Source organism: Bacillus rossius, chromosome 8 (assembly GCF_032445375.1).
Source record: "Bacillus rossius redtenbacheri isolate Brsri chromosome 8, Brsri_v3, whole genome shotgun sequence".
Classification (NCBI taxonomy): domain Eukaryota; kingdom Metazoa; phylum Arthropoda; class Insecta; order Phasmatodea; family Bacillidae; genus Bacillus; species Bacillus rossius.
The window spans coordinates 65940808-66001755 of record NC_086336.1 but is presented as its reverse complement, the minus strand read 5'-3'; the positions used below and the strand labels follow the sequence as shown (position 1 = coordinate 66001755).

Sequence of the window (60948 nt, the reverse complement as noted above, 5' to 3'; positions counted from 1 at the left end):
AATTATGTCAATCTAACCTGAATTGTATTTCTGTATCAAATTCACTTCGCTCTGCAGAACAATTCCATGTCTGATTTTATCCTACGGTAATAATTATAGCCTTAGCTTCAGCTATCAGTAACGTGTGTTATCTACCTATGCCAAGGGCGTCCTAATGGTCGAGGTAGCCACCACGTGTACTTTTGTAACTCCATTATTCATCTAGGTAAATTTATAGGTATTTTAATTAGTTAGTCATAGTCATTCACTTGTTTCGCCGTCCAGCACATCCTTAATCGCAGCCTCCCGACGCGTCACGAACCATCATCTTCCCTACCGCTAGTCTCAGGATAGCCTGCAATCCCCGGTGGGGTATTTCTGGGACGTTCCGCAAGCCATGAAGCAGTGCCGCCATTCGAGGGCTGCGCGTGTGGATATTAAATGTAGACGATGATATGGCCAGTTACGTGACGGCGGCATGTACAATGTGATGTGTTAATAAATTCAATTGTACTTAAGTGTTTTTTCTTAATCATCATGGCATCCTGGGTGGCCTAAACAGCCCGGGGGGTCCTTTGTCGACGCGTCCCTGCCTGCAGCCACGAGGCAAAGAACCCCGCCCTCAAGTTGAAATTCCACATTCTAAATTCATTAATTCAGGAATCAGGCAGCGGGGACGGCGTATATGTCTCAACTGCTTCAACAAAATCAGCCCCATAGTCGTCTACCGTACTCCAGAACAATAAATTGTAGAAGTATATATAGAAATATATACTCCTACAATTTATTGTTGCTACCTTCACATTATATATGGACGTAGATAAATGGTAGACAAACGTTATTTCGAACTATTCAAAACGGTTGAATATAGTTTTAAACACCACCATAGTCACGTGATATTATATTTCTTTCCATACGATACTACTTTTTGTCATAATTAGTTTCGTCAACTTGTCGATGTTACGTCTGGCCATTGCGAGGAAACTTCGGACAGCGTCCAGTGGGTTACTATTTTTTGGAAAGTTTGTGTTTATCGTTGTGTATTTTTTTTTTAAATTACACAGGTAAGTCTTAAAAATTCTAAGCTTTACGTAATTTTTTTTTTATAAAATATCCGTATTTTAATACAGCTAAAGTAAGGTGTGAAGTTTTTGTGATTTAGGAAAAATATATCTCTCAATGGAGATGTTTCATCTACTGGCGGCGAGTGTAGGTTATTATTATTATTGCTGCAATTGGGTACTGAAGTGCCCGGTGGCAAGCATTCTCCTTACTTTCCCCGCACTCTTCTTCTGAACTGATCCACACTCCTAGCCGCCACACACTCCTCCTCCAGCCTATTCCATTCCCCTACCGTCCTCACGACCATCGCATTCTTTCCCCTTTCTGTCCTCCTCTTCTCTTAGAAAACCTTCCTACTTCTAGGCATTCCCATTTTGACTCGTCCCCCCAGCTCTCCCCATCCTCCCACTCCACTCAGCACTTGGTATATCTTGCCAGTCTCTCCTTCTGTCTTCTGTCCTTTAAGCTCTCCCATCTCAATCCTATCATCATCTCTGTGGTACTGCACTCCCCCTTCCCTTCTCTGTCCGTTCTCCTCCACTTGCCCTTCAACCATCTAGCTGCTCTCCTCTGCACCCCCTCCAGCTCCCTCTCAAGTACTGCCGTGTATGGGTCCCACACTGCTGCGGCATACTCCAGCATGGGGCGGACCATAGTTTTGTAGGCCTTGTCACGTATGCTGCTGCTTCCCCCCCTGAGCACTCGTCCCAGCATGCCCAGGGCCTGTCTGCTCTTCTTCACTACCTTGTCTACCCGCTCCCCCCACCCCAGGTTACCCTGCAGCACCACCTCTAGATATTTATAGCTGTCGGCCTCACTTATCACGTCTCCCCTCCAGCGATATTCCCTCCTGACAATCTTCCTCTTCCTGGTAAACCTGACCACTTTCGTCTTACCCACATTTATTTTCATGCCATTATTTTCCACCCACTCTTCCAGTCTTTTCAGATCATCCTGTAGCCCATTCCTCTCAGTATCCATGTATACTACGCAGTCGTCTGCAAATAGCCTGATATGCCCTTTTATCTCCTCTCCTATATCATTCATCATTATAGTGAAGAGCAGTGGGCCGAGCACACTGCCCTGCGGCACCCCTGACGTAACCCTTCCTTCCTCCGACAACTCCTCCTCCACACGTACCCTCTGTGTCCGGTTGCTTATGAAGTCACCAATCCAACCCACCACCCTCCTGTCACTTATAGCTCCCTCCACTTTTTTCATCATTTTCTCATGAGGAACTTTATCAAATGCCTTTTCGAAGTCGAAAAAACAGGCATCAATCTGCAGACCTTTATCTACCCCCTCCACCAGCTCCTCCAACAGGCCCGCCAGCTGAGTTTTACATGAATATCCCCTCCGAAATCCATGCTGTCTCCTGTCAATCCACTTCCTTCCGTCCAACTCCCCTACTACATGCCTGTGCACTAACCTCTCCATTACCTTGCCTACTGCCGACGTGATACTAACTGGTCTATAGCTCTCTTACATCTTCCAACCTCTCACCACTCCTCCCTGCCTTATACGCTCCCGGTATGTTTACATATCTGAGCATCGAATCCCCAAATAATGCCACCTTTACGCTTCCGGTTCCCCTGCCTTCCATAGGCCCCTCATTCCCAGCCCCTTTATTTGCCTTATCTTCCTTTAGCCTGCCTGTGTCCTCTCTGGCTACCTCAGCCCATGATTTCTCTTCTCCCTTTTTGGTTCTGCCGTTCTTGCATCCCGTCCCCTCCATTATTCTTACCCAGTACCCCTACCTCCCCCCTCGATTGTATCTTTCCAATTTTGTATCTGTTCCTCTAGCCCTACCTTTTGCTTCCGTAAGTTGCTGACCTCTTCCTCCAGGTCCCTAACCTTCCCGTTTTGCTTGCGTAGTCTGTCAATTTCTTTTCTCCCCTCCTCTAGTTCCCTCCTTAACATCCACACTTCATTCCTCAATTCAGCCTCCTTACTCCTAGTTTGCCCCAATGCCGTCCTTTTTGCATCTCTTGCATTTACCGCCACTCCCTGCCCCTCCTGCATCCTGTCTGCTTTCCCTGCTTCATGCTTCTCTCCTGTGTTTGCCCTTAACACTTCCTGCTGGAGGTCGCCATGTTTCATCTACTGGCGGCGAGTGTAGGTGTGCATCTATAGCTATCGGTGGAGTGAAATTAAAATTTTTTTTTAACTAAATAAGCGTCATTGAAGGGTGGAGATTGTCGTAGTGTGCGTACTTGTAAAGTATAAACAGTGGCACAAATAAAGTCTGGGCAGATATAAGGAGTGGAAGTGCGTGAAAGGTAAAGCTGGGTGACACTAGGCTAGTGATGTGGGGGAGGGATAGTGGCGTCCAATACGTGCGACGAGCGGTTTTACTTTTATTGTGGAGGTGTGACGGAGGGGGTAGAAGGTCTCAAGAATGAAGAGTGGGTTTGCAATAAGTGTGGCTTAACAAAGGAAGGTTGGTCAAATGCCGAATGTGTTTGATTGGGGAAGTCAATCGCAGGTGATGGGAAGGGAGCTAGGGCAGTCGGGTGTAAACCAGGGAGGGAATGGTAGTGTTATGTTCTGTGAGACTCTAGTTAAAGGAGGTGAGATCCTTAAAGAATAGGAAGCTAAGGGAAAGAAATGGAGGGAGGAAATCTCACAGCAGGTAAAGCAGAAAGAAAATGGCATATTGAGAAGGTTAGAAGAATATAGCACTGATAGAAAGTAATTGATGGACTTAATAAACTTGAGGAAGTTGAGAATCTAAAAAGGGCCCTAGCTGAAACGGAGAACATGTGTTCAGAGGAGCAGAATGTAGTTGTTCGAGGGGGAGGTGGGCTGAGGTGGCTAGTAAGAGGGTAGACAGGGATACAAGAAGAGACCGACAAAGGGGGCGAACTGGCAGGGAGACGGTAGCCCTGTGCGAGGACTCGTGAAGGCAGTCGGAAGTGGTGACAGTTGCGGATGTACAGGGAAGGGTAGAGGAGTGCAATCTGGAAGGTGTGAAAAGGGTGGTGGTGCAAGTAGGTACACATGACCTCAACAGGGATGGAGGGCCACAAATATTTGTAAACAAAATGAGAAAAATGCTACTTGAAATCAGGTAAAAAAAACCAGTGGGACCATGGTAGTGACTGGAGTGTTACCCAGGAGCGGAATTGATCTGTGAAATCTGAATGCTGCGGAGGCCATCATGAGAAAACAGGGCCATACATGGCAGGAGCAAGATAAGTAGTGGCATATGGCTAGAGACCATAGACTGTCCATCTGAACAGAGAAGGTGAGGGAATATCAACACAGGTGCTGAGTGCAAGAAGTGGCAGGCAGAGAAACATGCAAGGAGGGGAGGATGCAGACAGGGGAGTAAAGAGGAGGCAGGAGGAATGGTGGTAATGAGACGAACTGGTGGGACAGAGTAGGTGAAGATGAACAGGGCAAGAGAGGAGCTGATGAAGAAAGGATTATGTGGGAAAAGAACACAAAATGTTTGGAAAGGAACATAGTCACGAAGGGGAAAATACAACAATGTGAAGGTAACAACAATAAATTGTAGGAGTGTATGTAGAAAGGTTGACATGTTCTAACAAGGTAGAGGCCTATGGGGATGTTATTGTTATAGCAGTTGAGACGTGGTTGGACGAAGAAATCGGGGACGGGGAACTGCGGAGGATAATTATGAAATATTTAGAAGGAACAGAAATGGGGGAAGGAATAATGGTATGTGTGCAGGAGGGACTCGTTGAGTGAGGGAGAAAGCGGGAGTATTGTAATTACGAATCCAAGCTGGGAGAAACAAGGTGTGCAGAACCCCAGGGCAAGTGGATGAAGCCATCAAGGCTGAACATGCTAGGGATGCCAGGGGCGGGGTGGGAACAGGGACCGGAGGAGCTGGTTGACTGTGGACTGGGGCAGGTGGTTGGGAAGCGCACCTGAAAGGGTGACGGTAGAGGCGAGGAGAGTGGATATCTCCTGGATGTGGTGCTTGTGAGACCGGTGGAGCTGCGTACATTATTGCAACCAAGATAACACAAAAACAAATTAGCAAATTTATTATGTTCCTGAAATTGTAATATAGATAACCTAATGTTCATCTTTCCACTGTCATAATATTTACTGCAATTATGTACCCTAAAATACTTATTATCAACGTTATAAAGAGGAAAAAAAGAAAACAGTAAATTAATTCTTCTCTCACGTTGGCACCAGTTTTTACTCAAGAGGCAAACGTAACATAACTCATTGAAACATGAATGAAACACTAATGACATCAACAGCAGCAGCTTCCCCTGCCTCTGGAAGGCTCACAAACAAACATAAACACACAAGTGAAAACATTTCAGAAGTAAGGAAAGACTTAATTATTAAACCAAGCTATTAAACTATCATTAAAGTATATGCACATATTAAAAAAAAAAAATATGTATTGTAATTTGAAAAGTTTTTGTTTGAGAAGAACTGAGCCACTCCAGTAACGAGCTTGGCGAGGGGGAAGGGGCATTCACTGTCGCGATGATTCGTGTCGCGAGGGCGTAACAGGTGGAGGTGGTTAGGTTCATTGGGTAATTCTGAAGGTGAGACAATTTTCTGTTGGGGGGAATTAAAAAAAAAATAATCATTATTTGAATTGTAATACCTACATTAATACGCAAGTTCGAACACTATTTATTTTGCACTCCAAAAGTAGCAAAAATATGTGGTTTTACATAGTGAATTCTAAAGAGCTAAAGCAAATTCGATGAGAAAGCTCATTGGAACAATAACTGCAATGCAACTGATTGTGTGGAAACGGTCGGAAACAGGTGATTAAGGTGCTGTGTTGTTGAACAGGCTGTGTGAACAAAATAAGTTAATACTTTAGCATGATTATTATTCTTATTTGCAAATCAGTTATGATTGAGGCAGACAGTGTGAAAGGTGTTCATTTGTGAATATTCTAATTTTAAAATATAAGGCAACACTATTTATATCAGGTATCTACTTATACCCACTTTTACCTAGTAAAAAGAAATTAGATTTGTTAAAGAAGTATTCTGTAAAGCTGTGACTGTGTATTGTGGGGTGTGGAGGCCAGACGCGATGCCGAAGAAGCCGGTGATAAACGCCTACGCCCTGTTCGTGGCCGACCAGAAGAAGCACGGGGTTCGCTTCCAAGGAGACGCCTACCAGTACTTCGGCCCCGCCTGGCAGGTGAGTCGCGACGTGCTCGCTGCAGCGGGTGTGCTCCGAGGGTGGCTCCAGGGAGCCTGTCCAGTGGGTCGTGTCGCTGCATGGTCCAGCTCTCGCAAGTCAATTGCAGATTGCACTGGGTTTGAAAATAAAGAAAAGAATAGCTTGCGAAGTACAAGTTCTGCGCTGTAGTAGATAAGAATCAGTGGCAGGGGAGGCGTTAATGTGAAGATACAGCACATTTGCGCTTGAAAGTAAACTAATATCGGCAATATTGCCCTGAGACAAGCGCATGTCAACATGAACAACTTTGGGCCTAGGCAGTTCAATTTGAATAAAGCCTTGTTGTCATAACATTTGCACAGATTTTTTTTATATATCGTAATAGTGACTTTCACAATATTATTATTGTATGATCCACAGTGAAGCTGCTGTACTGCCACAGGTGGTTGGTAGTTCTCAGGTTTGTAGTGATAGCATTATCAGTGTGTTCATACCCAGCAACTAAACAAGTTTTAAAAAAAAAAAATTAAAAAATCAATTTTTCATCATGTGTAAATGCCAGGTACAGCAGTTATTACAAATTTTTTTTTTCTTTCCAAAATGTTACAAATGAAAAGAATTTAAAAAAAAAACTTGATATAATTACATAGTAAAGAACTATTTAAGTTATACCTAAGTATTCTAATACCTGCCAAGTATCAAGGTTGTAGGTGTTGTAGCTCTGGAGAATATGTTTTAGTGACTCTTGGTGTTGTATGTGTGTAGAGAGAGAGAGAGAGAGAGTATAATTATTGCCACAAACTGTCACAAGTATAACCGATTTACCTATATTCAAAAGAACAATCAAACAAGTTCTGTTAGAACATCCTTCCTACTCTCTGATAGAATTCTTTGACCTAATAACAGATAAGAAAACTAAACTTTGGTAAATTTTATTTAAATACATCACAAAACGAGGAGAAAAATATTGAGTTTTGTAAACTAACTTTTCACTCTGAGCTTTAGACTACAGTTTATACAATTTCTTATGTACCCATTTTTTTTTTTAATCTCTTTTTCTTACTTTTGAAATGTAAAAGTACACTGTAATATTTAGTTTTTGTGGTTGTACAGTTTGTTTGTATATTATGTATATATTTGTAATTTTTGACTTGTTCTATATCCCGGAGTCCTTACCTCCATATGGGATCTACAGAACAATAATTGAATAAATAAATAAATAAATAAATAAATAATACTACCATGTTACTGGAGGAATGTAGAGTGAGTACCCGAGGAGACTGGTTGAGAGAGGCAGCCGCTCACCAGAGCTCCGTGCGGCGTGTGGCGTGTGGCAGGCGCTGCCGGAACACGAGCGCGCACACTTCACGGAGCTGGCGCGCGACCTCAAGTTCAAGCAGCGCTCGGAGCTGGAGTGCAAGTTCACCACGTCGGGGCAGAGCTACGCCGAGGTGGAGCGCATCCGGGCCGAGAGGGGCGAGAAGCTGTCGCAGATGAACCAGACCATCCAGGACACCGTCGCGGGACTCGCCCTGGAGAACAGTGAGTCCGTGACTTGCTTCTGAACTAGCTCTCGGCAGGTTCAAGTGGACCGTCCACACTGTTCCAAGAATGTTGCATTTATTTCCCTGAAATGCATTCCATTCCAACCACGTAAAAATTTTGAAAATAATAAGAACACTGATGTTTTGTCTCACCTTACTTCATAATAAAAAAAATAAGGTTTTTTTGTATTCTCATAACATTGCAGATTTAAATGTAGTTTTTTTTTTTTTTTTTATAGTCATATATGTGTTAGTTCGAGTGTGATTTATATGGCAAAAATAATGATACGTGTTACTATTGTTTAGGATGATTTTACAATAATTCTAGCTGGAAATATAAAGCATAAACTTAGTTCGATGTAAATGCATGGCAGTCTCTCCCAGCTGTGGGGAAACGCACAACACCGGAGGGTGTTTCAGACAGGGATGTTGTGCAGCCCTGACCGTGCGTGTTCTGTGCAGAGCTGGCGCAACACCCCTTCTACCTGATGCACGTCAACTACTACTGTGCCTCCGACCAGGGCGTGTACTACCCCGCCGAGGTGGGCCTGGTCAAGTTCAGCTTGGCCGGCGGCGTCCAGGACTTCTACCACAAGATCCTGAACCCAGGTGAGTGCCTGTGCCTGCCCCTTCGCCTTGTGGTCTGGGCCCTGGGGCACTGCTCGGGCCAGGAGTCTACTGCTTCACTGGGTCCCTGCCCCTTCGCCTCGGGACAAGGGCCTGCCCCTTCGCCTTGTGATCTAGGCCCTGGGGCGCTGCTCTGGCCAGGTGTCTGCTGCTTCACTGGGTCCCTGCCCCTTCGCCTCGGGACAAGGCCTGCGACGTGTGGTACTTGGTAATGTTGCAGTGATTTTTTTGATGTGTAAAAATCATGTCTCTCTGTACACTGTATTTGGTTGAAGTAATTTCGTGGAAATGGAACGAAAGTCAATGAACTGAAATGAGGGACAAAGATGGAGGACCCACGTGAAGCTACGTAAACCCGTGTATAGTCGCTTTTGTAAAAAATGAGGGTACATACCAAACATGTTGATAGACCAAATAAACTTTATGATTGTAACCGTGGTGCTGTGCTCAAAACAAAACCATAATTATTGATAATAAATGTCCGGTGGAAGCGTCAGGCTAATTATCTGAAAGAACTTGCCAGAGGGGCACAGCCCACTTACAAACACAATTTAAAATTAACCTCCCTGACAGTAGGAAAGGTTACGTGGATTGTGGTTTCAAGTAGCAGCAAATGAAAACACTCGTATGGTTTGGTTTCATTAGAGGCTTTTACTGTTGATTAGTAGTTTAGTATCTTGTCATTGATAGGTTTCTTACATTAGAAAATATCTTACGGCATTACAGCCATTACAAACAAAACTGCTAACAATGTCAGATTCTTATTTTTGATACATTACATTGAGTAACTAACGAATAAAAGAAAGAAGAAAGAGGGGCCGGGGGGGGGGGGGAACACCATTTCATACTATGCTATGTTCAACTGTTTAGGAACATTGAGCTCGCAGGCTCATCAAACAAATATATGTGTTTAAAATACAATATTTTATAATAAAATGGAAAACGTCCTAAAACTGGCGGAGTTATAAACTGTTCTTCACTTCTTTTTGAGGGGTGCCGAAAGATGGAGGGAGACTCCGTTATAGAGGCTCACGAGTTACAGGTTGAGGTGCAAAATGTGGCGCCGGAACTGGGCCGCCATCTTGAACTGGTCTGGGGTCCTTGAAGTACTCTAGGATTCTGGAACCCTCTGGGATTCTGGAACCCTGCCTGTAACCAATAATCCACCTGGATTAGCTTGGTTAGCAGGCAGTTTATGACGGGCGAAGTTAAGCCCAAAAAAAAGGCAACCTAACAGGTTTGTGTGGGGCGAAGTGCAGCTTACCTTAGCTGGCAGGGTGAAGTAAATAGTGGCTGTCCCTGGGGGTGATCCGGGGATGCGCGGCACGGGAGCTCGCGGTAGCCATAGAAGAAATAGTTATGGCGAAAACCAAAGAAAACTAAAGTTAAACTTGACTATTTGAGCAGCTACTAAGAAAAACTAAAAAAAATCTAGGCGACATGGCTTGGCTCAGAAGCAACTACATTATTGCCGAAAGCGGATCACGATAGCTGCTGGTCGTTACTACGACCTGTTGCAAAGATGCGCGCTGGACGAGAGCTGCCCTCAAAATCCCTGAAAATGGCGCCGGGACGCTAACTTAAACTTTAGTCCCGTCGTCTGTTCCTCTGGAGGAGGGGATCGGGAACCCCGAAGTGCTCCGAAGGGCTCCGAAAGAAAAAAAAAAAGGGCTCCAGCGACCTATCGACTGAGTGTGAGGTCGACTGTTTCTCCTGGAGGGGATAGGGTGGTCAGTAGTGTGCTCTCGCTCTCAGCTGGTTCGTCCTTTCGTCGATAGATGGTGTAGGCATGCAGGTCGGAGTCTCGCAGAGACCATCGCGGCACTTGATGGCCGCCATTTTGCAAGTGGGGGGGGGGATTTTGGCCTTGAGAGGGGACATTGCCGCGGCTGGCCGATGACCGCTGTGGACCAGGATGGGGTGGGGGGTATGTCCGGTGAATGACCTGCCCTGGGAGAATTCGCCGGCCAGACGTCGGGACGTGCGGCGGAACTTGAAAAAAGGACACCAAAACGTGTTAGAGACCGCAAACTTCAGCACACCTCCGAGAAGGGGTGGGGGTGACCATGGGAAGCTTAGGGCGGCTACTTTCGTCACGCGTAGTGCTAAACTCGTGACGAAACGCGACGGCCAGTGGATACCGTTGCTGATGATAGTCCTGTAGTCGGCTAGACCTAGCAAATTTGGTGGGAAACGGTGGTGAGAGCACTATGCTGCTCAACAAGGTAACCTGCCGGTACACTCGACCGAACAAGTTTGGATGGGGCGAAAGCGTAAAATTAAAGTTATAAAAAAATTTAAAATTTTGTAAAACTAAGAAAAATAAAAAAAATCGTGCCTAAAGTAGCACTGATTCGGCACATACTCCCCCGCTTGAATGCGGAGCATATAGGGAAAAAAAATAAACTTACACTTCTTAGTAAAACTAGTACCAGGTTCGCCTGTATCTTACTACTTATAAAAAAATATTTTGATAAAATCGAAGGTGTATATAATTATTTAAATTACCCTTAACGGTGAATGATGTCATGAGAAAAGTTGATCTCAGATGTTGGGAATGGTGTCACGTGACAAAAACTCTAAATATGGGCTCTGTGAGGCGGGCCTAAAACACTGGGCCGGAACCGGAACTTGGTCAGTCGGGTGCCAGTTATGAAGGTGGGGATTTGTGTACCCCTGAAAATAATGAAAGTGGGCATGTAAACCCCTGTACAATAGTCTTTCCATAAGAAGCCGAAGGCATTGGGACTTAGCCCTGCACAGTCAGGCGATGGAGAAGATAGTCAAATTTGCTGCTTGCCCGAAGGCGAAACAGAGCCTCAGTCCCGGAGTGACACAGGACCTAAGGGTGGAATTCCCTTGGTGGAATTTTAAATGATTGGGGATGAAAAACCTCAACAGATCAACAATCCGTAGGAAAGAATGAATTTAAAAATATTAAATATTCGACAAATTAAGAAATTTCAGCGCATACCACTCTGATGTTTATTATTATTAACTAATATTTATTATTTAAAGTATTCTGGAAAAAAGCGATAAATTAACGACTCTTCGCACTCAAATTTAAATTATTTAAAGAAATGTAAAATTCAATAAACCAACAATTATAAATCAAAAAGGGATAAATTATAATGGAGCGGTTAGATCTTCCATGACTGCTGATAGACTTCGCACTGCCTGAGAGGGGGTTTGAACATAGGCCGTCCAAAGATGAGTGGTGGGAATGTAACCCAAAGAACACTCGAAAATGGTCATGAGATATTTCACTCAGAGGACCTTGGTCATGGCTCGTTGGCTCAGAGGACCCTAACTTTTGCGCCGCTCGTTGGCTAGCTTGACCTAGCTCCTATTTTAGAAAAACACATAAAAGAAACCAGTTTGCCGTCTGGAAGTCACGTCGCTCTTACTTAAATAAACAATCTCATCGATAACGATGTAAAAGAAATCCAACTTTGGGGTAGAATGCAAAAGAAAAAAGAAAAATGGCTAGATGTGACAGCTTCAGTGCTCAGACTCTATGTACGTCACTGTACATCACATTTACGTGCAAGGGAAAATAAAGAAATAAACATGTACAAGTATTAACGCAAAATCAGTACAAAAAAACACTACAAACATATTCTTGCTTACTTTACGAATTATGGTTATTAAAAAAAAGGAACGTAATCAGAAATTAAATATATGAAATCGTGGAACAAGATTCATGAAGATTCAAAAAATATCAGAGAGGTATTTCTGAGTAAAAAAAATTAAAACTATTTACGTCAAGTAGCTTGTTAAAGACTGAACTTACGTATGTAAAAATTAAAAATTAAAATATCTTAAATTACCTAGCTTGTGCTAGTCTAGAAACGGGATGCTCAAACATACCCAAATTAATTAAGTGGACCTCTCGTTGGGGGTTGAAAGTATTTCACTACTCTCAGTGATTACCTTAAATATTAAAATGAGACTAGTCACCTCGTAGCTGCTTAATTTCTGGGGAATACGTATTTTAATATGATTGATTTTATTATTATTAATGAGCTAAAAGAAAAGATAAAAAAATATGTCTGTTGCCCTACTACTTGTAATAAAGCAGAATTAATTCCATGACCTTTGACTGTAACACTTTAGTCCAAGACAAGATTAATAATTAAATAGAGTCCATTTAAACTTGGTTTGAATTATTTAAAATAAATCCTTAAAATCATTTAATAAATAAAAAAATTAAATTTAAAGCTTAACCTTAAAGTACCTGTAAGCTTACAACTATTTATGCCGTTGTTATATTAATGAAATGAAATTCATCCTGTTGATCTCAGATATTGGATATCGTGTAGGAACACCAAAATGGGCGCTGTGAGGGAGGCCGAAAAGCACTGAGGCCGAAACAAGGGAAATGCGTCCTTGAGCACTCAGTGACTAATGGGGATTGTAACCCCTGTAAATGGGTATGGTAACCCGTAACTTACAAACTAGATTGGGAATATAACCCCTGTACATAATTGTTTCGCTGTCCATAAGAAGTCGAAGGCATTGAGACATAGCTCTGCACAATCTGACGATGGATCAGACGAAATAGATGAATTTAATACTTGCTTAAAAAGCGAAGTACACCTCGGTCCCGGATACCTACATTTATTAACTCACATAGGCTCAACATGTTCAAGCTCTGACGGTTGATCAGACCATCAGGCTGAAGCAGAGAGACCTACGAGGGAATTTCACCCCTGAGTTAGTTCGGGTTCGAAACCCGAAAGATCAACAAATTTGGATGAAAAATGGATAATGAAAAAAATTTAGATGTTTAAAATTACCTAGCTGTACACCACCTTGTAAAGGAAATGAACACCGATCCAAAAAAATATAAAAGTTAATAAATTGTTTACTCAAAATTCATAATTACAAAAATATTATTTATCCTTTACTTAGTATTCTTAGATTAATTGGTAAATTGTTTATAGAAAACTCGACGTTAAAAAAGTTTAGTACTCTATCTTACAATAAATTCCTCACCTCATGGCTAGCGTAAAAGTATTGGGGATTCAACCCGTGTATATAAACAATTTAATTCAGTAACCTTTCCTTAAAGGCATGAGTGATTGCACCTCTCGTTGGGTGATCACGAAATAAATCTAAACAAAAGCTAGGCACATGGGTGTGTATGGTGACACAATGAAATGGTACGTCGAAGTATATTCACTTTGCTTGTGAACGATGCAATAGAATTAGAGTACTTGTTAAAATTACTTATGAGCATATTCTTATTTTATGTTACTTAATGAATGGACCCTTTTTTAGATTTATTTTATGTATTATTAAAATACTTAATCGTTAATTTTAAGATACTTAGAAATAGTAAACAATGGAAGTTTCTTAACATTAGCTAAAACAAAAGGTTTATGTTATCATATTATTTGTATTTTTTATATTATTATAAGTTATATAAATATGTTATGTTATATTTTACGTTTCCTTAGATTAAGAAAATACTTTGCTGCTAAAATTAATGCAGTATAGATTATTTATAGTGCTTGTTTTGTGACATAAAAATAATATTATTAGGACATACAAAGCATGGGTAGTTTGTTTACAAAATAAGTGTTACGTGGGTGGAGTAGAGAAGAGTTCCGCGCGGTTGGCGGCCCTGTCATGTGGAGCAAGGCGCCGAGAGACAAAACAAAAAATACCATGATGTCCGAAAGGACTTCTATTATCTGTTTTTCACAAAGATTGCCTGATTTGCAGGCGGATGTGTTATAAAAAAAAAGACAGATAAAAGGAGGAATTTAGACAAACTCAGGGCACTGTCGGCCGTGAGGAACAAACTAGATTGTAACGCATTATTTACGCTGCCGGACACGGGGTCAACGGCATGACCTCGCCTCCTCCAGCCGGTGAGGCGGGAAGGGGAGGGGTGAAGAGAATGACAGGGAGAATGACACGCGCGCTGATAAGGCACGATGCCTGAGGGCCGTCGCACCGACGGGGCCGCGCGGTGTCTCACCGCGCGCAAACACAGTCACGGCGGGACGTAAAATACGAGAGAATTTTAATTTAACTCACTTTGGGTGAATCAGATTGGGTGCCAGTTTTAGGACTTACAATAATACTATATATAGAAAATCTTAGTGACAAACAAAAAAAAATATTTATACCAAATAAATTTAAAGCATTCTCATAAATCAAACCAAAATACAGTTAACAATTTAAGAGTAACCATATCACACAAACTGCTACCACATTGTAACCGTAACCATGCTAACTGCTACCAAGTTGTAACACCCCTCGTGCCTCAAAATAGAATTATTTGGAATTAATTAAAAGAGCCTTGGAAACAAGCTGGAAAAAAAATACGTTAAATGAAATGATTTACCAGAGGCGACACGAGGTGGGAACAAACACAATTTAGGAACTTCCTGTAACAAGCAAAGGGGAAGTTGGGGGATCGTTATAATCAATAAAATAAAAACTACACGATTAACTTGATCTATAGTTTCCCTGTTTTATTTGCCCTGATGAATATCATGTTTCAATTATTTTAACATACCTACAAAAGATTTAACAATTTTCCAAGATTAACAAAAGGAACACGAAATTGGGGCTGGCCAGCGCTTACTTAAACTAATTTACATTCTTAGTTTGAAATATAAACATTTGCATTATGAGTGGATGGATCCGATGATTATATTCTTAATTAGTTCTATTCGTTTTACATTTTCTTGAGAAAAACACTGGTCGCTGGTGGGTTGGTCATCCGGTTGAGATAGTTCGTCGCTAGGTAAAGGGGAAATGTTGAAATTACATTACCACCCGGGGTCTTCAAACAATCACGTCGGGTAGTAGAAGCGTTTCTTCGAATGTGACCCACGGAACAGAAAAGGGGGGGTGGTCACGAGATGAGACCAATCAATCTCTCCCCGTCATCGAACCCTGTCTGCAACAGTCCAAATCAAAACTGATTAGAACTGGTATACAGGCAGTCTATGGGGCAGAAAATGCCCGGAAAACAAATTTAAAGGGAAAAAGGAGGGTTCGCGAATTATCACTCACCAAAACAGGGGAGTTGCCCAGCACGCTGCAGTCGTGGAGTCAGCCAGGCTCTGGAGCTCGCGAATTGCGCGGCAGGACGCGGATGATTTCTTCATAATAATAAATTTCAAAGAGAAAAATTTCTAAGGCAAATAACTAAACTATGCAGACAGACTAATCTACTAAAATGGACTTGAGGGATAGCATCCCTTATACAAGGCGACTACATATTCGTTAACGGTCGGATGAAATCTAGCCGATTCGCGATGGAGGTCTGTCTGCAGCCGTGACGCGAGTTGATCTGTGTGTCGCAGCAGTCCGCGTTTCGTAATTAAAGGAGCCGCCGGCGCTAACAGGTGGAAAGGGGGGGTGTCTGGGCCGCCGAAAAATACTGAACTTGCCCGAATACGGGCAAAAAAAAACTCTAGCAGGAGTCTTGAAGTTGGCCACACTGGGCGACCGTAGAGAACTCTATCGGAGGAGGCTGAGTTAAAAAGAATCGACTCGCGCCTGGCGTCCATATAACTCAAGGGAGAGCGGTGCTGCTCTCTGGTGCCTTAGAGGGTAGGCAAGCGGAGAAGTTCGCGACTTAGTCGCTAGGTAGTGTTTGCTGTCGGTTCTGGCGCCTTCGTTTTTGCGCGGCAGACCTAGAGAACGGTCACCGGTCCCCAGGGGGTTACGACCGGTCATTGGTCTTACTTGGAACTGAGAAGGGGGGGAGGTGGGGGTAAAATGCAACGTTGGTGGGAAACTACGCCCCGTCGTGGCTACAGAGGGGCGAATATAACACTACGACGTGATGAAAAAGGCGAATCTCAGCTCGTCTCTGCGAACTGGTCGCCTGCAAGCTACAGGCTTGCTTAGGCAGTTAGGGTCACGAAGGGAAATAATATTACAGGCTTGAGGCGTGACTGAAGGCGGGGGAAATGGTAAGCGGTCTGCCAGTCAGTGATTAGGCCAGCAGAATATCCGATACGCCGATGGGAAAGGGGCTCCAGAGCACTGAGACAAAGTTTAACTCAGAGGAGTACACCGGACTAACAAATTAAAATTACACTATAGTAGGGCAAATAAAATTTCTACACAAAAATTTAAAATCATAATAAAAATTTAAAATATATTGTGTCGAATTTACAAATTAACGGCACATGATATGTAGTGAAACTACCCCGGAATATATTTGATAAACTAAAATATTCATAGTAAAACGTAATCCCAAGTTTTTACCGAGGCAGATGTTACACATGACTGTCAAGTACTGAAAGAGTTGCCCCATTTTGGTTTTGTTTCATTTTACAAATGCAACACCATTAATCTTCAAAGATACACAACCAGTAACCTGAAATTCTTTATTTGTATAATGCAGTGCTTAAAACCTGAATTGTTTATTTGTTTAATAAATATTACTTAACAAAATTAAAGTCGGCAACATATTGAGATTGAAAGTCGTGAAATAAAGACAGTGCTGGTATTTGTATTTGTTGCATTTAAATTGTGGCAGATAAAGAAACTAAAATTTTCAAAAGTTTTGCTGTCCCAATTTTATTTTAAACAAACAGTATTGCTTTGAGTAATGCCTTGTGTCTGCACTACAATTTTCTGCTCTTTATTTCTTATTAGTCCAGACTAAATTGTTTACCTGTTTATTTACCACGAGCTCGTGAGATCAGGCTAAACTCCCCTCAGCTGCTTTAAGAATTGCACGAATGGCCATGGACAGTATATTTAGTTTTCTTTTGAAAACCTTTGTGGTGGTGATTTATGTTTAGGGTATTTTTATTATCATTGTTCTAAGTACAGAAGTTCTGTCTCGTTCCTTTATTTATAATTTTGGTTTGTCCGTTACATGCATCACTTGAGAGTGCAACTCGCATGGGATTAGAGATAAGTAGTCTGAAGTAACGACAGAGCGCTAGATTTGTTGGCAACATAGGGCAGCGTGGACTGGTACGCTCTAATATTCAGACTTTATCATAGGCTGTGGAAATATGCTTGTGAATTATCAACAACAAAGTGCACACCAGGTTGGAGCTCATGAAATTAGATCAAACCAGTTTCTGTTGCATTCGGTATGAAGAGTAATAATTGAAACAGCACCGAGCGATGAGTGCGGATAAGCGCAGACGACATTGTTTGTTTGTTTCAGGGCAGTTCCCCACCGGCTCGTTCCGGAACGCGATGGAGCACTCGAAGGAGACGCACAACCTGCCCTGCCCGCCTGACCCCAAGATAGCAGAGGCCGACTTCAACAAGATCGACAAAGAGATAAAAGAGTTTTTGTTGGTACGTCGTTTCTGTGGCTTTCATACGTGTACCGTCATCCTGGTGTCTCCGTTGAAGTGACAAGCATGTTCATAAAAAGTTAATCAAATTAATAATGAAGGAATGCAAAGTTCCGGACAGATCGTTTTGGTTGGTTTGTTGCATCCGTTACGTGCGGAATACATCCGACTAGTGGTGTTTACAGTGTTCTGAAGGACTGCGTCGGGACAGGGGTTGTGTTTGCAAGACGGAAGGTCCTGAAGGAAGCGTGATGCGGGCACGGACGTGAGCGGGGCGTGTGGGCGTGCGCAGGGCGCGGAGGGCCTGGCCCAGGCGGTGGGAGCGTACCGGCGCAGCCAGCGCCCCATCCGGCTGCCCCCGCTCTACACCTACTACAGCAAGGAGATGCTGCACTTCAACAAGGACAGCGACGTGGTGGTGCGCAGCTTCATGGCCCACCTGCCCGACGGCCAGCGTGAGTCACTCACAGCGACAAGCATTCTCAACTACTGCAGAAACAAAAAATTTCCTAAAAATTAGAAAATATTTATTTCCATAATTTTGGTACTTATAATTATCAGCGTGAAATACTTTTGCAGTTTAACAAAACTTTGTATGTATATGCCTAAATACAAAAAAAATCCACACTTGGTATTTGAATTTGATACGTCTACTCAAGAATACATACCATGTTTTATCGCATAAACATCACACACACATTTTGTGCTAAAATTAAGTTTGGAAAGTAGAGGTGCAATCTTCATGCGAGAAAAGCATTTTTTGTTGAGTTTACGGATTTCATAACAACAAAACTGTTCCATGGAAATTACGTTTAATTAAAAAGCCATAATTGCCAACTTGTATGATTTACTCGTAAAATATACGTAAAATCATGTTATTGCATGTGAAGTGTGTGCGACATTTTCGGTTTCAACAATTCTTGCTTATGATATATTATTAAATAAGCTGTAGAAGGATTCAATTGTGCACAATTTTTGCTTAGTGATATTAAAGTTTGAATACCCTTGATGCTGTGCTTCCGTCAGAAGGAGAATCCATTGTAAACGTCGACATTCTGGAAAATCGGGGAAATTATATATACAGATCTGAGGGGGCACAGGGGTTAATAATCCTTTTTGGTCCACTTACAGCCAAGGAAACAGTGGTCCTGGAAAGTGCTGTGTCAGTGAGTAAAGGGGCGTGTGCGTGCAGGGGAGAAGTACGACGTGCGGGTGTACGAGCTGCCCAAGCTGCTGTTCGAGCTGTGCAACGCGTGCGCGCAGCAGGCCGGCCTGGACTTCGGCTTCCCGTCCATCGTCGCGGCCCAGGCCGAGCTGGAGCGGGACGTGTTCTCCCACTGCGTCGGCATCGCCTGCCCCGTGAGTGCATCTGGAGGAGTTTATAATGTTATAGTTCATTTCTTCTATTAAGATTCATTTTTTTAATGATTATTGTTTCTAAAATTATTTGATTTTTTTTTTTAAATTGAAAAATTAGGTTATGTGCTTTGACTGAAATAGACAATTGATATTGTAATACATTATGATTATAATTAAAATGATTTTACGATTCAAAATTTAAAAATTATAAAAAAAAAATACATAAATGAAAATATAAATTATCTAGTTATATGTAGCTTGGTAATGTGTATTGTGTGTTTGTATATGTCTATATATAGCTTGTATTTAAAATGTCTTTTAATTAGGGATGCAGAAGTAGCATATCTTAATGTTGAGTCGAGTAGGGCAAAAAATTGAGTCTATTGAAAGTCAAGAAGTTAGCTTACTATTTTTTTTTTTTTGTCTTGTAAGCTCTACTAACAGGAAATAGAGCACAAAAGTAGTACATTCAGTACATTTATCTCATTATGTTTTTTGAATCACTGTCATAGTTCTAACCACATAATAGCACACATACGTAACCTATACAAGTTAGATTTGCAACAAAATATTACAACTTTTTGTTTCCATTTTTAATTTTTTCTATAAAAAAAGTGACTGGTACTATTTATTAAAAAATAGAATTAAGTCTTTTAATTATATTATGAAGTACACGGAAACTAAAATGTTTTGGTCCAGTTGCGTTGCAGTTAAAGAGTTTAAATTTAGGATGTTAATTTGATACATTAAATAGGAAAAAAAAATTATGATTCATCATTTTATTAACTCTGCCACTCCTATCGGGACTCGGCCGCTCCTGTTGTGGCGATGCGGCCACTGAGACCGGACTTCTCATCTCCTCGTCGCCCTATCCTGAGGGGGGCCCAAATCTGGAAAGACATCGCAATAATTTAGAGATTTAAAAAAAATTAGTTAACAAATTTTGCTTCTAAGAGTATTATTACGTTGCTAAGACATCATGTCAATATGAACATACATAGCTACCGTTATGAGTTTCACTCGGACTACAGAAGCAGTTGTTATGGACTCGTTAACGACGGCCGGCTGGCTGAGCGAGCTGAGCGAGCATGACGTGTGTGCAGTTCCACGAGGACGGGGACTACGCCTCGTTCTGCAGCCTTTCGTGGGCGCGGCGCTGGGCCTTCACGCTCGCCGACTTCTGCTGCAAGCACCTGGGCATCCACCCCGTGCCGGGACTGCACTGCCCCATCAAGGCCGCCCCCTTCCAGAGGATCGAGGCTCCCCAGCAGGTGCATAACCAGGGACCCCGACAATTCGCAAAAGAATAATGGAATTATCATTGTCCTTGGGTCGTTTGGCTGGGAGAAAAGTAGTTGGCTGGGGTGGAAGTGCTGAAGGGTGGCGGGGCAAGGATCATAGTTGAACAGTGTGAACGTTCTGTGATCCCTCCTGTAGGGACAGGGTTGATACTCTCTCGAGTATCGTTCAGAACAGGTCACAGACTCCCCCTGCGACCCCTCCCTGGCCCCAAGGGAGGGGAACGTTGGAAAAAAAAATTAAACAGAACAGAGCTGTAGCTAGATAATTTGTTACTAATCCTCAAAAACTATTGTATGTATATTGTTTATTGGTTAATGACATTTTTTTCTTCTGATGTTGATACATAATTATTGTATGGTACCGCGGACCCTCATCCCCCGTGAAAGGTTCAATTTTGAAAAATGCTCTGTTTCCCTTCAGTTTTGAGCTGGACATGCTTTAGGTCATGTGTGACGTGCCGTCCAGTGGGAGCGTGCTGAGTGCAGGCGTGCCGTGTCGCCGTGTGTTACAGGAGCAGTTCCTGAACGGCAGACCACAGCGGGTGCCGGTGTCCGTGCCCACGCCTGCGGCACCGGTCGTGAGTACCTCTCCCGGCGTCTCATTGGCTCCTCTCGGAGACTCACCCCTGACATCACAACTATAGCAACTCAGTACAAAAGATAAAGTTTCAGGCTACTTATTCAACATTATTGGTGTTGTATTAATGTGCCTCTGAGTTGATACACTCATGATTGTGACACCAAAGTAATTACATGAAGTTGCTCTTTGAGGAATTTGAAATAGGTTTAGTAGTAGCCAGGGGTTCAGTTGTCGGCTTGTGTCGGCAGACGGAACCCGAGCACAGAGAGAGTGGCGTGGGGGCAGAGTGAAGGGAGTGGCGTTGTTGCAGGCGGAGGTGACGAAGAAGCGAGTCCCGGTCGCGGAGCCCCTGAAGGAGCTGCGCCAGCCGCAGGTCTCGTGTGAGTGTCCAGGGGAGCGTGTGGCGTGTGGCGTGTTGTGGCGTGTGGCGTGCGGCGTGCTGCCAACTGTGCTCGTGTGTTCGCAGGTGTCGACGCGCTGGCCTCGCAGTTCTCCGACAAGCTCAGGACGTCGGGCAAGCCGGCCGGTAAGGCTGCCTGCCACGAGTGTGTCAGTTTGTTAGTTAGTTCGTGCCTCTGTTAGCGTGTCAAATAATGGCTTTCTATAAGCTTTTATTAGGAGTTTAACCATTTTTTCCCCAATTATTTTTGTTTTGGTGCCAAAATATCTGATTTTTTGACGGTTCCTGAGAATGCATGGTACTTTTTAAGAGAAAATGTTTAACCAGAACATTAAAATGTTGATTACATGTGATTCTAAACAACACAATAGGCCCAAATGCTATTTTTTATGTCATAATCGTGAAATAAATTGTGTAAGTACTACCAGTAATAGCTTAAAAAAAAACAACATATTTTTTTAAAAGACGAAATAACGACGAAATGTGTGGTTTTAAATGATGAAATCAGGTTCAAAATAAAACCATATAATCTTGGCTCTATCTATTAGTTAAAAAAAATTATTTAACGTTTGTAATGTTTGAATTGATTATGTGATTAACCAATTTTAAAATAACCATGCAAATTTAACATTCATAAAAGCATACTGAGTGCCTTATTTTAATTTTTTTTTAAATGTAACCAACTTTATTTAAGCAAAACATATACAAATCATAGGCTTACAATGTTTTATGTTTTAAAGCTTTGCAACAAACGTGAAGCTTCAAATCAGATGGTAAGCTTTGTATTACAACCAAAGCTTCAAATAAAATGAATAGCAAATTTACTAGCAAAATTAAATGTAATAGGTACTATAAATGGCTTCGATTTATTCACTTAGTTTGAAGCTTGGCACATGAAAGTGTCCACATATGGAAATTTAGGAAAGTTGCAATTGGTCAGGAAAAATCTGGGATTCCTTTGAAATTCTCCAGTGAGTCATCTGAGAGTAAACTCTGCCATAAATCAGTTCGTGGTCATACTCACTATGAATTAGCGTATGGAAAGTTCTGTTTTGACCTGGTTCAGCTACGGGGTTGGTGGAGAATGGATTTTCTTTATTTCTTTTATAATATTTTAAATAGATAAATTATTTCAAATAAAATAGGACAACTGTAATTTTGGCTGTAAAAAAAATAACTGCAAAGGTACCAAGAAGGCTACCTACTAGTTTTACATAAAATCTTTTAGAGGTGATGCATAATTTTGAATGATTACTTTGATCCATAATGAACATCTAACAGTTTGTTTCCACGCAGTTGTTGTTGAATTCCAACAGTGTTTAATTATAAATTCTGATTTATGTCTGTCATATCTATATTATTTTTCCTTCAATTGTTCTCTTAACATTTAATGATATGATTTTACCTATATGTTTTATGTGTTATGGTTCTTTAACCTTTGTTAGTGTCTTGTCTGTTTTGTTATCACTGCTAGTGTGTGGTACTCTTGCTCTCGTCTGCTGGCCATCTGTAGATGTTTTCCTCCAGTGGCACCGACGGAGGTGGGAGTCCATACACTGGTAGTGATAACTGTGTCCCTGTTATTGCATGTAGTGCCCACCGCTAAAGTCTACGACTGTTGGTGGGCACATGACAAATTCCAAATACATAAATAAATAAATAAAATAAAAATGAAGTGTAACGCCGGTGGGGCGCAGGGTCTGTGAGGGGGCCCAGCCGAGGGGTGGCCGGAGCAGAGCCGGTGGTGGGGGCGGGGCGCGGCGCCGCGGTGGCCCACAAGCTGGGGCTGGGGAGCACCGAGTCCGTGGCGGCGGCCGGCCGCGGGCGCCGGCTGCCCGACAGCTCGGGTCAGTGGTCCGTCCAGTCTTCCCTGTCTCTTCTCCAGCTGCCGCTCACATTTCCGACGTGATAGCGCCTTAGTAAATCCATGAACGCCCGGCTGTACGCATGACTCATTGTCACGTTCCGCCTGAGCCGAGCGTGCGAGAACCGGGCCAACCAACCGTGCGAGAAAATATTCTATAATATCAAACAGGTTAAGGCGGGCTTTTTTTAACCAATTGTTCGTGATTATATTTAAACAAATTATTTAAATTAAATTTGCAAAAAACTGTAAATAATATTTGAAAATTAAAAGGTATGCTATGCAATTTTTCCTCAATGTTTTCTTATGACGTTATCACGTGAAATTATCGTCTGTGAACCGACTTTACAGACAACCCCCTTTTTTTAAACAATTTTATGTACATTTTATGAAAATGCTAATGTGTTGCCTGACCCAACTGGACCAAACTGAAAAAATATGACCTTGCATGGTAATAAAATACCTCCATGAGTATTTTTTTTATATACAATTCTGGACTACATGACTACGGGCTGAAATTCTCAGCATACCAATTCTAAAAAGTACGCTATTTGTTTTACAATGTGTAGGTTCGCCATCTGCCTTACGAGAGATATTGTATCTTTCACAGTTAACTCTTCCCTGTTTGATATACAAGATTTTGTGCCCCCGAATGATGATTCTTCTGATTTAACTGTGTTTAACAATTAGAAATGTAAATTTTGTGAATGTACTGTCCTGTGTACGTACCGAATACGTACTTGACCAGTGCATAATAAAAACACAAAGTACATATCTTAGTTTTCCCATTTTTGGTTAAGTTTAATGTAGAAGCAGGCATACATTTTTCAAAGAGATTTTTGTGAATGATATCTGTTTCTTAAACCTGTTACATATTACAAAATTGAAAATTCATCTGTTTATTGAATAAAAGTTTTAAGGGATAAACTAAAGACAAAACTGAATTTCAGAACTAATCTTAACTTCATTGCGCTGAATTTTTGCACTACATTCCTTTTGTTTTCTCGCTGCAGTTTTGCACATTGTGTCTCATGTAACATTACTTCTGTTCGGGTCACTAGCAACTAGAGATGATATGTTTGTGTGGATTGTGTGACAGTGGTATGAAATATTTTTTTGTATACGTGGAATTTGCTTAAAGTCAATCAAAATGCGTGAACATTTTTAACACACTGCTTGGTTCAATCAAAAATTAATTAATTGCTTGTTCATTCCTGCAATGAAGAATGAAAATTGTGTCTTGTATTGAATGTAAACTGTAACTTATGGTTTTTACACTTGCTGATCTGACGATTTATGACAAGTTCGTAGCTATCAGTTCCTTATTACTCACATTTGAAATTTGTGTCAAATTGTAATGCTTGATGTTATCTTTCAGGTAACTAACAATCGACCAGATTGTTAGGTGACGACAGGTGAATCAAGATGATTGCAACTCCTGGTTCGGAGGTGGGACATTCAGTCAGTCATGATTGTGTACTGATTTCTGTTAAGTTTATTTTTAATGTTTGATACAAGGATTTTATGTTAACTCCAGACTTGTTCATTATTTTATAAACAGTTACTCATAAGAGTTTATTTTTGTACGAGTTTCAAAGTTTTAGAGGAGTAAGATTTTGCGATGAGTGTGGGTTCTGCATGCAGTTGCCGGCAGTCTTCTAAACTCTAAAGCTTTGAGTTATGTGTGAAGGCTCGGAAGAAAAGGTATTGAGACTGGACTAGGTGACACCAGTGACTACGCTACGGTGGCTGCTGTCAAGATGTTTGCTTTTTGTTTATTCTTACTTATTACTAGACATGTTCCATACAGTATGTGCATAGACATCAGTGCGGTTACTGCTTTAGTCTTTACTCTCCAGCATATATTATCACTTTTATTTTAATTTCAGTGCTAATGAGTATTCCCAGCAGCAAATTGTATGGCAGTTTATTGAGCCCTTGATTAGTATTGTGTGTTCAGTCGTTGGTTATTTTTTACTGGTGTGATGAATGTCACAGTAATTGTTAGTTTTTAACTATTATAAAAAATATTAAGGAGTCCTGAAAATGGCTCACCTGGTATTTGTACTTCTTGTGTTACTTATCAAGTGTAAGTGTGTGTAAGTCTGTATTTGACTTTTTATTAACGTCATGTCCTGTGCAACATGCGATTTCTTGATTTGTATTATGGCAAATACAACAAAGTTACTAGGAATGAAAGTGATATTTATAATTTGGAAGCAAGCTTCATGTTTAGTTGTGTATTTTAAGGGTTTTAACGCTGCTGTTGTTTCTTCAAGAGTTCCTGGTATGTGAGGTAGAGGTTACATTGTTACATATTTGCACTGTTACAATGTCTGTGCGGGAAAGAATTTTTTTGATGCTGGAAAAAAATTTTCTCATGAGAAACATTAATGGAAAAATATCAATAGAAATATACAAAACCTAGAATTTGGTGTCCTGAAATTATTATTTTTTAATATCCTTCACAAGGGTAAAATGTAAAATATAAATAAAACCACATTTAAAATTAAGATGTAAATATATTAAAGATTGCAGGCTTTCGCGGCCATTGAAGTAGCTTGGCTTCTGGGTTGTAGCTGCGTCCAAGGCGAATATATCACTGACTTTTCTGTTGATGTTGCAGTGGCCATCATCAGGGTCGAGTTACCCACCGAGGTTATTACAAGTTCATTTTTTAATGTGGTATTTCAGGTATGTCGTAGGTAATTACATACGTCAGTTGTTAAATAATATCACACTGCCTTAAAAACTTGTTTTGTAAACAAAACCGTAAATGCATATTCTATTGTGGTAATCGTGAAACTGTCATATTTACCATAGTTAAAGTTTATTTTGAAGTAAATATGTACTATGTATGTTCTGCAGTTGATTTATTTAAAGATAAACTTAAAATTCCAAAAAATTTCTGGAAATTAATTTTCCTTCCTGACGGGGAAAAAATGTTTACTTTCCCTAAATTTTTCCAGAGTATTGGGATCCCGCACAGACCTACTTTTATTATTTTTTTATTTTTTGTTGTCTTGTTGGTCTATGTGATCACATTTTGTATCTTTTTAGTTGCCTGTGTATTATTTAAAGAAATATTACTTATCAGAAATTATTTGGCTTATAATAATTTAGATCCTGATTTTAAATAAATTCATGTGATCATATTTAAACAGTTATAAAAGGATTTTCTACTAAACAAGTCTATTTATGGTTTTTATGACATATGGAATTTGTCTGTAGTATAAAGTTTTGAATTAACTATGTGTATGTAGCCAATCATCTTCGAAATGCTTCAGTGTTAAAATATCATTCGTAAATCAATAAAAATTATGCTATCCCTTAAACGATAGTTTTTTCAGGGTGTAAGAGATGATAATTTTGCAATCCTTGATATTATAAATTCTCTTTTATGTTGTGACTGTTTAAACTTTGTTAATATTGAAATTACCTTGTTTTCTTATCAGCAATACCTGGTTGAATATGTGCTCAAGATCTAGTGTTACATATACTTTGTAAAGTGTTAGAAAACTGTAGTAAAGCATTAGTTGTTCCAGTGCTAATCTCTGCTGCAAATCTGTAGCACTCTTGTGTTGTGTGTTATATAGTAGTGTGTGTGCACATGAAGACATTTGCAGAACACAAGATATTTGTAAATTAGAGGATTTCGTCATTTGTACTTTCAATATGCTTTTGTTTACTGCACTTTGCCAAATCAGAGATAATAGTGATGCACTGAAACGAATTGGTTATTCTTACTTTTTTTGTTTGTTAATTTTCTTTGAAATACTTATATAATTTATAATAATTTGAATATTCATCTCATATGATTTAAAGTTATTACTATTCATCCTAGCCTTTCTAGCTGCAGCTGAACAGGTTAGCTGGTGTGATCACCTTGCACCAAGCAGGTTATGGCTTTGCTGCAGTGTTTGCATCAAGACGGTGCATCCTTGTGAAATTATTAACAAATACATATTGTACTTGCATACTTCTTGACCTGCAACCTTATGTTGTAGGCGATGCAGGTCGCCATGTAATCAATCCTTGAATTTAAAATTTATTGGCACACTTGTATTTACACTACACAGTACACGTAGTCAATAGTAAAAAAATGCTTTTGCTGCCTCATTTTTGTGTGTCGCTTATGAGCAGCACGATTTTGCATCCACTTAGCATTAGAAGCTCATTTGGCCATGTTTTGACTTTACTCTAATTCATAAATTTGAGTGTGTTTGCTATTACGTCTGCGTGGGTCATAAACCATCACTGGTCATCGAAACTGTCCGAATCCTATTCAATTTTCTTTAACACAGCATGATGTAATAATTTCTTCATATCCTCCAACCATTGTCAATGTCTTACATCAGAACAGCCATCAATATTTTTCAAAATTTCTATAAAATCTTTTTGTCTTGTTTTCTGACGAGTCACATACACCAGGCCACAACATTTTCCAGTCTCTTCCAACTCAGTTCCAAGCTTCCGTGATCATGTAAATCAACAATGCTTACGTTGAGACTCCAGCACGTCTACCACAGCATGCTCTCCTTCGTCCAACAGTGAGCCTTATGTTCACTTTGTATTTTATCCAGACTTCCTTGGTCCATTGGTAGAATAAGAGAAGGTAGATAGGTGGTAAAAACTTCACTGAATTGTTCTCTTTGACCAGTTCATTGAGAGGAATATTGTGCTTTCCTGACTAAACATGCAAGCCATTATGGTGAGGTGGTTTGTTTTACCTTTTTTATACCCTTTCGCTGAATCTTCTAATTTTGAGGCTAGTATTTCACTCGGCCATATCCAATAAAATTAACCAGATTCATTGGCATTGTGAACTCTATCTGCAGTCAGTTCTTTTATAATTAGTCTTCAAACCTTTTTAAAAAAACATTTTGCCACTTTAACATCATCTGACAAGCTTTCTTCAGTGATAGTATGTTGATACTCTCCATGCCGTTTTTTTCCGTCTGTCCAACCACCCTATGCTAGCTGAAATACTCTGGTCTCCACGGGTAAACTGATGGATCCAGAGATCGGCAAACCCATGTTCTCTTTCTGCACAAAACCAAACACTCCTTCCTCCAGAGTTTCTAGTTAAGCAGTTTGTACTTTACATTGATTATCCAAACTGTCCTTGTCATATCATTTTGAAACAAAAATCTTCAATATGTCTTCTGTTCTTTATCAGGTCTGCCTTGTCAATGCTGCCAACCTTTTTTCAATAGTCCCAACAATGTTTTTCTGTTTCGTCGCCATCGCGAACGCGTTGACGACACTGCACCTAGACAGGGACACCCGAACACTACCGACTAGGGTTGTCTCCAGGCCAGTATCAGTACTAAGTGAGGGAGAGGGTTGAGTCTTCAGCGTAGCAACAGCAGGAAGGTGAATTCCAGTAATGTACCTAATGAGAACAACAATTCACTGTCTGTAAATAAAACAAGTTTTCGCAATGATTCTGGTCTAGGGTTCCATGTCGAGGCCTGTAATGCAAAGCATTCTGCATTCCTCTGTTGGTTAGCCTGCAAAACCATGAGTACCATCTTGTTAAACACAATTCAAGTGCATTCTGCATGCCTCTGTTGGCTAGCCTGCGAAACCATGAGTACCATCTTGTTAAACACAATTCAAGTTAGCTATTAGAGTTATAAAAAAAATTTACAATTTTCCTTTAAATTGAATTATTTTGGTAAACTTTGTCAGTTTAGTATGAAAAGTTAATTTGCCCTTTCCTGAGGTTAGATGTTTACATATCATTGAAGAGTACTGCAAGATTTGCTCACATGTTTTTTGAAGTACTCCCACACTAAATAAATTTTATCAGGTTGTAGGCCCAGTTAAATCATGTGAATATTTTATGTTAGCTACATTACAAATACTATAAATCAATAAATTAACCAATTTTAAAGCATTAAAATTATTTGACAGTATATATTAATGTAGGTAATATTTTTAAGAGCCCTCACGACTGCTCTGTGATGGGCCTTGCCTACGTGGCTGTTGCAACTGAATAGCCCGAGCGGTTTTATCCTTGCAGTATCTCTCAGGGGCAACCGTCCAGGGATGTGCCGTCTTGTGACCTTGTATCTGAAACACCTTCCACATGAGATTTAATTGAAATTTGATTGTTTGGGTTTATAAAACTTATCATGGTATCATTTTTCAGGGAAATATCAGTAGTCTTAAGATAAATTTAAAAAAAACTATGCAAAATTTAAGTTCCAGGTTAGCTTAAAAATTTTTTTTCCCTGTTCAAATTACCTGGCCATACCAGGGCCCTGCAAAGCCAAGGGTGCCACCTGTTGCTGTTTGCATCACTCGTTTAGCTTCCAGAACTTTGATCCATGACGTGTGTACGTTAAGACTGATCTTACAAACACATCACTCACATAGCTGGTGTTCCACGCCCAGACTGAGTGACCTCTTGCTGACAAGGATAATTTAATTACTGAAGGCCTCATTTCATTTCACATGCCAAAATAGTGCAGTTGAGAATTAAAATTTATGATTGTGCAAATATAAGTTTTTCAGTTTGAATCAATTTCAAAAAACAAATATTCTCAAATACGAATATTGAATACAAAAGCAGTTTACTGGTTATAAGCAAAAAAAAAATGTACAATTTCAATAGATATTTCACCTTAAAATAATTTCATACTCAAAAACTTTAAAAGTAGAATGTTGTGTTTTTTTTTTTTTTAAATTTTTTTTTTAATTTTTTTCCCCTCGGTGAATTAATTTGCTTATTGTTTACTCTTTTTCTCAGTCATTCTGCTGTTCAAATGTTGCAAATAAAATATGACAACAGTGCCCTGTGGAGGAAATCTGCTTAGAACATTTGCTACAGCCAATTTAAAATTTAAATACAAGATCTTTCTCTATAACTACCATACTTACCTGCATCAAAATTTAAATATTATCACGGTAAGATTCACCACTGAATATGGGTTGCAGCTGGTATGTGTATAAATACAAGCAAGTCTGGTGTGCCACATCTTGCCTTATTGGTGCGCAAGAATTAAAGCTCTACTGAACCAGGAAAGGCTACACAACAAACCACAACTACAATTTTTAACACATTTCCCCCACCCCCTAAATCCTTTTATTTTATTTTTCTCCCATTCCTTTGCTTTGGAAAAAGAATGTGGTAAGCTACTCTTACTTCTAGAGCATATGCTGTCAAAGGTTTAACAGTTCACATGTAATAAAACCTCGGGAGAGAGTCCATTCTGCTAGATACTCGTGCGAGGCACATCATGATGATAAAAATACTTCACTGTGCACTTTTCACAAACACCATAACCAAGAGGTTTCCCCAATTTAAAAACACTCATCGCTGCAATGTGTGCGGCGAATTGCAAAATGATGGCTGCAGCAAGTCATTAAATATCGCAGTTTAAAAAACTTTAATGCACGAAAACAAATTTTGTTGGGGCAAAGTTCAAAACAAATAGTATCTGGATTACGTACTTCACAAGTCTCAAAAACCTGTCAAAATCAAAGCTTTCACACATTGTTGGTTCACAGCCGTTCACAACTAAGTTAAAAGGCGGGAGAACTATCAACGAGGATTGATTCAGTTCAGTTTGTTCAAAGTCTGCTCAGAAGCCCTACAACGTAGATGTCACTACACGTACGAGTGCTGGAGAATACAGCACAGGCGGTGGAGTGGTAAAGGACGTTCAACATCACACCAACTACCTACGTATTACAGTTGCAAACAAAATCCACACGCAATTTGCTTCAACATAAAACAACAATAATTTATTAGCTGCTTTGCTTGGTTTAGAATTATTCACAAAAAACATCTCTTACAACAACTGCCAGCAGATATTTATTAAAATTTGTAGAACATAATAGATCACCATATAGTTCTGCACTTGCACCATTATTGTCCCGTAATTAATGTTACATTTAGATACTGGGTGTGATAATTTACAACCTACATATGTACTCGTTTCCTGCAACTACTGTAGCAATTACACATTCATTGTATAAACTTTTATTTTCCTTCCAACTACTTACAGAAATTTATACATATTAACAATAAAATAAAACTCAAGTTTTTTGAAGCCTGTAAATTGCTTTTTTTTTGCTGTATTTCGCAAACACACTACACCCAATAGCATGAGGTAAGTAGCTATGATGACTACTCTATCGTATGTTCTACTACTCGGTGACAATACTGAGCTAAGGACAGCTGTGATCTGCTTCTGAACCTTCAGTCATGCTATAATACTGCGACAGGCTCAGAGTCGTGATAAGTACCACACGTACACACACTCTGAAAAGTACACCACCGTATTCTCAAAACAAGTAAAATAATTAACTCCCAGATTAATGGCCAAATTTTATGGAACACACAGAAAACTTTCCAAACTCAACTCTGAATCAACATCATAAACATATGTACACAACTCTAGAAGTTCTTGGAATGCAAATAAAATGGCAGCGGCCGCCCTTTTGTCGCTACGGCCCGGCAGTCGGGCAAGACTGATGCTTTTGACGAAAATTTATCAACTAAGAGGGCCCGCTATGTAAATTAACATTTCAAGGATGAATGTTATGTTCCAAAGGTTAAGGTAAATGCACAAAACAAGGAAGTTCTGTCGATCTGAAACATGACGACAATTTCATCAGGCGTAACAATCCTTAACCCTCACCACACTACGTAATTCTCAGAAGACACACAAGATGCCGTTTGCACGACAAGACGTGGGAAGTTAAACGGACGAGTTTCCACTAGACAGACACCTACGATGGTTTATATACACGTAAAACATAAAATAGGATCTACGGGAATACTAACAAAAAGACCCGACACTCATCGACGGAGAAACACGCGCGCATCAAGTTCAGCAGGAGCTCCAATCCTGGCAAACGGGGAATAATTTCAAACTGTCCGACTCGCAGCTTTCCATCACAAAAACTGTATAAACCACAATGTGCCATTAAAATGCCTCTGTCACGTAAGTACAATTGGAAAAAAATTTGGAACAAATACTTCCTAGTAAAACTCTTAGAAAAATAAAGTTCACAAAAAGTTTTAAAAATACAATAAAACATAGCACCAAAAAAAAATAAGTTACGGCCAGAAACGAACTCCCGTCGCGAACTTGTGCTGGTCTCGGTACGAGTATTCTTGCAGGGCAGGAATCGTGTGCACGCTCGCGCGCCCGTGCGCCGGCGCGGGGCCTAGTCCTCGAGGTTGCGGAACGCTTGCTGGATGTCCTCGTGCAGCTGCTCGAAGTCCGCCTTGATCTTCTGCTCGCCCTCCTTCACCGGGTCCTGCAACCAGCGTCACCGCGTGCCACCTCTGCCGTTCCTCTATTGTCTCGTGTGTGATCTCAACAGATGTGCACTCCATACTACATACAGAGCTACATACAGACTAAGGGAATTTTTTTTCGCACTCTGGTATTCACGAACATCTGTGCAGGTACGCTGACGAGACCCCGACACCTTACCTTGAACTTCATGGAGGACAGCTGGTAGAGGATGTTGCCCATGCTGTCCCTGATCACGTTCCACGTGATCTTGTTCTCGCTCTGCGCCGTCGTCTCCACCGCGTGCCTCGACATGTCGTAGAACGCTATCATGTTCTTCAGCATGCCCACCGTCTTGTAGAACGGGCAGAACCTGTCGTAGGGCGAGTAGCTGCGGACAGGTTAGGGCGTGCGTTACTTCGCTGGCTGCGTCGGTCGACAGCGGGAACACGCTATTGCAGCTAGACTATCACCGCTGCAAGGATTCATGTATCTATCTACCCAACCATTCATTTATTATTTAGGTTTCCTCCGTAGTTTGGCTAGGTTGGAGACTGTTCCCAACAGCATGATCAACCCATCAACGATACAGTAGGGATGGGCCGGTCGAATCCTCGAATCTCTTGAATTAGACAGATTCGAGGAAAAAGATTCAAAGAAAAATATTGACGTAAATGTAGTAAATTCAAAAACTAAATACTGGCAAATTAAGTTTATAACGGCTTATTTATGTATATATTTATACTTATTCTATTGTTCCTAAAAATATAACACTTTTAATATATATGTATTAAGTAAATAAAATTACTATAAATATCATAAACTGATCTGGAAAACTTAGTTCATGGAATTAGTATACAGTAAAACCTTTTTGTTGCGACCCCATTTATTGCGACCACCTCTCTATTACAACCCGATTTTGAGGAACCGTGAAAAAATTGCCGAAAATCTGAAGAAAATCGGACAGAAAATAAGTTTCTTGTGGTGAGTAGCGTGTTACTGGGTTTCTCTTGCCGAGTGCTGTACTGCCGTAGGCAGCGCATATCTAAAAATAAATACCACTTCCTGTCGACCGCTGTCAGCGCTTAACAACCCCCATTCCACGTCCCTTTGCCGGCAGGGTGCAGATAAAGGTTTTTGTGGCAACTTGTTTAAGTTTAGCTTTTTGCGAGTGTCTAGTGTGGTATGTAGTTAAGGCAAAGCTACCTGCTGGATTTCTCTTGATTTTGATTACTATCGGTTGACAATACACAGCGACCGACTGGATGCACGCCCGCCTCGACTTGTTTTAACTGCAGCAGCGATGTTTATTTTGACAGCTCAAGCAATTATCTTTTCCCGTGGGTTGATAGAAAAAAGTCGCTTCACCCAGCATAAAAAAAAGGCTACGCCACTTATTCCCCACACAGGAAAAAAACACTGGCTGCCTTCTGTCTCCCCCGCATTTATCTTTCTTCTAACATTCCACGTCTAACCTCTCGCGCAAGCAATAACGAAGCGACCACGCATTGGGCCATTTTATGCTTTGTTTGGTGACAGCAACTTGATTTTATTCGCTATATTCCTTTTCAAGGACCCTTGCTATTAAAATACATTTATATTTAAGTTTGAAAGCTTGTAAATTCCTTGCCAGGGATGACTGAACTCGAACTTGGTGTGAAAAGTGACATATTTTGACCCCTGCCTCACCGCTTTAGTACCCCATTCATAATAGCCCAATTTTACGGGAGAAGGGAGGGTGAAATGAGCATTTTCTCACTGAAGGTTTTTCAAAGGAAGCAAAGTTGGGGTGTTATAAGGGAGGACACTAGATGGTTTGTGTGTCTGAGAGGGATGAGCGAGCCTTGAAGAATGTTAATGAGGGGAGGGAGGGGTGAGCTTATGCGTCATGAAGCGGGAAGCCTACAACTCACGTAGTTTCGGTTCCCTGCAAGAATTTCCGAAGATTTCTGAATTTTGCGTTTTGGTATTAACGCCACTTCAGCCGCTAAATCAGAAGTTTCCAATGAAAACAAGCATGTTGTGACTAACCTAACCTAACCCTTCGATTGTTTTAATTTAAATTTTTGAGAGAAATCCGAAGTTGCACGAACGTGGTAGGGAACCGAAACTACGTGAGTTGTAGGCTTCCCGTCATGAAGCCGCTGCCGCCAGCCAGCCGGGCAAGCTTCGTGTGCGCCCACTCGTGTTGCAGAACCAACAGCGGCCATATTTTTAAAGGAAATGTCCCATTATTTTTTGTTATTCTTACATGAACATTATTGGAAGTATTAAAGCAGACACAAAAATACGCTGTGTGTTAAAATTAACAGATTTTAATGTTCTTTCATTTCGTTTTTTTTTTTTTTTTTAATTTTTTTCTGATTTTCACTTTTAGGTCAAATTTCAAATTTTTTGACGGTTCCCGAGAATGTATTCGTAAAATCACTGCTTCGTTAAATAAGGGTTCGTGACATCGGGGTTCTAGTGTATTTAACTACGGCAAGCAGAAAACGTACATGTAAACTAACCAGTAAAAATAAACTGTCTTTTGAAATATTTTCTTTAGAGGTGGTCTGTAGGGCGACGGACTTGTCATGAAGGTTGAAGTGGGTTTAAAGCAAAGCCGTCTAGCATTGTGAGTGACAACATCCTGCCATTGTACGGCTGGTTTCTTAGCAAGTAGCGGTTTGGGTGGGGGTGGGGGGGGGGGGGGGGGGGGGTGTGGTGAAATCAACTGAAAATTTCGGAAAACTTCTATTACGACCCCTCCTCTATTACGACCCTATTCCTGGGAACCGTGAGGGGTCGTTTCAGAGAGGTTTGACTGTAGATGGATAATTACTAGACACCCCGAAAAATGGTGAAGCGCGAAATTCACGAAATAACGCGAAAATTTGATACTTTAAACGAATTTTGCGACTTTCCTTTGATTTTGACATAGTCGCGAAATTCACGAATTTTCGCGCGAAATTCACGCTTTTTCGCACAAAATAATGTCCTTATGTCGTAAGTTCTATTTATTTACGCCATCATAAACATAGCCGTGAAATAAACATAGACTGAAAGACTAGTGCCGTGATATTATCTTCGTTTTGACACGTTACTAAAATTCACGTATTTTTATTACTCTGTTTTCAAACAGTAAATATTGCCATCGCAAATGAAAACAAAATGTAAAAATTGTCAACAATCGATATGTGCGCACTACCAACATAACAAATTGACTCCACAGTTTTCGTGTTTTGAATAATGGTCGTTTCTGCCGCAAGGCGCACTGGTGTCGATTTTTCTAACCTAATTTAATCGCATCGAGCTAAGATGGCAGTCATTTTTGCGTGCACATATCTATGAGTGTTTACAACTACCGTCCACATTTTGTAAGTATTGTGATACAATTGAATTTGTGGCTAAGATGCTGAAAACTTCGACAATGTTTGATCGTGAAAGAGAGATAATGTCGGATGATTTTATATTTTTGATCAGCGGGACAAAATTATGATGTGCAAGTTCTGCAACGTGCGGGTTGATTGTACACGCAAAGACACTTGCAAAAAGCATGTGGCAAATGACACACACAAAACAAAACAAAAAAGACAATTATTTTGTCAAGCATTCTACCGTGTCTAAACAAATCTCGATAGGCGACAGCGTGAATAAAGCAAACAGGCTTTAAAGTGCAGAAAACAAGAATTTTTTTTCTGATTTTGTTAATATGATGCTGTAAGTTAACATTCCTTTGGAAAAAGCTGATCATCCAGCTATGAGGGAATGGTGTAACACCCATGTTGAAGGTTAGCCTTATTTATTTAGAAATGTTTTCCCCCTCTAATAAAAGTTCATAAGCATATGTAGGCCTACAATATTATCGATTAACTTACCTTTACTTCAAATAAATATGCAAGTACCTCAGATTAACAAACACATAAATAGGATGGATTGCATTGTGAAATGGTGAGCACACCACAATATATTTTTGACTGATTGATTGATGGTTTGACTCTGTAATCCAGCAGTACCTAATCTAGAAATTTTAGGTTAGGTTTGTATATTTTTGACTGATTGATTGATGGTTTGACTCTGTAATCCAGCTGTACCTAGTCTAGAAAATTTTATGTATACATTTTAGGTGCAGGGGATTTGCCATCATCAGCCAACACTCTTAGAGAAACTTATGTCCCAAAAATTGGCCAGGCAAAAAAGGAAGCAGTAAGGCTATGAGGTTTTTTTTACACCGCCAATGGCATAATTTTTTCACAATTTTTTTGGGTCTCTACTGATTGCTTATTTTTACACCGATTTTTTGCACCGCTTGCTAATTTTTACACCGGTTTTTTGCACGGCTTTTGTCATTTTTTTGCACTGCTTTTGTCATTTTTTTACACCGAAATGAGCCAGTTTTATTTACCATTTTCTGGGGTCCTTAATAATTACCATATGTAGGGACCCCAAAATATGGCGAAGTACGATACTTATGAAAATGACAAAATTCAATTGTTTTTAAAGTTTTTCAGAAAATTTCTCTATATTCTTTTAGGTACTAGAAGTTTCGAGTGAAAAACAGCTGTTTCTGAGAGTTGATCGACACCATTTCTGAAGAAGTCAAGCGTGAAGTCATAAATCATTCATCACAGTGAACAAATTTCAATAATGAAGTATTTTGATAAATCTCCAACACAGCACACACCGATTTCAGTTAGAACGCCACAAACGCGATAAGTTGCTCGTTGCTCTTTGCTGTGGGTATGACACAAAGTTTTACATCCAGTATCTTCTTAACAGGTTTCTAATCTCTCAAGCAAAAACACGGTTGGCGTACATAAAAGTTAACACAAAATTATTTATAATTCTGAACGGCATGTTGCTGCAACCTATTACATATCTAATAGATACAGATTTCGCGAAAATATTCCGAGACTAGACGAAAGTTAAAACACTGTAGCACCGTCTGTGTTTCGTGATTGGGAGAATTTTTCCCAGGTACATATCGATTGTAACAATACCAATCACAGTGATTCAATGCGGAATCAAACGCGTATAAGTGGCTCGGTCAAACAAGGCGACAACTTCTCTCGCAGACGGCCGCCAATCACGAGGAAGAAACCACAGGTGCTGGTATACCTTTCTGCAGTCTAATAAGTGTTCATATCTTTTCATGAAAAATGCTTGCCCCTACTAATAGATCACTGAGAAGATTTCGGTATAAAAAAAATTGAACTCTTTGGTTTGCTTCTAATTTTTTTTTAAAACACCCTTTGGCCAAAGCCGCGCACTTCGGTGTCGGCACCTGTTCTGCTGCAGGAAGTCGTCCTTGAGCAGCTTGGCCACCTCGAGCGTGATCTTGTCCGTCTCGGCCAGCGACGCCTTGCCCACCAGCTGCACGATCTCCGACAAGTCCTCCTCCTCCTGCAGGATCTCCCGCACCTTCGTGCGCAGCGGCACAAACTCCGGGAAGTTCTTGTCGTAGAAGTCGTCCAGCGCCCGCATGTACTTGCTGCGACACCACCACCGCCATCTCACAGCCATCCTCGTCTTTTACAAACATTGCTATAAACTTGGGTTATGTTAGGTCCCACTTCCACTGGAAAAAATCAGCCTATTTTATCGAACACGTTTCTTGAATTGTGTACAATTTGTGCTTTTAAATAAATAGGTAAAAGAATCTAGGCTTAGTCGCGCAAGAAATACTACTACTGAAAAGATAATTTGACATGACAAACTCATTATTTGGGTAGTTGAATATTGCAAAATAAAATTATCCTTCATTTATACACTAAACTTTTATGGCATTGCTTAATGCATATTTCAATTTTTATCATTAAAATTTTTCACATAATTACTATGTAGGATTTGTCAAAATAAAATGGACGTAAATCCTTTAGGTATTTATTTTATTGGTGTAATTTAATGTGCTAAAGAGTATTACTAGGCTACATGGCTACATAGTGATATTAGTAAACTGTTTACGAAGCAAACACTGCACTTTAACCTAAATAAATTCACGGAAGCAATAAAAACTGCACCATTTACAGCACTTAAAATTTAAAACAAATAACGATGGCATGAAAACATTCCTAAGCACTATCAAAGTCTAACTACACTCAGTTTAATCACACATTCCCTACTGACCACAAAACGTGAACTATCCACCACCATGCGGTAAAGTAGCAACTTACTTGCCAATTTAATTTAAAACGGAACAGTAATTGCGACTCAAAAACAAAATAAACTGATTTGACCTCACAGAATATACTATATATGCCACTGATTATACATTTTCAACGTGCAAATAGAAATGTGGGTGTGTCAAGTGTAAACGATACCTGTAGGAGATGAGCCAGTTGATGGAGGGGAAGTGCTTGCGCTGGGCCAGCTTCTTGTCGAGCCCCCAGAACACCTGCACGATGCCCAGCGTGGCCGAGGTCACCGGGTCGGAGAAGTCTCCTCCCGGGGGCGACACGGCGCCCACGATGCTCACCGACCCCTCGCGGTCCGGGTTGCCCAGGCACTTGACGCGCCCCGCGCGCTCGTAGAAGGACGCCAGGCGCGCGCCCAGGTACGCCGGGTAGCCGCTGCAACCCGACACCGCCGTGAGCGCTCGCTGCCCCGGGAGGGGGGGGGGGGAGGGTCACAGGGGGAGCTCGCGGCCTCACCTGTCCGCGGGCATCTCGGCCAGACGCCCGGAGATCTCTCGCAACGCCTCGGCCCACCGGGACGTGGAGTCCGCCATCATGGAGACGTTGTAGCCCATGTCCCTGAAGTACTCCGAGAGCGTGATGCCTGCGACACACGGTCACACGGTCACACGGTCACGCCCGTCGCAGGCTCGCGTCTCATGCTACAATCACGCTCTGCATGCAGCCACACTCACAAATAAACTGTATTAAATTGTAATATTTTGAAATGGGAATCATGAAAGATTAACGCACTAACCGGGACTTATAACCGAGCAACTCGACTAGACCTGCGCAAATATTCAAATTTTTTAGAATACAAAGTTTTTCCCTACTGTATCGCTAAACAGTAAATAGAAAAAAACGCATGAACGATTCAAAACACTGCACATTTGTCATTTCAAACTTGAAAACGAAATATTATTTGTAATTATTTCATCATACCCACCAGAAGTAATAAAAAATAAATGTCTACAACCATGGACTACAACTAATACAACACTGACACTCCATTGAGATGACCGTTATAAGAAGTAAATTTCATTGTTTGGATGGCATATAAATCGACAGTCACAATCTATGTGAAACAGTACAGCTTACTTGCTCTATGTACACGAAACAAGACGTTCCGAATGCAAAATATATAAAAAATAAGATTCCAGATGAAATTGTGTTTATAATATTGCTGAACTAAAATACAATTTACCTGGCTGCGTTCAATGATAAGGGCTTAAAATGTAAATATGAGTTCCTTTAATCAATAATATAGAATACAGCATTTTAAAAAAAAGATTCACCTTTTTGTGAAATGGATTGCATTTCTTTTCACATAATTTTGCATTTTATAAAAATTCTGGTTCAAAATGAACCTGGTCCTAGATGCAGATAACCACAGAAATAAAATATTGGTTGGTAAAGTTGGGTTAGGTAAGGTTAATATAGGTAAGCTGCATATTTAAAAACACAATTTTTTATTTTAATTTAAATATTTTAACAAACATTTTCCATATAATTATTGAAGCTGAGTAAACCTAACCAACCTTTCAATTTAGTATTATTTGTAGAATTTTCCAGAATGTGTTAATGATGTGAAAAAAAATTTTAGTGGGATTTTTGATTATTCTTATTATATTCAATTTTGATATTGGTATTTGCAAATAGTTTGGTATCCGTATTTGATTTGAACTAAACAACAGATTTTCTTACAGGCATAAACTCTACATTCCTAATTTTTCGAACACTGGAGATTCGGTTCGATTCAAAGATTCAACTGCCCATCTCTACTAATCTCATCACAGAGTATTATTAAATCCATCAATATTTCCAATTAAACTTGTTTTGCAAACACACTCCAAGTAGATATCACGTAGTAAATATTTTAATTAGGGATTAAATGTGAATACTAACATGTTTACCATGATGCAAGGTAAAAGCGTCATGAATGTAAAATGGTAACAGACCGCTGCAGTGAAGCGTCACTAACATCCCGGCCACAAATTAGAAATTACTGAAATCAAAGCTACGTACAAAAGATTATAACAAAATAAATTGGGAAACTGCTAAAGAAAGACTCAACTAATTCTCACCTTTCAAATAAAAACTTTTTTGCAATAACTCATCACTCAAAAACAATTGTTTTCTCCCTCCAGTCACGAATAAGACCTTCCACGACAATGTACTTTAATCCCACATCACGATTTACCATTTTCTGAGCTTTTTTTTAATAAATTTAGGTTTTTCGAGCAACAACAGATGATCGCAAATGCAATCTGTAATCATTGAAATATATTTCTCACAGAAGTACACACAAACAACACAAAAGACAATTGTTGTCCATTAAGCAATAACAGGTTAAACAAACTTTGGAACTTGATTGAACTAATGCTGTGGTACGTTGCCATGTGGCTTTGTCAAATTTAGAATAAGCAGCGCATCTTGCTTTCCCAACACACATTATTCAGGTAAATACAATACAAAATAACCGTCCACTTACATTCGAGTCCAAAATCACAGACACAACACTTCAGTAAATAAACTGCCATACTTATGAATTTTTTTTTAGAGACAACAGGCCGATCGAGACGTACCCACTTCAAGCAATGTTCACTGGGGCGCAGTACCTGTGTAGATGGACGCCTCTCGCGCAGCCACGGGCATGTTGGAGGTGTTGGCGACCAGAGCCGTCCGCTTCATGATGGACTCCGTCACGCCGTCTATCTCCACCGACAACTCAGGGAAGTCTCGCAGCACCTGCACCAATCACAGCCACCCATGCAGGCCCGCAACTTCCTTCCACTAGTGTTAGCCTTTTATACAGTCAAACAAAACTGTATTTGAAAAACTACTGACTTTTTGTCCAGTAAACGACCAACTAAATACAAAGTTATGCTTCAAATGTATGCAGATAATTATAAATATAATATTTGTTGTCATAATAAACATTAGCAAACACACATATTACAGTTGAATTGTAATATACATATTTGAAGGAATATGACCAGTATTGAATAAAAACACATGAATAGGACTCGATCCAGCGAACACTCGATCGTAGCCATCTCGAGCTCAAGGTCACAACGCACCGGTACTGTTCGATGCACACAACTTCTGTTGTGATTTTCTCGAAAACACCCAAGTAGTATGCCTTACTACTTGCACATTATGTTGTCCTAATGGACTATTAAAAGTCAAAGTCCAAGATCACTTAAGTATTTTGCTACATTAAGAAAGATATTAGTGTGGTTGAGTAAGTGGGTAACACACTCGGCCAAGCGTCTGAGAGCTGTCGTCTCGGTCTGACTAGAGCAAAGTTTAGGAGACCATGTGAACAAACTGGGACAGATAAACAAATTCGGACCCAGGTAATAAAAATTGTGAGTTTAGTGATAATTTCGGGTGCATGCTAATCCTTCCGCTTCACCTGAAATGAAAGTAAACCGGTTGGCCAGAGAGGATCCAGCAAGAAACAGGAGACGGGGAGCACGCACCTCGGACATCTCGTTGCCGCGCTCCCCGCAGCCCACGTAGATGATGACGTCCGAGTTGGAGTACTTGGAGAGGGACTGCGAGATGACGGTCTTGCCGCAGCCGAAGGCTCCCGGGATGGCCGTGGTGCCCCCCTGCACGCACCTGCGTCGCGACATGACACCCACACCCACCGTGCCTCAGGGGCAACTACCCACCAGCCACAGCCTGGCTCGCATCACCGCTGCCACGCCAGTCACCCTTCACATGCACGTGCTAACAATGCCATTCTTCAAACACTAGTCTGAGAACTATTTGGATGAAGAACCAAAGACAAAAAATATTCTTCATTAAAATTCACCTCTAAATAAAATTTGCTTTTCAAAATTGTGAAAAGTAATATTTTCTCCCAAAAAAAAAGAAATAAATAAAAATTTGAAATTTCACAACATTAAAATGAAGGATAACACTTATTTTACTTGTGAGGTTAGCCCCCTTTAAAGACTGTAATTCTGTAGAACCTGCAAGGACTTCCGAAAGTTTTTTGGTAGTGAAATGAACTGTGATTGGTTTGTTATGTACGAAGCTATGCAGTGATTGGACAGCGAGGTTTAAGTGGCTGCCTCCTCCATGCATGGCTGTAAGCAGTTGCGCCAATTTGTATAGTTGCCAAAAAAAAATTTTTTCAGGTGTTTTGTTTTTGTACAGATTAGTGCATCATTTGTAAAAAAAAAAGTTAATTCTACCCTTTATTTTATTTTTCATTAGAAAGAAAAATCGCGGACTGGTATAGCAACTTCATATTAATTAAATTAACATTCATCATGCATTCTTAATATTCATTTAGCTCAAAAATTTATTTATACATATTTATTTTAAAAAAATTCTTTATAAAAACTGAAAATAATTTATTTAAATGTTACGATATTGATTACAATACACCACGTTTGCGCAACCCAACTAAGTATTTCAAGAGACATAACATTTTGGTTTCTCAATCAGGAAACATTACATGCACGTAGTACATAAGGGGTAGTCCATTAATCACGTGATTATTTTTAGCAAATTTTTAACACCCCCTCCCCCCTAGTGATTTGTGGTGAGATTTTAGACTCACCCCCCCCCTCCCCCCAAATAAATAACGGGTATTTTTTTGGTACAAAATATTTTTAAAAATTTCATAACATTATCTTTAAATAAAGGTACAATCTAATTTAATTCTGGAAAATTAAGCACAGTGATAAAAATGTCCAGTTACACATTACGGTTGCAGGTTTATTCTCACTGGCATAAAAATAATAAAGGAAAGGCTTATATGTGATTTACGCATGTATTCGGCGCCAAAATCACAGCCTTACTGGCGACTGGCAAGCCGAGCCGGGTGGTTCATGTAGCGGCGGGCGGGGATATTGTTGCCTGGCTACGGCGAGTCAAGGTCACGCGTCGCTTTTCGGTTTAGTAGAAATCGCGCGAAAAAATAAATGCACGTGATATCTCTCTACACCCCCCTCCCCTCTTGTGATATTTCGTGATATTTCCCGACCCCCCCCCCCCCCCCCTCCTCCTTTAGAGCCTCACGTGATTAATGGACGATCCCTAACGTGCAGTTCTCAGGAGGGTTGCCGCGACTCACGGGAAGAGCGCGTCCAGCACGCGCTGGCCGCACAGCAGCGGGTAGTTGGCCTGCATCTTCTCCGTGCAGGGGCGCGGCTGGCGCACGGGCCAGATCTGCAGCATCGTGAACTTGGACCGCTCCCCGTCAAACTCCGTCTCCAGCACCACGTCCTGCGCACACACCAGCCCGTCCCTTCACCCTCCGGCGCTCTGCCGCTCACACCTCGACCAACACTATCACTACTGGCTACACCTCACACACAAGCAGACAAGCTGGAACATAGCTCACACACTTGTTGGCAAATATAATTTCATTATTGAATACAAAATTAAACTATTAATTAAAGCAAGCTCATTGAAACACTGTACATCACGTTTTTGTAAAGATTAACATTCTCATGTTTACTCAAAGTTAACCAAAAAGACACTTAGTAATTCAGAGCACAAACATTACTATCACAAAATAAATAAGAACGTACTGGGTATTGTTAACAATGACATGCACACTTGCACAGGTATGAACGCGGCCAGCGAGCAGTACTCACGTCCACGGTGTAGTTGCCCGGGGGAGCTATGTACGTGACTGTACCCTTGGCCCGCGGCGGCAGCAGCATCCTGTGCTTGATGAGCGTGTTCTCGTGCACCAAGCCGTACACGTCTCCTCCCGTTATGTGGTTGCCAACCTGCACAACGCCACGGCGACCCCGCTAGTACACAGCATTTCACATTTAACATCTCTCTCTTTATTACAATTCTTCCTAAACAGTAATGTACTTTATTTTAACTGTGCAATACAATAAATTATAAATTATATATTTTTTATCAAAAGATTTGTTTTTCATTACATAAGGTCTACAATAATATTAAAACTAATATTAAGCTGTAGGAAGATTTGTATTTATGAAAATCAATTTTATAGTTTTACCCATCCAAAAATGTATTACTTGCATTTGAAGACAAATTCCATGTAGTACGGACTTCCATGATCCGGGCCCATCTGATCTGGATTAGCAGGACTCTACTGTACAATTGTACAATTGTACAATTGATGTAAAAAAAACTAACCATTTCATAAATAATTTCCCCGTGTTTCAGCGGACAGTCTCCAAGTAACTAGGTACTATTAAATGTACAACTATAAAAAGAAGAGAGGCGTCAAAAAATTATATTTTCTATTTACTAAACACAACTGTCTATTTCCGAACTCGTTAGTTACTTCTGTGACTGATCTTTCAGTTCAGTTGCTTGTGTGACCCGTGGAGACCCTGCATACAGTATCTGAGGCTACATCACTCGTAGTTATTAAATGTGGACAGGAAGACGGCACCTTGACGTTGAGGGGGTTGAACTCCCACTGCACGGTGCGGCTGAGGGCCGGCATGTTCACGCCCTTGGGGATGTAGATGCTGCTGGTGAGCTCGTTGATGTCCTTGAGGGGGCGCTGGATGCCGTCGAAGATGCTGCCCAGGATGCCCGGGCCCAGCTCCACGGAGAGGGGCTTGCCCGTCCGCAGCACCGGGTCGCCCACAGTCACGCCCGACGTCTCCTCGTACACCTGCGGCCACACACCGGCCACCGCCGCGTCAACAAGTCCAACAGCTCGGCACGCAGCACCTTGTTGTGTACAAGAGCTGCAGCAGTCGGCAGTACGAGCTGGTGTCGCTTCACAACTACAGACGCAACAAGGGGCCACATAGGCAGACTCCTAACTACCTGAGTATGTTCCTTGAATGATACTTGCAGTGGGGAAGCTTACTCTTAAAGATATTCATGGACACACTCCAAAGTTGGTTTTGCGTGACACAGAGAACAAGAAAGATGAACATACAAACATACAGAAAATCAGCCGTTATCAGCTGTTGAATGTTAAAACGCAGACAGCACAGACAGAATCCGAGTGGAAGAAATTAGCGAGACAAACCATGGGCTGACAAGGTCGAGACAGTTGAGACGAGAACAGGAAATACGGACAATGTTGGCCAACGCAGCGACAAACAGAACCTGGTCAACACAACAACACAGTCGCTGTGTTAACTTGTGCCTGAGGAAGGGAACAGATGTCAGTTCCTGGAACGTCACAACTATTTGCCTTCTGTTCTGTCATTGTGTTATCCAGAATATCTGTTTTGTATCATTGTTATGTTTGCCTGATTCCATGTTGTCCAAAATTATTTTCCTTGTATTTTCTGTTCTTTTTACAACTGTCTCGTAGTCAACCCAGAGTCTGTCTGACTTAATTCCTTCCAAGGAATTCTCTCTGTGGTGTCAGTGATTAACATTTGACAACAGCTGATATTGGCCGGTTTTCTGTGTGTATGTGTATTTATCTTTCTTGTTCATTCTTGTTTCTCTCTGATACACAGTTAAAACCAGCAATGGTGTGTGTCCAAGAAAATTATTTACATATAGTATTTTAATTTAACGTGCAGTAAACATGAAAATATTTAACCTTGTATCTGTTAAAAAAATCAGTTACTGATAACTTTGGTACCTTAAAACAAGCTGATAGCCATTATTTTACAGACACCAACATATAAATTTAACACACTGAGTAACTGAAGAAATTACTGTTTTGTTGCCAAGTCAAAATCTAAACAAGAATACTACAGAAACATACTAGTAGTTAACAAATGCTGGCTGGTAAATAATATTTCTTAGAGATTAAGGTACTTTTAATATAAAATTTAAAAAAAATTTGAGGTAAACAAAATATACCTTGGGTATAAATGGTGATAACCCACAAAAGAATAAATTCTTATTTAATGTTTATGACTGAAGTTTTAGGGTACAAACATTCTTAGACAAAAATTAAAAAAAAAAAGGGTTTCGCTGATATCCTGAGTTTTAATTACTTTGTGGTAACGGTTCACAGAAATGATGTTTAGGTGTTGAATGGTAACAGAGCAGAGGAAGACCTGGGGACGCACCTGTATGGTGGCCATGTCTCCCTCCAGCCGGATGATCTCTCCTACCAGCTCGAAGTAGCCCACACGCACCAGCTCGTACATGGCGGAGCCCGACATGCGCTCCGCCGTCACCACTGCAAGCAACACCCGGGACTCACGCCGGCCCGCCCCGTCTCGCTGCAGCTCCTGGGGCGCACGCCTCTCCTCATATGGCGGGGAAGTAAACATACTGATTTAATGCAAGTCCGTTTAGCGTTTTCAAAACCCTGTCTAAAGATTACTCTGGAAACTAAATTGGGTGCACAATCGTGCATGTATTAGAAGTTATCTATTTTTATTTTAGACAATTAACTATTATGAAATTTACTGCAACAAAAATTTTATTAATTAAAAAATAAATAGTACTCAGTATTCAATATTAATAAAAATACATGTAAAAAATTAATTACTTCATTTAGTAAAATCATCCAGATCAATTTTAATTAATAATGATCAATAAAAATGCTGAATATTTATTCTAGTTTTAATTTTTTTGATTTAATGTAATAAATTATAATTTTGTACACATTTATTTTCTATCAATATCAAATATTGCATGTTTATTTAAATTTTTTAAATTTAATTATTAATTGAAATATATTTTAATTATTTTGATACATGACGCGTGTTTTAACAAGGTTGCTGCAAGCTTAAAAAATTATAACTATTCCCTGACATTAACAGCTTTTACAGATCTAAATCGACACGTTTCCCCGACATTCCAGATGCAAATTATCCGACGGATTACTTGGTGTAGCTTTTTGGAGGAAAAAGTATGTGCTTTCAAATGTGTCACCTTAGAAAAATTAAAACCATTTTAGTTAAATACATGTGTTTTTATATAATTGATATGGTTTCACCTAAAGCTACCGAATGAAGGCTATCAAACTTTTATTTAAGCATCCAGAAAATAGTTTATACCATTTGTGTTAACAGTAAAAAGACCAGGCATTCAATAAAAAGAAATCAATTAAATTTCGTAATTGGTAAACATTTAAGCAGTTTTTGAGGTGCCTAAACATTGGCGGAAATCGTATTTTTTGTTTAATTTTGCTGTCACAAATAAAAAAAAAGAGGTTATTTTCCTGTATTTTCTGCCCATTTTAATGTCCTTGACTTTTCCCTATTTCTATACCTGCAGAAAACCCTGTTTAATATAGTACATCAAACCATCCTGTACATAACAAAATCAATAATATCACACAATACAAACAAATCATGTCAGGTCTTGTGATATTTTTTTCTTTATAATGAATCTTACCATCATAATTCATTGTTACATCACGATCTTTTGACATACTAAATTGAAACAACAACCATCCTGTACCACAGGATCAAAATATACAGTATTGACCAAACATTTACTTAACTACACAGCTATGCCCGAACCTACCAGATTTCTTAGGTTAATAAATATTATAGGGAAAACAAACTTTGGTATTTGGCATGAAATTATACGTTGAATTTTATAAAACCACTCCCGAAACAAATTAAATAAGATAAATATACAATCTGTAACCCAGTTTCTCGCTGACACTAGCCTCAAGAAGCCCGGTCGTCTGCACGCAAACAAGTGCGACAATTCCTTGCATCGCAGGCAGTGTCACCAGAGTGGTTTCTTCAAACTGACTGCACGCTGCGACAAGCGTCTCAACGTAGGGGGTTACTATGTCGGGAAACAGTGTGAAGTATATAGTTTATGATGCCATGATGTATGTTTTTTTTGGTAATAAAGTTTCTGTGTGAGAAAAAATTATGAAAATTACTTTCGGAACGTCCCTCATGGTAAAAAATTTGGATGAACATAACTAAGCAGTGGTTGCCACTTATTTTCTCAATCAAAACACACTTTTGGACCCAAATATCTGACATGTGGAACTGACGAGTAGTCTCTGATGATTCTTTAAGTGGTACATAATGTATTTGTGACTGTTTATGTATTTAGTATTGCATTTAGGTGTTTTGCACACTGCCAATCCCTCTATTAATGTCAGTTATTTTGAAAAACGTATTTCTAAATAGTTAATATTTTTAAGCTTGTACAGTGAAACAAATTGGTAACATTTGCAATAATTTACACAATATGTTTAGTCGTCATTCATAACTATCTAAATTGTGAGTCCCATGACTTGATGTAAGCTTTTGGACATACGCCATTGCTAAAAACTTTTTCTGTATAAGAAAAAATAAAAGATAAAAATAAAGAAATATATAAATAAAACCCAAAAAAAGGCATAAAACACAAAATTAAGCAAAAAATTGCTGTTGTCAACAAGGATATAAACACCACAAAATATTCCGTGACAGGAATATGGTCAACAAAACAAAGAAAAAGAATATTTTGGGTTCAATATTTCTGTGTCGTCATCATTTGTGTGTTTTTTTCGTTCTCTTAGTACATTTTTCTTTGTTTTTCTTTGTTTTGTTGACCATATTTCTGTCACGGAATATTTTGAGGTGTTTATATCCTTGTTAACAGCAATTTTTTGCTTAATTTTGTGTTTTTTGCCTATTTTTGGGTTTTAATGATATATTTCTTTATTTTTATTTTTTAGTTTTTCTTCAACAGAAAAAGTTTTTAGCAATGGCGTATGTCCAAAAACTTACATCAAGTCATGCACTCCCATTGCACAAATCTTTCAAAGATAATGTGAGTCCCATATACAAAAACACTTAAAATATTTCTGTTATGGAAAGTTAACTAAAAAAAATAATAATAATTCCTTTTTAAGGTCTGTTTATTGATGGATTGCCCAGGGAATACCTAAACGTACTCCACAGTCTCACAGCTCAAAGGAAGCCGCATGCAGCTGGTAACAAAGGTGAACGTGTTATCTGGAATGTAATCTTATCTCACACATAAATACTTCTAAAGATGATGGTTTAAGGTGTTGCATAACCTGACGGTTTGAAGGCCGGAGGCCGGCAAGAACGAGGCATTCTCGCCACGACACGGGCTCATGATCCAGTCGTGTGAGGGGAGCCTACGACTGCCGTCTCCCTCACACGATGAAGAGCTTCCATTTACCTCCGTGAAACTACAAACCACTCATGAAAAAACTACCATGCAAAGTTTCTTACAATATTAAGCACAAATGTTGGTTGTAAGGATATATTCAATCGAAAAGGTTTTTTGAGCACTATTTTCTGTTTGCTGGCTTGACGTATGGTAATTTCCCGATTTTAATTTGAGACATCTCCTTCACCTTGCAAAGACCTCATATGTGCAACAGGTACTTTATCAGTCCATTTTTGAGCACTTCCTAAAAATGACTCTATTCAATTATTTCCACTCCTACCAGTGTACAAGTAAACAGGCTCATGCTCCTCTGGCACCGGACAGCATGCACCATTCACGCACCCCGGGCAGGCCCCAAGCAACGACACAGGCTCCGTCACACACGGCCATCCTCCACATCGGACAAGTGGCAGGTCGCTCATAGACTCATGTCAACATCAGGAAAGCCGACTTCAGTTTCTCCCCTCCTCTGATGACCGGCAGTCTCCCACTGCTCCCACAGAGGTCACGGCACACCACGGGCCGAGGCAAGTACTTTACTGTACAACTTTTCAAACAACCAATATTAAATTAAAAAATAATGCGCTGTAAACGTTGCTGTGGCGCTAACTGTAAAGACAATATGTATGTATTGCATAACTTGTAAGGTTTACTATAAATTCAATGTCATCTCTCTATAAACCAAGCATTAAAACAATCTCAAACTCAACCGCGGCCTCTGAAGCTGGGAGCCGAGAGCTGGGGAGTCACCACGGCCCTGCAGAGGTGCAGGTAGAGCGAGGTCTGGCGCCTGGCCAAAACCATTCCAGTGTTCCCGGGTTCCACAAACCTACACTGCGTAGATTCACGTCAGCATTTTATTACCTAGGGGAGGGCAGCATCCAGAAACAACGGTTACTGAAAATACATTTTTTTTACTTGCTAAATTTTACCATTCTGCGAAACTGCAAAGCTATAGTTGTGGTATTTCATTACCGGAGACAGAATTATTGCATGTTCATGGGATATAATTTTCACAGAGTTGAATACTCTCCCCAAGAGACATGTCTTGGAATGTTGTGAGCAGTTGTAAGTTGTTGCGAAAGTGAGTTATTTAATAATTCTTTGTATTTTGTGATGCTGGTAACCGTTTGTATTAAAAAAAAAAATATGTTTCCAACGTTAGGTTTCTGCACGTGTGCCAATTCTTGCAAAAACATTAAGGTTTGTTAGGTTAGGACAGCTACATTAATAAAATGTGTTAATATGTAAATTAATGTATCTCACCTCGCACAAACCAACAGTTTAAACGTTTTTACAGTTTTTTAAAAGCATTTATACCAGTCAAACATTAAAATAGTAACTACAAATAAACACTGAAAAACCAACATGCTGTTTCACTGTGATTAGAAAATGCATGTAAAAAAAATTTATTTTCAGAGTTTTGTCTGATTTTATTTAGGATTATTTCCTTTATTTCTTTATGTCTGTTGTATCCTCAACTATCCCAATATTTTCACATCAAGGTCCACGTGGTAATTCACAAGCAAACACTATACAGCATTTTAGAAAAAAACATTTGGAAAAAACAACTGCTCTAAATGTCATCCAAATTTTTATCCTCAAAATTTAAGTCTTCTAACTTGGATTAAAAAATTATTTTTACATATGTTTCATTAGAAGTTGTGATACAAAACCTTACCAATATCTCTGTGGGTTCCAGACTTGCGACTGAGGGACCTTGCTGAGCTGCCCCCATGTCTCAGAGCAGCGTAATGACCCGGTACCTGAACTATAGTATCAGTGGACGTGTGTCAGTGAACATGTACGTTGTATGAGAATATAGATGTAATGGCCAAATGTTTGATCAAGATATCTTCAAATACTGGACAATCATCATGATTTCAGTTTTCCATTCCTTCCAGTTAGGTACAGCTTCAAGCAAGTGAAAGTATGGTGCCATTTTCTACCTCTGTGTGTTCCAGTCTCTCATAACCTCGCAGTCAACGCTTCCTGGGGCCACATGAACCAGACCGCAGTCTCCTTGGTCCAGCAAAATACTAATTACTTTACATTTCAAGCTTTTTAACTATTTAAGCACTTAACATAAATATGGCAAATTATAAACAGACCCTGTGTTGAAATTTGTAGTTAATTCAACAGAAAAAAATTTAATGCTACAAATTTTCCCTGCATCCACGTCACTGCAAAATTCTGTTAAGTGCATTACGCACCAAACTCACAATGTTCAGTTATCAAAACAGAAGCATTATTGTACAGCCTTCCTCATCATCTTCAGGTAAGCTTGCTCATCACATGCACTGCTCCGAAGCCAAACATTAGCTGGCACGGATGTCATTTTTAGATCATAGAGCCAAAAGACCATTAAGTATAGCAATATACTTTATTGATAGAAAATCATGTCATACAAAAATAATGGTTTTGATCATATAAAACGTGTAATATTTTGAAGTACTATGTACGTCCCACACTTTGATTACGATCTTCCAGAACCACTGTACAATATCTACGTAGTTTGTGTGTGTGTTCCGTGACTACGGAAATTAAAAAATTCACCCGAAAATTACTTAAGCACAGCAGCGCCCAGCACCGAATTGTGTCTGGATGACCATCTTAAATTTTACGGTCTTTTGTTGGACACCCTAAGCTAATAGGAAGTTTCGTCCACATTCAAACAATACTGAACAAAAAAAAAAGCACTGTGAAATGTCCAAGTTCCAAGCACAAACAATAAATGAGAAATATACAAATGGTCCTTTTTGAAGTCATTGAACAATGTGCACAGTCCACACGAAAATATACCTTGACTAAGGTCGAGATTATAAGGTGAATTGCGATAAAACCGAAACACCGATTGTAGTTAGGCTGCTGGATTCTGGTCAACAACAACTCCAGCCCCAACTGTGTCAGTGCCACCCGCTCCATGGCAGACACACTCAGAGCTGCGAGCTCGCCAGCAGAGCAGGGCCAGGGCGACCACCACGCAGTGCTGGCACCGCGACACACATGCTCAACTCCACTGCACAGCCAAGTGATTCTAGAGAATCCCGCCCCTCGACACCAGTCACAGGAACATTCTTTCGCGTCAGCCACAGCTCTGGTTGTGCCTAGCTTCCACCAGCCGTCGCATCAACCAAGAGAACAGTAACCTCCCACCGACATCTAATCCAACCCGCATGCGGGAATGAGAGAGAGATGACGCTACACCTCGCAGAGTGCAGGACAGCTAGATCACATGGCAGACCCAACACCACAGGACGACACAGGGAGGGATTAACTGCTTATCTGCCACTGTCGCCTCATATCTGGGATGGCTACCGAGCAGGCTTCTTACTGCTTAACGCTTAATGCTACATATCTCCTCCCAGCATCAAGTGTAAGCTCCTCGCATTAAATTTTTGACGTGACTCCAAACCTAGATTTGATGTGCGAAGAAATCATCACAATACTGTGTGGTGAAGAACAATTCAAACTGCAAGATTATTCCTCTTAACAGTCACAAGTTTCTAACTAAAACAACTTAAGTCCTAATTAAATACACAAATAATTAACTAAACAAACCCTGCTTCAATATTTTAATACAATTTTTTCACCATAAAATGAGTAAAATGGCTAATTTAAGACTAATGCAAAAACTTCCCCGAACTATCTGCAACCTAGCATTCAGCAGGTAGTAGTCTCCCTACGACCTGCGATCCACCAACGAAATAAAGACGGTATACGCTGGTCCAATCACACACCAGTAAATGCTATATGAAGTCCATGGTGTTAGTCTGTGAAATTCACACTGCCTATATTTATATTACTTCAGTTCCATCATGATTTCTTGGTTTACAATCCTAGGACATTTCTGAAACCATAGAAAAACACCTCAACAGGTTACGAATGTGTAAAGACGTTTTCGTTCCAAGAGTTTCAGTGACTATGCACTTAGCCTTTTTTAAATTAAAATAAAAATTCAACCATTATAAATTTTGAACATTAATCAGTCTTAATTTAAGTCACTTGTAATATGGTCATAGACAGACATAAATAATCTGTAGACAACTCTGGATTTCATTGAAATATTAAAAAATAACATTTTTTTAAGTTTCCAGCCCTGTCTATTCAATAACCAGGGCTCACTCTACCAACTAAAGCTATCTTACAATTAATAACCGCTACACACAGCCATGGCCAGAGACTCTCACAAATAACTCCGGTGCTTCAACCAAAGGCAATACACAGGTGGCTGTTCCAAGCCAACAGGATTATCCAGTTACATTCTGTAGGGAGCTAGTGAACTGTTAACCCACACACCAGCACTTTTTACACAAACATTAATTCAACAAAAAACTAACAAACTTTACTGTAAAATAATTGCGAACAAAGACATATACCAATTGTGTATGAAAAACATTTATCACATACTACTGTAGTACCTAAATAAATACAAAAATTTGTTGGGTGATAATTCCGCATTAACATTAAAATACCTCTAAAAAAAAAAGTCAAAAATTAAATTTCTATCTGGTGTGACATACAAATTAGACTGTCCTGCAGCGACAGATATTGACAATACTAAAGTGTGTATATCGCACAGCTAAAATAACCAAACAGAGTATCCGTAAGTTGCCTCTGATGGAGGGAAAACTGCCGAGCGCTGATGCGATGGCATCACGGGCGTCCCGGAGCCACGCCGAGACACTCACCGGGGCCGGAGACGGCAAACACATAGCCGAACTTGGACTCCCGCTCCTCGTCCTGTATCTTGGGCAGCCCCCGCGACGAAGACATGGTGACTTTCTTCCTGCAACACGTGTAGCCGCTACAGACAAGCAGCTCCGATCAAACCCTACCACTCGCCACTAGCAGGCAAGCATCTGGTCACACAGGGGGCGGAATGGCAGGATACTTACACTGGCTCTTTACTTGTATTCCACACAGGCTGTTTACTAGTTATTCGCTTCATGACCAAGTTGTGGTTCCCACAGACCCAGAGTACGACCAACAAGGAAAACTTAACCTCAAAAGTAATAATTAGAAGAATGAAGGGCAAAGTGCCAGCCGGGTTGGTGGCTAGCAGACGTGTCTGGGACCACACAAACAGGGATTACTTAGTGAGCCGGTAGCGGGGACTGCTACAGAACTGTAAGGGGAAGGGGAGGATTATGGGTGGGGCAGGAGATAACCTGCTCAGAAGGGAGGGGGGATCAGACTGTATGAGGCGGCTTCCAGATCGCCCAGGGATACTAGTCCATGGGCAGAAAAAGGTATTTAACCAATTTTTATATATATTTATAACCTTTAACGTTACCAACTGCTTAACAAACACAACATCTAGACCTAATATAAAATCTTTTAGGCTACCCCTGCAGTCCAAAGCAAAACTACCACAAATGATGGATTCATTTTATGCAGTAACAATTAGCATAATTTCATCCACTAAATAATTTTTTAAGAAACCGAATACCTATTCGTAAATAATTATTTTCATTTATTAGTTACACTGTACTTAATGGTTGAAAATCCAGGAACTGGTAAAAGATTTGCAAATCATTTGGTTGGCCTACATGTCATGGTACGTTAGGTCCAACATTACCTTAGTAGCCAAGTCATTTAAAACACTATCTTAACAGCTGTAAGGAAAGGTGAGTTTAACCTTAATATCACCAATACTGTAAGTAGACTGAATAACAATGCTCACACATATTAAACTTCAATAATATCGCAATAGCGCTCTTAAAATGCAATAACGCATCACTTTATAGATGCCTATTCAGTGGAGAGCGAAATCCAGCTGCCTAGAAATTCACACATCTGTACCAAACGAAAGTAGGTCAACATAAAATTGTATACTAGAAGAAATTAATTTTCATTTTCAAGAAGCTAAAATTCTTAAAGAAATTACGTTGTTTTTTATTATAAAACTGCCATTATTACTAGTACTTCACGATCACAGGTAACATTTCGCAATCCCCATCTTGTAAGAAGTAGGCGTAGCCCATACACGAACCGAAAGACATCACAAACATTCAACACATAATTGGATAAAGAAAATGTATTAGTTATTATATATCACTAACAAATATAACACCAAAACAATGATACTATGGTATTTTTAACTCAAAACCAAATGACAAGATATTAAAAAAATCATTACACGAATCACTTTGCTCCACTGAGGCTCCAGACGAGCTGCGAAACAGAACTCGGGAATACACCCTTTAACCGAACGAAACAGCGGAATGAGACATCAAAATAAATTGATAACTCCCGAAACTTAATACGTTTCCTCACTTTAATTAATCCTACAATTTAAATGAAAGCACGGGGAACTTCAGACAACCTACCTCACTTCCAGCTGCAATCACAAGACTTGTCAGCTGACACTTAAGTAAATACGTAAGTCAATATTTTATTTGTCAAAAACAGTTACTCCGTTACTAAAAATGTAATCCTAAAATTAAGTTAAATTAATCTAAGTATATTAAAATAACTAGTATAAGAATTTTATAAATATAACAGTAAACCTTAATTAAAATTAAAACTGAAATAATAAATAATTTAAGAAAGATCCATAATTTATGAAAAAGAATTTTGTTTAAATAATTAATTAGTTCAAGAAAAACTCTTTTATAAACTTCAAAAAAATATTATTATTTTTTGTTTCTTGAATTATAATAACCAAAAAAATGTATGTATATAGGTTGTCAAGCTAAAGTTAAGAATTGTAACCATAAAAAAAACACATTATAGTAAGATAAAATTTAAAAAAAATTAGTTGGGTAAAATGGTAAAGGTAAAAGATAAAAGAAAGTTATAAGGGAAAATAAGAAAATTGTTTAGAATTAATATTAAGAGAAACCTAACAATCAATTTAATGCCAAATTGAATTATTAATTTTAGATCATGTTCAACCCAGAAATTGTACCGTCTTGGCCCTTATATTAAGCCCGAATCCAAGCCCTGTCTATATCGTGAACCTCTGTCGGAGAGCGCATGTAAGATCTCGTCCAGCAACCACCAGTGTTGTGTATTAAATGTATGTGTTGACAGTAATCATCTGCCATCACCCGCGGTCTCATGGCTGAAACCCGGAGGGAGCCTAGTGGGTAATATGGTGAATTGAAGCTGTAAATTTTCCGGGAGGGCGGCAGGCTAAATAATTTGTTTTATCACTGATGTTGTGAGGTTCGATGGCCCCACAAAGGTGCACTAAGTTCATAGGTTACACTGAATTAAAGATCTAACTTAAGCAATCTATCTTAAGCTGTAAAGTTACAGAATTAACTTAACATATGTCCTACAAATAAGTACAGGTGTTAAAAAGAATACACACGCCTAAGAACACATTATATATTGTTAGATTCTCGCTGCCACACCATGTCAGATTGCTTCTACTCGATCCCTTTCTTGAGACATTGAAACCGACCACTTTCATTCTCCAGCATGGTTTGTCTAGCCACGCGGTGTACTTCCATCCTACTTTCCCGGATCCATGTCAGAGGTGCGGCCAATGAGGGCATAGTTAAGGTATGCATCGGCGAGTCGATACAGGGAAAGGAAATATGTGCCCTGGATCGCAATGTGATGAGTACTGCATGAGCAGGGAGGAGTGCGAGAGGGAGAGAAAGTCTCATAATGCCAAATCCGTTAAAAAATTTATATAAATTCTTTAATGTGAAACTTACAAAGTAAACATATTGCACTTCTCTAGAATAAATAGATAAATACAGTACTTATAGGTTATTGAAATATCTCACTTTCATGCCTCAGATACTTGTGGGCTGGATGGGAGGGTGTGCCCCACTAGCAGGAACTGGTATTGGCGGGATGAGGACCAGGCTTTATTGCCACAGTAAGATTAATGGTGTAAAAATTACAGTGTTAAATATTTGCTTTTTTGGTATGCAGAGAAAGACAAACAATAATTAAAACTGATAGTATTGGTGACTCCATTTCCGCTTTCTCGGAATGGAAGAGGCATTATTGTAGTCACTAATGGTCTTTCTGTCTGGTCCACCATTTAAGCTAGTTATGGTCAGGAGGAGCTCTGTTACCATTTTTATTCTTTTTTTTTTTTGTCACTAATTCCGTGTCTTCATGTTTCCGTCATTACAATCTGAACAGTACGCAAAAGCCATTCTTCGTTCTCTAAGTTACTTTGACGTCGTACCGACCATGGCCGTTAAGCCCGTGCTCCGCACCGCCAGTACCGTATCCCGTTTTCGGAGCGCGCCCCTTGCCCAGCCGGATTGAGTCAGGCGAGCGCCTCGGGCGTGACCCCAATAGACATAATGAAATTTAAAGGTACGGAACCCCGGAGGCTCGAACCCATAATTCAATTAAGGGAAAAGCCATTAGTACGAAATTACTAATTACCCGACATGTAATAAGTGCGTCGTAGCCCCTCCGGGCGAGTACACCACGCACGGAGCAGACAACAAACCTCATTAACAGTCACCGCGGCCACTGGCCTTAATTAAAATGCCCGTGACTATGATCAAGTCAGAATAGGAGAAATCCCTCTAAAACAATTCACAGTGGGACAATATGTTAGTAAATTTACAGTCGCCAACTTGATGTCACAATTTAAATCATTAAAAACATTAAAACCATTGTTAAGCCTAAAGCACCCAATTACCAGGTGCTACATTTTAATTGGGCACCTGGAACATGTTTTAACTGGTAATAGAGTAAATTCAATTAATATAAGTTTTTTGACGCCGACTCACAAAGAAGAGAAAGTTTCTCTTCCTTGCGAGGCGGCCATGTTCGGCAGTCTCCAACCACTCCGCGCCGGGAACAGACGTGTGTCCGTGGGCAGCATCCAAGTTTTCTTTCTTTGATTATTTTATTCTATACTAAATATTTAAATTTAAAACCTCTTATTAATTCATCGCTGCCCACGTCGACTCGGCGCGTATTTTACGGAACCGGGCCTATCCCGATCGTCTTCATCGTGATACCGCGCTGCGGATCGTATCACTCACGTAAGTGTTTCGCCGAACTTAGGAGCCTGCTCATCGGTCCCCCCCACCCCCCTGCACCCGTTAACTTTCGGCGCTGGCCGTCTCCAGCGAGCATCGACCCACGTCCCGCGAGACTGCCGCGGTAACCATTGTCACGTAGTGTTGTGTTTAGTGTTGGTGAGAATTTTTGTAGCGGGACTGAACCGCGGAGCGGACTTGTAGAGTGTACCGTGTACCCACATGGACCCCTGGTGAAACTCCCAAATTAAATGTATTCTCGCCAACTCGTATATCATTTTCCGTAATTCCCCGTCCTCCACACGGCCGAGCGGCCTTCACAGTCAAGGTAGAACCATTCAGGTTACATTCAAGCCGTGTACCTGGTGGGGCACGCGGGGGCAGAGTACCCACGACCCCACACCAACGGCCTAGCAGCCCGCTAGCCTGGCGCCCCTCCGGACAACAAGAGCATCGCGACGCCCATAGCGCCCATCAGGTACCCCCCGGGCCTTTCACAGAGGTCGGGTGACGGCAACTTGGTGTAAGTGTTTGCAGTTTTACTCTAGGCACTGAATTAAAACTGGGCATGACTACTAACTAACGAGATATTACTGATTAACCCCGAACGTTATTCTGTCTTAGCAAGTGTATACAGTGTATATAGTGTTGCTAAGGGTATAACTATGAGCCTACAACATGTAGGTCACTAAGGATTCAGCCTAGGTTGCATATCATCTTTCTCTGGGCACACAGGTGACGTCCCTTGGTAAGCCACACGGGTTGAATGGTCCACGACTATACTCCCAATGGAAAGGTATTCATCTTGAGAGAACTGGAGCAAGGCAACAACATCTTATGTCAATATGAGTGATGTTCTCCGCAGCTTCGCACCAATTAGGATATCGGACAATCAACCTTATTTTAAATATAACAAAAACTTACAAAAATGTATTAAAATATCACAATCTGCAAAATAACATATATATTCAAAACTTTTGAATTATATCGGTAAAAAAAAAAAAAATACGCATTTTAATAATATGAAAATTAACATCAAAAACTTAAATTTTGTACATTTTATACATGTTTCTTTATTTGGAATTAAAGAGGTTATATGTCTTTTCTTTATTTGCGTTTCTGCAAATATTTACTCCCATAACCTCTAATAAATCTACTTCTATTTCTCCATGATTTGAAGTTTTTGAAATAACTCAGTTGAGAATGTTATATTAAAAGTGGCTTTTGTTTTAATATTCTAATTGTATTTTATATTTAATTTATGGTTTATTATTTTACACGATTTAAATTTGTGAGGATTTAGGGAGCCGTTTACTATGACTCGGTAAAACCATTGTGTGGTTTTTGAGATTATCATTATTGACTGAGTATGTATAAAATTGTCCTTATAACTAATTTCTTCGTGTTAACAGGTCGAAAATAGAATTGGGAGATGTCACGCCTCACAACATAAAACAGCTGAAACGACTGAACCAAGTAATATTTCCAGTATCGTATAATGATAAATTCTACAAAGATGTCCTCGAAGCAGGAGAACTGGCCAAATTGGGTATGTTGATGACAGTTATGTGATTTATGTGGTTGTATAGGTTTTAGTTTTCCGGCTGTTATGAATCTGTGTTTATTTTTTCGAACTAAAGTAAATGATGGGAAAGAAAATGTTGGGGATCAGAGGTGTGTTTCTGTGCAGGAGAGAACACAGAATAAAGGGTATTTATGATGACAATGCACGTGCACAGTGCTAGTTAGGCTGATGTAGTATGTGACAGCAGTCTGGGTCCTGAAGATTGTGTCCATTGTAGGTGTAGCCTTGGCACCACTGCTATATGTTGGAGAAGGGTGGGGTTGCTGCAGGCAATAGATAAATGAAAAGGTAGTGAGCTATTCAAAATTTTGTGATTGCAAAGTTCCAAAGCTTTTTGGATAAAAATAGTGTGTAGGTACTATTAGGGTTTGTTTATTATGTAAAATTTGTTTTTGTGTAACCAGAATGTATATCCCCTGTTTTTAATTCAACTCTGCATAAGTTTGTTTTTTGGAGCATAGAGGTATTCCTTTTAATTTTAATTGAGTAAATATGTAGAGTAGCGGTATTTGCAAAAAAAAAATTTAAAAATCTGAAAATACTTTTATTATATGCTCTTTCACTTCCTCTTTTCATTAAACCTGGCGAAGATAAGAAATTCCAAATACTTTAGGAGATATAGCGGTTTTTATTTTGCAATACAAGACCTGTGCAATCATTCGGCTGCCACAATTTTTTTTATTTTGCAGTGTGTTTGTGAATGCCTAATTAATTAAAATGGTCAATTAGGTCAGGTCAGTTACATTATCAATACTTTCAAACTAAGCGGACATTAAAAATAATATGAATTA

General features: G+C 40.0%; 3 protein-coding genes across 7 annotated transcripts in view; 2 read left to right on the top strand and 1 right to left on the bottom strand.

Annotated features, from left to right (window-relative positions):
* Positions 1-954: 954 nt before the first annotated feature.
* Positions 955-26881, top strand: LOC134535130 (protein maelstrom homolog). 4 transcript variants are annotated; one of them, XM_063374071.1, is made up of 13 exons: positions 955-1043; positions 6080-6195; positions 7515-7719; positions 8184-8330; positions 17509-17645; positions 17937-18099; positions 18837-19003; positions 20107-20274; positions 20817-20882; positions 21195-21264; positions 21351-21410; positions 22982-23131; positions 24527-26881. In XM_063374071.1, the coding sequence occupies exons 2-13, from the start codon at positions 6085-6087 to the stop codon at positions 24532-24534; spliced, it is 1452 nt and encodes a 483-aa protein (XP_063230141.1). In that variant the 5' UTR covers positions 955-1043; positions 6080-6084; the 3' UTR covers positions 24535-26881. The 4 variants fall into 4 exon arrangements, with proteins under 4 accessions (XP_063230141.1, XP_063230139.1, XP_063230143.1 ...); XM_063374069.1 differs by having other exon boundaries at positions 6075-6195; XM_063374073.1 differs by lacking the exon at positions 22982-23131.
* A 3995-nt stretch (positions 26882-30876) lies between these two features.
* On the bottom strand, positions 30877-56031 carry LOC134535129 (V-type proton ATPase catalytic subunit A). Of its 2 annotated transcripts, none has more exons than XM_063374068.1 (13): positions 55933-56031; positions 54292-54389; positions 46564-46676; positions 44964-45191; positions 44182-44319; positions 43656-43807; positions 42046-42187; positions 41179-41308; positions 39038-39164; positions 38708-38956; positions 37672-37878; positions 32607-32796; positions 30877-32427 (listed from the first exon to the last, which is right to left on the bottom strand). In XM_063374068.1, exons 2-13 carry the CDS (start codon positions 54374-54376, stop codon positions 32335-32337), a joined length of 1854 nt encoding a protein of 617 aa, XP_063230138.1. In that variant the 5' UTR covers positions 54377-54389; positions 55933-56031; the 3' UTR covers positions 30877-32334. The 2 variants fall into 2 exon arrangements, with proteins under 2 accessions (XP_063230138.1, XP_063230137.1); XM_063374067.1 differs by lacking the exon at positions 55933-56031 and adding an exon at positions 54499-54566.
* A 3672-nt stretch (positions 56032-59703) lies between these two features.
* The window catches only part of LOC134535128 (probable N-acetyltransferase san), a 3865-nt gene continuing 2620 nt past the window's right edge, over positions 59704-60948 (top strand). The window contains exons 1-2 of the mRNA XM_063374066.1: positions 59704-59896; positions 59985-60121. Of these exons, the coding sequence (XP_063230136.1) occupies positions 59889-59896; positions 59985-60121 (145 nt within the window). The 5' untranslated portion in view covers positions 59704-59888. The remainder of the gene's footprint in view (positions 59897-59984; positions 60122-60948) is intronic.

Excerpts from the sequence above, each read along its gene's own strand:
- LOC134535130 (XM_063374071.1), top strand. The coding sequence starts at position 6,085 with ATGCCGAAGAAGCCGGTGATAAACGCCTACGCCCTGTTCGTGGCCGAC. Across the intron at positions 6,196-7,514 it reads ACTTCGGCCCCGCCTGGCAG|GCGCTGCCGGAACACGAGCG; the intron begins GTGAGTCGCGAC and ends GGCGTGTGGCAG. Across the intron at positions 19,004-20,106 it reads GCGTCGGCATCGCCTGCCCC|TTCCACGAGGACGGGGACTA; the intron begins GTGAGTGCATCT and ends ACGTGTGTGCAG.
- LOC134535129 (XM_063374067.1), bottom strand. The coding sequence starts at position 54,551 with ATGAAGCGAATAACTAGTAAACAGCCTGTGTGGAATACAAGTAAAGAG. Across the intron at positions 45,192-46,563 it reads GAGACATGGCCACCATACAG|GTGTACGAGGAGACGTCGGG; the intron begins GTGCGTCCCCAG and ends GTGTGGCCGCAG. Across the intron at positions 41,309-42,045 it reads GCGGCAACGAGATGTCCGAG|GTGCTGCGAGACTTCCCTGA; the intron begins GTGCGTGCTCCC and ends TGATTGGTGCAG.